This window comes from Bidens hawaiensis, unplaced genomic scaffold (assembly GCF_021521415.1).
Source record: "Bidens hawaiensis isolate Kalapana, Puna unplaced genomic scaffold, B.hawaiensis_p1.1 tig00001382_1, whole genome shotgun sequence".
In the NCBI taxonomy this organism is placed as follows: domain Eukaryota; kingdom Viridiplantae; phylum Streptophyta; class Magnoliopsida; order Asterales; family Asteraceae; genus Bidens; species Bidens hawaiensis.
The window spans coordinates 1628842-1700717 of NW_027491078.1; the positions used below are offsets into that span (position 1 = coordinate 1628842).

At 36.0% G+C, this 71876-nt stretch overlaps 5 protein-coding genes across 5 annotated transcripts; 4 read left to right on the forward strand and 1 right to left on the reverse strand.

Moving 5' to 3' along the window:
* The first annotated feature begins 1602 nt into the window (after positions 1–1602).
* On the forward strand, positions 1603–3313 carry LOC143573320 (peroxidase 11-like). The gene is made up of 4 exons (XM_077058232.1): positions 1603–1821; positions 1905–2096; positions 2236–2401; positions 2889–3313. The coding sequence occupies exons 1-4, from the start codon at positions 1603–1605 to the stop codon at positions 3311–3313; spliced, it is 1002 nt and encodes a 333-aa protein (XP_076914347.1).
* A 20688-nt stretch (positions 3314–24001) lies between these two features.
* On the forward strand, positions 24002–27687 carry LOC143573331 (inorganic pyrophosphatase TTM2-like). The gene is made up of 11 exons (XM_077058240.1): positions 24002–24373; positions 24469–24583; positions 25089–25284; positions 25379–25492; positions 26004–26177; positions 26267–26461; positions 26524–26646; positions 26716–26822; positions 26937–27036; positions 27106–27321; positions 27430–27687. The coding sequence occupies exons 1-11, from the start codon at positions 24037–24039 to the stop codon at positions 27646–27648; spliced, it is 1896 nt and encodes a 631-aa protein (XP_076914355.1). The 5' UTR covers positions 24002–24036; the 3' UTR covers positions 27649–27687.
* Positions 27688–30011: 2324 nt separating this feature from the next.
* LOC143573926 (uncharacterized) lies at positions 30012–34174 on the forward strand. The gene is made up of 10 exons (XM_077058690.1): positions 30012–30380; positions 30762–30839; positions 30969–31438; positions 32030–32647; positions 32755–32909; positions 32985–33145; positions 33220–33344; positions 33424–33683; positions 33793–33896; positions 33986–34174. Exons 1-10 carry the CDS (start codon positions 30062–30064, stop codon positions 34054–34056), a joined length of 2361 nt encoding a protein of 786 aa, XP_076914805.1. The 5' UTR covers positions 30012–30061; the 3' UTR covers positions 34057–34174.
* A 135-nt stretch (positions 34175–34309) lies between these two features.
* LOC143574168 (gamma aminobutyrate transaminase 3, chloroplastic-like) lies at positions 34310–39501 on the forward strand. Its single transcript, XM_077058857.1, has 19 exons — positions 34310–34336; positions 35873–35955; positions 36033–36117; positions 36204–36276; positions 36351–36448; positions 36530–36622; positions 36707–36780; positions 36863–36901; positions 37024–37112; positions 37183–37259; positions 37363–37437; positions 37529–37576; positions 37646–37729; positions 37818–37905; positions 37988–38066; positions 38157–38247; positions 38525–38603; positions 39152–39267; positions 39341–39501. Exons 1-19 carry the CDS (start codon positions 34310–34312, stop codon positions 39413–39415), a joined length of 1473 nt encoding a protein of 490 aa, XP_076914972.1. The 3' UTR covers positions 39416–39501.
* A 470-nt stretch (positions 39502–39971) lies between these two features.
* On the reverse strand, positions 39972–47697 carry LOC143573934 (protein NSP-INTERACTING KINASE 2-like). The gene is made up of 10 exons (XM_077058699.1): positions 47583–47697; positions 47379–47508; positions 47140–47211; positions 46918–47061; positions 46726–46797; positions 46572–46631; positions 45851–45948; positions 45604–45753; positions 43341–43682; positions 39972–40785 (listed from the first exon to the last, which is right to left on the reverse strand). The coding sequence occupies exons 1-10, from the start codon at positions 47671–47673 to the stop codon at positions 40085–40087; spliced, it is 1860 nt and encodes a 619-aa protein (XP_076914814.1). The 5' UTR covers positions 47674–47697; the 3' UTR covers positions 39972–40084.
* Positions 47698–71876: the final 24179 nt, after the last annotated feature.

Below are 71876 nucleotides of genomic sequence, written 5' to 3' on the forward strand. Positions count from 1 at the left end.
AACAACTTTGCTCCACCCGCACCACCATTACCATCACCCTTCATATCACTCTCAACTCCAAATTCCAAAACCACAATCCGACCCACTCTTTTAATAATCGCTATCTCCGCCCCATCGTTAAACTTACTCCACCACTTATCCCCTAAAACCCTTATCGGAACCCTAATTCTACCCGAAATACCAACCTCAGGGAACTCTGTTAACCCTTCGTTAAAAGACAAATTCTGCAACCTGTATGCAATCAACCATACTGATAAATCCATTGTTATTGCCAACTTTCAATACTCAGTTTCTTCAGAACGAACCCACTCGATTGCCAAAACACTCATTGGCCAACAAATTATCCCCAAGCGGGTTCTGATCTTTGACTCTGTTCAAAGCCGAAACTTTCGTGGACGAATCTCAACCGATGATACATTTGCATTGAAGTTGGAAACCTCGAGGGAAAGAAAAGAGGGCCCGCTTTTGAAACGTTTAAGCTATTTTCCTTCGGGAAGTGTTTTGGAAGGGCTGGGTGCTGCTCTGTTGAGTCGGTGCCAGATGATGAATATGAAGGCGACTTTGTGTGTCACGTGGCCTGAGTCGGGTGGTTCAGTGGTGCAGATGATCAAAGATTTGTTGCTTAAAGATGTGTTGGTGGATATGGCTGTTAGTATTGAGGCTGCTGATGAAAATGAAGGGTTAATCTTTGGCTATAAAAATCATTATCTTGATTCTGAGTTGTATACCTGATTTTGAGTTAAAAGTTTTCATACTTATTTCATGTTGTAGAAACTGAGCAGACTGTGTGTTATCTCTTTCTTGTAATACATGTACCTTTCTAAGGATCTGTCACTTTTATGAGTTTTTAGTGTTCAGTATTTGGTTTGGAGTTGAAAAATCGATTCTCAACCCGAATAGAATGCAATTTTGAATTTGGTCTGCGGTTAAAAGTCGCTTTGGGTTGTAAGTTGAAATCGAGTTAGTTTGTTTGAGAAAAGGTATGTTTTTTATTGTTTACTATGGTGGAAGTTGAAGATGGGTTTGAGCTACAGGCTGTGTAAACAAACCGAGTTTGAGACTGACTCACCAAATGATCGAATCGTGATGTGCTCAAACGAGCTGGAAACGAGCCTGAGCTTTTTATACCGAGCTTCAACTGGCTCGAGCCCCATGAGCATAAATGAGCATATTATTTGCATAAATATAATTAATTTAATTTAATACTTTATATATTACTCGAGCTCGAGCTGGCTTGTTGAAACTTGAAATCACTAGTTTGGATTTGTGTTGTCTATTGACTATTGTAAAGGTTGGTTATCAATTCTTATACGAAGTAAACAATTATTTAGTAAATATTCATTTTTTAATTACATAATCATAAGTTTATTAATTAAAGACTATAATTTGGTAGCTTCCCTTGCCCAATTCTCCTTTCATGACACACAACTTTATTAAAGTCTTAGTAAAAGAAGGCCCACCAACTAACCAAGAGTGGTTCCATCTTCTCTTGACTAAAAACTCACATTTTTCACTCACAAAAGCAACATATTATACACACACAAACACATATATATGCATGCAAGTTTCTCTACTTAAGTATACCATCCAAGAAACATCACAATGCATATCAACTCAACCATCTTCATTCTTTCATTTTTCACCATCTTTTGCTTCAAATCATTGCATGCAGCGAATCCACCGTTATCTTTGGATTACTACAAATCTACTTGCCCGAATGCAGAAGCCATTGTTAGGAAAGAAATGGAGTGTGTTGTGCAATCCAATCTTAGAAACGCGGCTTTGGTCCTACGGTTACACTTCCATGACTGCTTCGTACAAGTGCGGTCAAACAAAAAGATTATTTTTTGAGTCTTGTTTCTTGTTTTTCATTTTTGATATATAGTTTGTTATTTTCGATATAGGGTTGTGATGGATCGGTGTTGCTAGACGATACGGTCACGTTACAAGGAGAAAAGAAAGCTCCCACTAATTTGAATACTTTGAAGGGTTTCGAAATCATTGATAGGATAAAGGAAAAGCTTGAATCCGAGTGTCCTGGTATAGTTTCGTGTGCTGATCTTCTTACGTATGCTGCAAGAGATGCAACTGTGTTGGTAAGTTGAATGTTGAAACATACCGTGTTCACCTGATACCATCGGTTAACAGGGTATTGGTGGGGTCAAGTAGCCGGTCTGGCAATAAAGATTGTTTCTAAATGATTATTAATGTTAATGACAAAAGTTATGGGTGTAGGTTGGTGGACCTTATTGGGATGTCCCGGCTGGGAGAAAAGACTCGAAAACGGCTAGTTTTTCACTTGTGGAATCAAATATTCCCCGTCCAAACGACGGCCTTCTCTCCATCATTGCCAAGTTTATGTATCAAAGCCTCTCCGTCACCGACATGGTTGCACTCTCTGGTAAAAAAAATGTATTTTATAAATTTATAAAAGGTTCATATCATAAAAAGCCAACATATCTTTTTATTTTAAAAAAATGCATTTTCAATTTAATTTTGATATATTAAAGTCCTTGTAAAATATAAACAAAAGTCATTAAACTAACTTTGTAATATTGAAATTTGTTAATATTCACTCTTAAATTGGTCAAAATAAGATAGTATAATTTCTTTTGCAAAGCTTGTCAATATTTGACCTCTTTTAATAATTAACAAATAATTATTTAAAAATAATTCACAAGCATGTGTGTTTTAGACAAGTTTAAGAACATTAATATAAAAAAAGGTATTTTAGTGATTTTTTACAATGTGAGAGACTATATAAAAAAGTTAAGTAGTTTTCGTAAAAAATAAGAAAGTATAGTGGTTTTTTATGATATTAACCAATTTAAAAAGTGTAAACGAGTGATTGTGCGTTTTGAAAGTGATTACTTGATTATTATTATTAGGTGCTCACACAATCGGGATGGCTCGTTGTACAAACTATCGAGCAAGAATCTATGGAGACTACCAAACAACTGCAACAATGCCTAGTATCGCTGAGTCAAACCTCAAAACATTAAAGTCAACGTGCCCGGCTGCAAGTGGCGGAGATAACAACGAAGCGGCAATGGACTACATTTCACCTAGTCTTTTTGATAACGCGTATTACCACTTACTTCTTAGAGGCGAAGGCCTTCTTAACTCGGATCAAGAGCTCTATTCCAGTGTTCTTGGAGTCCAAACAAATAAGCTTGTGAAGAAATATGCCGAAAATCAAATCGCGTTTTTTGAACAGTTTTCTGAGTCTATGGTGAAAATGGGAAATATTACTAATCCTGAGACTTATGTTAATGGTGAAGTGAGGCAGAATTGTAGGTTTATCAACACATAATTAAGAGTTAAAGATGATGATTGGATATTTGGATTTAAAGTGTTTAAATTTTATTGTATTCTTGATCAAGATGTGATATGAGCAGATTTTATATATGTTGTTTTAATGAAATTATTATGATATATTGTTTTAAAGTTAGTGTAAAAAAATGCAAATGTGGTGTTTATAGGTGTTAAGTCTTGGGGAGTAGGAAGGCCACTTTGGTGCAGGACAAAGTCAATTGAAAGAAAATTAATTGGGAAAATTCCGAAAATAAGCGTTTAAAAAAACAAATTTCAAGTTTTAGGTGTCATTTGCAAGAAATTTTCAGAAATAGGTATCATAAACTAGTCATGACGAGTAGTTTGTAGAACTAATTAAAACTTGTCAATGTCCTTAAACTAACCATAACGAGCACGATCACTAATCATTTACTCGTCACGACTAAATAAGTCATATGCCTCGTAATCAACGCCCATGAGTAATTCATAAGTCATTTAGTCGCGACACGTTAACTACTAATAAACTACTTGTGTAGGGAATGTAAACCCGGTACAATAACCCACCCTATATATATATATTTATATATATGTGTTTGATTTCTTTTGAGAACCACTTTGAGTTTTAAGAACTCTAAAGAACTCAGCGTAACAATTTTTTTTTTGAATTCTTTTTACATATATGTAATATACGTAAGTTACATATACATAGAAAAATTACAATGTTTTTTACGCACCAAATCAACTTTTTACATAGGTGTAACGTACGTTTAAATTAGTGTAATTACTGTACATATTTATTCTCTCTGCTACTTAATTTTTTTAATCAGATTTAATCTCAACCACATAATTTAATATATTTGATTAAATGTGTGGTTAAGAATGAGATTCTTAAAGTTCTTAAAACTCAACAAGGTTCTCAAATTATCCCTCTTATATATATATTTCAAGTATTTTCAGACACCTGTCGGTAGAGTCTGAAAGGATAAGACGAGGCTAAACGCTACATTTGTTTCAAAAGATGAGCCAGTGGCTTAGCAAACCTTTTTCTATTTAATATTTAAGATAATTATATAGGACACATAAACCTTAATGAACCATGGCTAAAGATCATAGGATATAGTGATCAAGAACAATAATGTAGTAACTAGGATAGTGGTTCGTGTTACATACGAATGGAAAAAATTTCAAACGTTATATATATATATGTATATGTATGTGTGTGTGTGCGCGCGTATGTGTGTGGCTATCATAAGAATTCTTTACATTGTTTTTTGCAAAACCACACGATATAGGAAAAATATGTATAAATGGTGTAAATGAGAAACTGTATAAACATACAAATCATTGAATTGCTAAAGTAATAGTCATACTAAAAAAGGTAGCAAAAATTAGTTATAAATAATTTATTGTAATCAAAATCGGTTTTTAAATCATTTGAAAGGAAATAGTTGGTTATGATTCTAGAAAACATTAATTAGTGAGGTTATTATTCTAGAAAATATTAATTAGTGAATTATGTGGCAATTCTAGAGATGGAAACCTTGTAAGCTTATGTGGACATCCTATTTGTAGGTCATGTGGATATGTGGATATCTTGTTTTGCTTTAATAGTATAGTAAGAAGATTAGCATTAAGATTAAAATTAATTGATTAATTATGTGAAAATTATTGTGACAGTCGTCAATTTCAGGTTAACCCCGTTAACTCAACTCCGTCAATTCAAACTTTAAGATCGTTGAATCTATAACGCATACTTCATTACATTTAAACTAGGGTTTAAATGACGCTTAACATTTACTACATGTGTAGTCTTTCGGGATTTGCACCGAAACGCAAACGAGTTGACGCGAGCGATTGATAAATAAACGACAAACGTCAAAACACTAATTATGTGATTATTATGTGTTAGGTATATGTGTGTTACTTGATTGTTATGTGGAATGTTAAACAAGAAACAAGAACCAACTAGTTTAGGCTAGAGATGTAGCACTTGAAAGTTTAGGGACTAGAATGTAACTTGGTTATCTATAAATATAACCTAAACACTAAACCCTAATCTATTTTATAAACTCAAGACCGATCGGCCCTCCCCTCCTTGGTTCTCCACGGCTGCCGTCCACCAACTCACACATATACACATCAAATCAAGAGATTAATCCAAGAACTAGGTGCTAGGAAGGTATACTTGATCACCTCTTACCTCTTTGTTGTTTAATTTTGATGTTTAATGGGTTGTGTATAAACCCTAATCGGCCGATCATGTGCATGTATGTGATTAATATGATTGTTGTTAGTTGGATAATGGATTGATAACTAGATTGATGTTGTTGCATGATTCATTGTTGTCTTTGATTTGAGTTAAAACACAAACCCTAATCTTGTATGTATGGTGTAATTGATATGCATGGATAGTAGTTATAGTGTCTAGAGGGTTATATGGATGCATGATAGTTCATAGATTGTTATTATGTTGAGTTTTGATGTGAACAGATTCTGGACAGAATGTATATACGATGTTTAAGTGACTGTAACGAAGTGTAAACGTGAAAATTGATTGAGATTTTGGGTACTGCAGTAAACTAGGTTGAGTCTAGTTTCTATAAAGTATAAATTCGTAATTTTTGGATAAGTGGAAGTATACTTTTATGATTTTACAAAAACGTGATGCAAAGCTGAGCTGTTAGACCTGCTGTTAGGTTATGTTGTAAATGTTATATCTCATGAACTACGAGACCAATTGGGTTGGTTCCACTTCTGGAAGTTGACTCATTGAGTTAGGAACCAAACCCAAGTGGTCTTGCATTTATTGGATTTTTCGTTTAATGGGAATTGCAAATAACATTCTGTTGCACATGAATCTGACTGATATGAGTTTGCTGTAATGTTTTGGTCATTATAAGAAAAATATGTGGAATAAAAATAAGATAAAATATGTTCTGGAAACCTAAGATATGTATGCTTCTGTGGTGATTTTTGGTGAATTAATTGAGACGTTATGATAGGTGAACTAGTGCAATCTTTCAAGTAGAAATTCTGTCATAACGAAACTAGCTGCTGAGTTGTGTAGGAATGCATGAAATATGATAGTTTTTGTATAATTGTTGTATTTTGACCAAAATACCCTTGCGGGGAATAGTTATTAGTTGATTTCCATGAATTGACCAAATTGCCCTTATGGGGAATAATGGTTAGTTAATCTTTGTTTGTTGACCAAAATGCTCTTACGGGAATAATTGCTAGTAAAGTATGTTATTAGTACGTGACACGAAAGTAATTGCTCACTCATGTATCGTATCACAATTGTACTTGTTTAAGTCACACACAATTCACAAACGAAACACGAAATCTGTTACGTGCATAGGTATTATGTGCCGAGTCTAGAGACTCGTTAAACGTACCGATACTTAGAAAATCTCTTTGTTATTTAGAACGCTAGAGAGTTTCTACGACGCACATCACTTGGTGATCTAGATCGGGATATTCTTCGCAAACAGTGAGTTTCACTTACCCCGCTCTTTGAACTGTTTTCAAACGTTTTTCACTTGGGGGAGATAACATACTCCGATAAACATATTTTCTGAGATAAACGCATATTTAAAATTTTGTTATAAATTATATATCACTTGTAAAGGCTAAGCGGCAAACGTAACATTTGAAGTCCCACACATCGGACCGGTTAATATTTGGAATAGCGAGTCACTGTTGAGTAGTACTACTGGGTTTGACAAACCCCACCCGACGTTAAGCTCAACTGGAGGTTGAGTGGGTGTAATTTTGGCTAACACTTACCATGGTCTGGATTGACCTGGTGACGGGCACTTGATAAACAGTCAGCTTCGGTCGCGAACCACTTAGCGATACTTGTTGTATAGATTAGCTACCTATCGATATATAATTTGACATAACACTATCTGGTAATGCAAAACACTTAAACGTTGTAACGTGGTTACACAACACTTAAACGTCGTAACGGGGTTACGCAACACTTAAACGTCGTAACGTGGTTACGCAACACTTAAACGTCGTAACGTGGTTACGCAACACTTAAACGTCGTAACGTGGTTACGCAACACTTAAACGTCGTAACGTGGTTACGCAAAACACAGAATCGTCGTAACGAGGTTACGCAAAACGCTAAACGATTTATCTTATTTAACTTGTGAACTCACCAACCTTGTGTTGACACTTTTAGTATGTTATTCTCAGGTAGCCGAGGCGGGCGCGCGGTTTAGGAGCATGCATTAATTGAAACCATCTTTATTCTGCAAACTTAATTTTTAACAGTTACATTTGGTTTTAAGTCGTCCTGCGTGACGCAACTTTTGAATTAAGGTTTTACGCTTCCGCACTTATTTACTTTTAAACGTTTTTCTTTGGTTTGATTATAACTAATGATTCCGATCCTGCCAGTTCACACCCTCTGACGGTAAAACTCCGTTAGTGGATTTTGAGGGTGTGACAATTATAAGCATGAAAAGTGGATGACATGGAACATTAGGTGGACACCCTAGGAGAAGGATAAGTGGACAAATTGGTTTTCCTTTAATATATTAGTTAGATTAGATTAGGGCATAGCTTTTTTTAACATGCTTATAGCTTTGTTAGTTTTTTTTTTTTTTTACAAAATAAGCTTAGTTTGGTGTTTGTTTTAGCTTTTTAAGCTTATGCTTATAAGCTTATATAAGCTAATTTATAGAAGCTAGTTGGAAGATGGTTTTTAAGCTTATTTAAGGAAGCTTATTTGTGTAAGGGTGTTAAGTTACCCATTTGCCCTTAAAGAATATGGTTTAATCCATTTAACTCCATTTCACTCATATTAATTTTTAAGAAATCAATTAATAATTAATACATAATTAATGCATATTGTTCATTTTAACCCGTGAAAACACATTTAAAGTGTCATTTCATCATAACCTATGTTAGACGTTAAAGTATACCCCATGGCCTAAGAAGCAAATGGTGGATAATTAATAAGAGACAACTTATTACTGTAACAATTTAACAACTTATTGACGCATAATTAATAAGAGGTAAATGGTGGATTTTTGGAGAAGAGGCAATTAGTTGATCGAATGGTTTCATCCGCCGTGAAGCGCGGGGTCGAAATACTACTTATAAATTATATATTGAAAGTTACCCAGAGTGTATTTTAAACCATAAAATCTTATTTCAAGAGGTTTAATATTAACTCTTAGATACAAACAGTTTTCGGGTCACGCCCATTATTTACATTTCTGCTGTTTTATTAACTAACAGTTTATAAGATTTAAACACTTCAGGCTTCAGAGCCTGGTCCTTTAATTTATTTGCATGAAAAAAATATATCGAAAGAATAATGATATTGATAATCGAGAGTCTAGTGACATTAATGAAATAGATGAAGACATGAGTACACAACGTATAATAGATTATTTATACATGAGTGCAGTTAGAGATATGATTGTAGGAGATCTAGCCAACAAAGATGAATGCTTATTGACTATTAATGTATTTTTGTAGAAATTTTGCGTCATTCTCGATATAAATTTATCCAAAAATGATGGTATAACTCATAAAAATAAAGTAGATACATATAAAATATAAGTTATGTGATAATATGTAACAATGCCCCTTTTAGTCATTTTTCTAATATAAGCTAAATAAAAAAAGCTAACACAAACACTTGAAAAGAGCTTATCAACTTATAAAATATAAGCTCATCCAAACACATAAAAGAAGCTTATCAAATGGTCGAAAAAAAGTTATAAGCTTCTATCCAATAAAAGCATAAGCTAAAAAATAAACGCTAGGCCAAACACCCCCTAGATGTAATAAAGTCAAAATAAATGTTAAGGAGTATCTTGACAACCAACATGCATTTATTCCTTTTTGCTTTTAACACTTTTGGTTTTCTCGCGCATGAAGCTTTGGAGTTACTTACTCGTGTTCAACGAGTAATACATAGCAATGTTATGACTTGAAGATCAGCAAATGCAGTTTTTAAAAGATTGAGTTTTGCAATTCAAAAGGGGGTAGCGGCGCAACTTGTTGCCCGCTTGCCTTCTGTATCGATGTAATCTAAACATTGAAATTTTTTATATTTAGGTTGGTTAAAAAAATGTTAAGTTATAAATTCAAAACTTTAAATGTTAAGTTTGACCAATGCTTGTGCTATATATTGGTTTAAATGTTAATTAGCATTAGGATTAAAAGTAATTGATTAATTATGTGGAAATTATAAGCATAAAAAGTGGATGACATAGAATATTAGGTGAATATTCTAGGAAAAGGACATGTGGACAAATTGGTTTTGCTTTAATATATTATATATAGTTAGATACAAGATGTTGCAAGTTTCGTATGAGTCAAGTTTCATAGCTGGTGACACCTTTAAGAGCTTTATTTGCAAAAGTCCAATCTGACTTACATATATTATCTGCAAACTTTTTATTTCTTAGTAAATTGTTTCCGTTTTACACTTTTACCTGACGAAATTCTTGAATTCGCAATCACAAGCCTGTCTACTTTTAGCATGTGGTCCCTCAGTTAATGCGCTATTACGCGCTCATGTGTACTATATTGGGTGGTCATTATCATAGTTGATGACGAATATGTACTATGAAAATGATTTGAGACAACAAGAATGATGCTGGTTCATTGTACATGACATAAATTAACAATTTCTTCATATACATAATTTGAAAGACACGTTATCAACATGTGGAGAACCAGTTTTACTTCACTAAGTGAAGAAACACTAATCGACCCCGGGCAGATTACGGATAATCTGGGGGTTAAATAGATGTTTCCCACGAGGATGAGGTCCAGCAAAGAAAGTTGTTCTTCAGGTGACCTGCAAAACAGACACCGTAAGCTCGTCACTGAGAAGGGGGGGTTCCTCCTTGTGACCACCCTCCGGCGTGAGAATCAGACTAGATTGCTCTGAATATAAGTGTATATTAAGAGATTGCTAGAGAAGATAAGATAATGAGATATCAGATGATGTCCTTACCATTCCAAGGTGTTGGAGTATTTATAGCCGAAGGTAGGTTTCCAAGAAGGTACAGCCGGCTGAATAGTATTCCTGTTCTACCAACAGTGGGCTACGCACAAGCCATGCTGGTTGGTGGATAGGCTGCGGCCGATAGTGACAAGGCCGGCCGTATACTGTTCCTTTACTGCCGGCTATGCACTGTTCCACCAACTGTAGGCTACGCACGTCCCATAGTAAGGGTTGGTGAGTAGGCAGCGGCTAATAGTGACAAACAGTACTAGAGGGTGCTCCTCCTCGTACTGTTGTCGGTGAGCTGTCACCCTGTGATTGGTTCATGGGCTGTTTTGGTCAGATCGTCTGTTTTGCCCATACCTTGGCAGGTATAGTACAAAAGATCTTCCAGAAGCATACGGACTGGCTCATTTGGGCGGGAGTATTCCCGCCTTGCTCATTCCTTCAGGTGACATTACTGAAGTATCAAGAGTTAGTGCCTTGTGCGTGTAGCCTTGCTATCAGTGCGGGTAGCCTTCCCTGATGGCTTGTATCCGCAACTGCGGGAACAAGCGGGGTACACCATTGGGAGGCTTTCCCTGTGGGAACAGCTGGCGTACTGCGCGTAAGGTCTTCATCTCTGAGCATGGTGGGTCCTGCGGAAGCAGTTGGTCGTTGCGCAGACGTCCCTCTTCAAGGTGAGTCTTGCGGGTCCAACTGGGCTCTGCTGGGACCTACCTCTTCAAGTCCCCCTAGTCCAATGTTCTTCTCATGAATTATTAATAAGTGAGGTGAACTTTTGGACTTTAGCAAGGGGTTTTGAAAAGGGTTTTTAGTTTTAAGGTTTTCCGTGGGGATTCTTCCCGCGGTTTTCCTAATGTCACGCAGAAATTCCCGACTTTTCTGCTTGATCTTTGGGTATGAAGCGGGTATGTCTGTAACCTCCTCGCAAGTCAGGAGCGTTGAGTCCCACTTGTGTGGATTCTCCATGGGGTTTTGGTAGTTTTGAACATAGTGATCAATTATGTTAAAACCACCAATTCCATCTTGGAGTTTCAAACAATATAGTTCTCGACGTTCCCGCTATGCGGGGATGTTATTCCCGTTTCCGCAAGCATGGCCCAGAAGATCCTTCTTGGTTTGAATTCCCTGCGGAGCGCTAAGTATGTGAAGGGTTTTGCCTTGACACTGTACCCGCACTCGTCTTACGGTTACTTTACTTCCAAGGTATTCCTGGCGTCAATTCCCTGCGGGTGCTAAGTATGTGAAGGGTTTTGCCTTAACACTGTACCCGCACCTGTCTTATAGTTACTTGGTTGCCAAAGTAAGGGGTATTTTCCCGCTTTTGAATCTTTTTGAAATTTTGAAATTCGAAGAGTTGGTGAAAGGATAAGAACAGTCCAAACTATTGAAACGTCGTCCGACGGTTTCTTCTGACAGTGTCAGGACGTGCAGGAAGTTATGGCGACGTGACAGTATATGGTCATTCCAGGCGCTTTTTCAGGCGCGTGGGCGCGAATTTTCGGGCGCGTGGCCGCGAAATTAATGGCACGCGTCCTTTCAACAGCTGTTGCCAGCTTGCTTATTGCCACGTGTCATAGTTTCATTGCACCTGCGATTTCTCTCTCTTCCGCATTAAATTCATCGCATTGATTGCGATTAGTATATAAAGGGGGAGAGGGTCCTTTGTAATCCACACTTTCACTTTTCTCTTCATCTTCAAAACGATTTCCGGCGAATACTCACCTTTTCAGTCGAGCATTCTCTTGAAATCGTTCTCTTCTTTCATACCTGCAAGATGTCTTCTGCTCACGATCTTGAGGCTACAGCCCATGAGGCTGGGGTGTACGCCGAGAACCCGTCATCCACGTCCGACAAGGATGACAAGAGTACTGCTGGCGAGTGCCAGTGTGCTCAGCCTGTCGATCTATATCAGTACATCGTCAGGAAGTTCATGCTCGAGTCTTTCGAGCCTGAGTTTCCTGAACCTCATCAGACGGTGTATGATGCCCCAGAGGCAAGATCGGGGTATATGCCGCATTCTTTGTCCATGGGAATCTTAGGTTCCCCTTGACGAAGTTTGTGTACCGTGTTCTGGAGAGGCACGGTGTACACCTGACCGAGGTACACCCGATGGCGATCGCAAAGATTCGCCACTTCGAGTGGGTGTGCCGGATTCTGGGCGTTGAGCCCTTCGTCGACCGCCTGATGACCTTCTACTCTTGGAGGTGCATCCAGGGGTGGTATACTCTGATAACCCGGATCAAGGGTTTGAAGATTTGCGCAACCGAGCGCAGTCTTCGTTCATGGAAGCGGTAGTTCTTTTATATCTCCGCTCGTGCCATCCCCCTTGCCATGAAGTTTAAGAATGGGCAAGCACTCCCCAGCCTTCACGCCTCCAACTACCAGGAGGCGGAATGGTTCTCAAAGATTTCCCGAGTCCAATCTCCGGTTTACCGCTTTGCGGAGTCCGGGATGGTGATGCTCGGGATGAGCCGGGTGTGGAAGGATGCGGAGGCGCAAAAGATCCCGATCGTTCTTGAATACGGTTTGAACTCTGTCCCTTACGGTATGCTCTGTCTTCTTTGTTTATATAGGTTTGTCTTCTAACTGTTTTTCTTTTATTTCAGAGGGGAACGACTTGCAGTCGCTCCTGCATCCGCGGGAGGCTGATAGTCCCGCTCGGATGGGTACTCGTGCTCTAGATGAGAACGAGTTGCCCATCCTTGAACAGACGGCGGATCGGTTCGTGGAGGTCTACCCGGCTGGCCACGAGATCCTGAGCGCCAGGCGGCCAGGTAAGGCGTTATTCAACCCTCGACCCCTCAATGTTGAAACCTCTGCTGGAATTCCTCTAATCTTGTGTTCTGATGAGGAATCCGCAGATGGTCCTCCGTTGGTGCGGAAGAAGAAGGCTGCCGGCGGGAAGGGGAAGGCGAAGGTGGCCTCCACTGCCGATCCGGTGCCTCGGTCTGATTCAGAGACCGAGAGCGAGGAGGTGGCGGGGAACCCTGGTGGTGATAAGACCACTGCTCAGGAGGTTGCGACGACTGTCACCTCCGGAGAGCCCAGGATGACGACGGTGAGCGGCGTAAAGAGGCCGGCTCCATCGGGTTCGTCCCCGCCTGTTCGCACTTTTAGGCTCAAGAAAACCCGTAAGTACAAACTTCCTTTATTTTTAACTTCATAGCTTTCCATCATTAATACTTATATTCTTTGTGCATGCGTGGATGCTACCGCATTCCAGGGTGGAGCGGGGAGGAATACCTCTAGACCCATGACGGTAGGCTTGGTCAGCCTACCTGAGGCGACGACCCAGGCGGCTGCGCCTGCTTCAGTTGGTTCAGTTGCTCACCCAGTTGAGCCAACTGTTCCAACTGTGATGACATCACCGCCGGCTGTCAGTGCCATATTTACTGAATCTTTCACTGAGCCGGTGGTGACTTTTTCTGCGGACTCCTCCGCAGAGCCGACCACGGTTGTGAGTTCACCTACGGTGAGTTCACCTCCGTTGGTTTCTACTACCGCGGCGGCCTTCACCATGCCTCCTCCGTCATCGGCAACGACGGCCGATCCTTCAGGTATGCTTGGGGCTTCTCGCCAACCTCTGCCTCCTTCCCATCTGCCTGACCTCTTGGACGGATTTCCCTTGGGTTCAGGTGATGGGTTTGGCGGCTATCGGCCTGTTGTCGACCCTACAGGTGCGTAGGGTTCTTTTGGCCTTTTTTTTTTTTTTTTGTATTATCTTTTCCTAACTGCTTTTTGTTTTTTGCAGTGTCGGATTCCAATGAAGTGTATGTTCCACGATGGAACATCAGCCGAGGAACAACCCTTCGCACGCCTGTGGAGTGCGTGGAGTGGGCTCGTCACGCAGCTCCCAGTGGTGCGTTGGGGGAAGCCATGGCTAGCTACCAGGAGGGTAGGCTAACCAATGAGCTTCGGGTTCTCCTGGCCCGGATGCAGCCGCGCGTCGAGCTGCTTTGTCGTGAAAACGACAAGTTAAAAGCAGCTCGTATCCAAGAAGTAGCTCAGGCGCGGGCTGTCCGGGAGGAGAATAGGAGGCTCTCCGCCGTTGCTGCGGAGAAGGAGAAGGCCTTCAAGGCCCTTGAAGTTGAAGTTCAGGCCCGTCTCGAGGCCCGTTCCAAGGCTGCCAAAGCTGTTAACGAACAGCTTCGGCTGGCTAAGGAAACTGCTCGGAACGCAACTGAAAAGGCCACCAAGGCTGAAGCTGTTGCTGAGCCTCTACGCCTCGAGAATGAGGAACTTAAAGCCAAACTAGAGGCGCTCCAACAGGCTCATGATGCCTTGGCGATGGAAGACGCGAAGAAGCTCCAAGAGATCCTGGACCAGAGGGGGGTGCTTGACCACACTGAGCGGAAGCTAAAGGGCGTTGAAGAGGCTGCGGCTAAAGAAGTGTTGCTTGCCAACCTCAACAAAAGTGAAGCCGAACGCGCCCGTAACCAAGCTCAAGCTGCCCTCTAGGAAGCTCTGGTTACCAAGGAATGGCTTCTTCGAGAAGCGTTGTTTCAGGTATGCGTAATTTCATATCTTTACACTTTTCTTTGCACATAGAAGAGATTTTGACACTTGTATTTTTTCTTGTAGGTTGTGCATCGAGTTTTCACGGACACATCATACGACGATGCCATGAGCGCAGCCCTCAACGCTTTTCATGAGGATGGGGAAAAGGCCGGCTTCCTGCTTGGTCTAGGGTTCGTTGAGAAAGGCATCCCGCCTTCCAACTTCCCTTTGTACGATGTGGATACTGAAGCTGTTTATGACCAAGCAGTGAACCAGTATGCCGCCTTCCCGCATCCGGTGGTGGAGAAGGTGAACGAAGTTGCTGCTGCTGATGATGGGCTAGCTATCCTTAAAGCTTTCCTTGAACCGCCACGCTCTACTGATGGTGCGGGTCCAAGTGGAAGTGGTCCTGAAGCTTGATCCTGAAGATCCCTTTCCACCATTAGCGTAGATTTTTGTTTTTGTATAGCTTCTTTTGTATGCGGGTATGCACCCAGCAATCTTTGTAATATTTGAATTTTGATGGAATAAAGATTGTGTTAATTCCTTGCCTTGTTTTTTTTACGCATGTTTTGATTTAACTTAGCAATTTCTTTAGTACTTAGATAAGTTAACTTTTTAACGTGGCAAATTATAAGTTTATGTTTCGCTTCCTCTTTCATGATTGTGCGGGTATGACCGTCACTTACACTTAGTAAGATGGCTTAACTTTACTTATATCTGACCTGCGTGGAAGTTTTCCTCATCTTTTCCTTTGAAATTTTCTAAGTGTTTAGAATAAGTTAACCTTTGAACGTGGTAGATAATAGGTTGAAGTTTTGCCTCCTCGTTCGTGATTGTGCGGGTAAGACCGTCACTTGCACTTAGTAGGATGGCTAAACTTTGCCTACATCTGACCTGCGTGGAGGTTTTCCTTAAACTTTTGAAATTTTTACCGTTTTGTGTTTATGCGGGTTTTGCCGCCTTCCACACGTAACGACTTCTTCCCATATTTATGTGGTGAATACCGGCACATCAGTGTGGGAAGTTCATAAGTATAAAGGTAAAGCTATCAACACATTGTGAAAGGAGAATCATTTCCATTAGAAGTGGCTCTAGGCCTTTTCTTTACAAGTTTGGAATTGATCTACATGTAACATTTGCGTAATTGAGCTCCATTCTATGTTCTTGGGATGGGAGTGCCATCGAGCCTTTCGAGCCGGTATGCGCCCTTTCCTAGAACTTTTTTGATAATGTATGGCCCTTCCCAGACCGGGGCCAGTTTTCCTGGGCGTTGTTGGTTCGAAGCCTCGTTGTTACGCAGTATGTAGTCTCCTACATTGAAGTTGCAGAGTTTTACCCGCGTGTTGTAGTACTTTTGCATTTGTCGCTTGTAGTTCTCTTCACGTACTGCGGCTAAGTCTCTGCGTTCCTCGGTTAGCATAAGGTCTAACCGTCTTTCCGCATCATTGTCTTCTGGCTGAATCAAGACCCTTGGTGAGGGTAAACCAATTTCGACCGGGACCATGGCTTCAGTGCCATAAGTGAGACTTGTACGGGGTTTCTCCCGTACTGGCCTTTTTCAGCGTTCTGTTTGCCCAAAGGACGTGCGGAAGCTCGTCCACCCAGCCGGATCTGTGTTCCAAGAGTCTTTTCTTTATGCCTTCGACGATGCTCTTATTTGCTCTTTCTACCTCACCATTACCCTGCGGGTGCGCCACTGAGGTAAAAGTGTGGGTGATTTGAAGTTCTTCCAGCCACTTTTGTAGCTTCTTGTCAGCAAAGTTGGTGCCGTTATCGCTCACCAAATTCTGTGGAAGTCCAAAACGACAAATAATAAATTCCCAAATAAATTTTTTGATATGTTTCGCGGTTGTTTGGGCTAAGGGTTTTGCTTCTATCCACTTGGTGAAGTAGTCGATGGCTACCACTAGGAACTGAACATTTCCTGCTGCTGTAGGAAATGGGCCTGTCACATCGATGGCCCACTTCTGAAATGGCCATGAAGAGGTGACTGGAACAAGTTCATTCTTCCGGCGATGCGTGTTGGGTGCGTAGAGCTGACAAGACCTGCATTTTCTGATGTATGCCATCGCATCCGTATGCATCCCCGGCCAAAAGTATCCCGCGTTGTTTAGCTTAGCTACAACAGCGCGTGGACCTGCGTGTACTCCACAGATGCCTTCGTGTACTTCCCTTAGGAGGTAGTCAGCATCTTGGTTGTCCACACATCTTAAGAGTGGGCCAAGAAAGTTACGTCTGTAAAGGATGTCATCGATGAGTTGATAATTCAGTGCTTTACAGCGTAGTTTTCTTGCCTGTGTTTTTGACTCTGGTAGTGTACCTGCCGCAAGGTATTTTATTATTGGTGTCATCCACGTTTCTGTGCCGGTTTGGATGACACAAATTTCCTTGTGCGGGACCGAAGGTGCCTCGAGGAGTTCAATGCGGATGTCCTTTCCCAAGTGGGTGAAGGCTAATTATGCAAGCTTGCTTAACGCATCCGCAGATTTGTTTTCACTACGCTTGACGTGTATGACTTTGCAATCGTTAAAATCGCGCATAAGGGTTTTTGCTTGTGCGAGGTACAGGGCCATTGTGTCGTTCACGGCCGTGTACGTCCCGTTGATTTGATTGGCTACTAACATGGAATCAACGTGGGCTTCCAAGTGTTTCACTCCCATCTCACGCGCAATTCTCAGCCCGGCCAAGAATGCTTCATACTCGGCTTCGTTATTCGTACTTGGAAATCCAGTCGAATAGCGTAAGTGTATTCTTGGCCTGCTGGGTTGGTTAGTTTCAGCCCTGCGCCTGAACCCTCGTTACTGGCTGCTCCATCAGTGTAGAGTCGCCAGACATCATTGATGTCCTGTGCTGGAGAGGGTTGAGCCTCTTCCTGGCACTCTTTTTCCCGCGATGCAGGCACTTCCGCAATAAAGTCGGCCAAAACCTGGCCTTTTATGGCTGGTCTTGGCTTATACTTTATCGTGTATTCCCCCAACTCAATTGCCCATTTGGCTAGGCGTCCCGATAACTCGGGTTTGCGTAGAACGTTTGCAAGTTTTAAGTTGGAGAGAATGGTGATTGGGTGACCCTGGAAATATCGTCTTAACCTGCGTGAAGCGTGTATAAGTGCTAAGACTAATTTTTCGAGGGTAGAGTACCGGGTTTCTACGTCTGTTAGGATACGGCTGACATAATAGATTGGCATCTGGATGCCTTTCCGTTCAACTAGCAGGACCGCCCCGGTTGCTCTATCTGTTGCGGAAAGGTATAGGATTAACCCCTCCCCCGCTTCTGGTGCTGTGAGCGTTGGGATTCGATCAAGCGTGACTGAATCTCCTGAAAAGCTGCTTCCGCTTCTGGTGTCCAGCGGAAGTGCGTTTTCTTTAAACAGTTTCTCAACGTTGACACGAAAGGAAACGACTTATCCGCGTGGTTTGCCAAAAAGCGATTAAGTGCGACTAGTCGTCCATTCAGTGTCTGAGCCTGTTTGATGGTAGTAGGTGATTCCATTTTGATAATGGCTTTGACCTTTTCAGGGTTCGCTCTGAAGCCATCTTTAGTGACGATGACCCCCAAGAACTTCCCTTCTTCCATTCCAAAGGCACACTTGCTCGGGTTGAGCTTCATGTTTATCTTCCTGAGCGTGTTGAAAGTTTCTTCAATGTCTTTCAACATCGCTTCTGCGTCAGGGCTTTTGATGACCAAGTCATCCATGTAGACTTCCAAGTTCCTCCCAATTTGGGCATGAAACTGGTTGTCCATCAGGCGTTGGTATGTGGACCCGGCATTCTTAAGTCCAAATGGCATCATTTGATAACAAAATGTACCATCGGGCGTCCGAAAAGCGGTTTTGTCCTGATCATCAACGGCCATGTGGATTTGATGGTACCCCTTATACGCATCCAGGAAGCATTTAAGGCGAAACGGTGCTAACGAATCCACCTTAAGATCAATTTCGGGTAACGGATAACAATCTTTGGGGCATGCTTTGTTTAAGTCCTTGAAATCTATGCACATGCGCCATTGTTTGTTATTCTTCGGTACCATAACGGGATTTGCAACCCATGTTTGATATCTGCTAACGCGTACGATGCCTGCGTCAAGGAGTTCCTTGACTTGGGTTCTACACGCGTTAGTTTGTTCTGGCCCCATTACTCTGCGCTTTTGTACGACTGGCGTAACAGCCGGATCGCACTTGAGCTTATGCTCTGCCTTACTTCGGGGTACACCAGTCATGTCAGCTGGTGTCCATGCGAAGATGTCAGCGTTTTTCTGTAGTAAGCGTTTGAGTAAGGTGCGTGTGGGATCAACAACTGTTGGGCCAATGGTAACGGCCTGGTCAGGGTATTTGCCGTTGAAGGCCCATCTTTCCGGTTCGGTGATGGTTGGTTTAGCCATTTTGGTTTGGGTTTAGATGAGACAGATGCGATGCATACCTGGGGAATGCCGGTGATCATCGCTACACCCTCAGCTGTTGGCCATCCCATCATGCCGTGGACTGAAGATACCACGGCGTTGAATCTTACCATCCCGTCTCTTCCGAAGAGAATGTCGTATGTGTGGTGTGGCTTCCTCATCACGACAAAATCCACGTCTTCTGTGCGTGAGTGATTCCCGTCCGTAAGAGTGACGGGGAAAGATAGGATACCCAGGGGGGTGTTTGTGCTGCCGTCGAACCCTTCCATCGAGGCGTAGACCGTTTCCAGGCGTTCCTTGTCTTCGTCATCTAGCTTGTCGAAGAACTGCCTGTACATCACCGTTGACGAGGCGCCGTTGTCAGCAAGAGTGCGAGAAGTGATGTAGTGCCCCAGCTGGCTTTTGATGACGATAGGGCCTTCTTTGCTGGGTCCTCCTGGCACTCGCGGGAAGCGTACCTCAGCTTCCTTCCACGCGCATGGTTCTGTCGCTCGCCTTTTTCTTCCTCTGATGTTGCCATGAACCATGTTGATGCTGATGTCTACGGGCTTTCGTCCGTTGCCTCTGTACCGGTTATCATTCCTTCCTCCCTTCTTGATTGATGCCACAAGGTGTGCAAGTCTTCCATCCTTGATGAATGTTTCAACAATATCCTTCAAGGATGTACACTCCTCCGTACTATGACCTTTTGTCCCGTGGAAGTCACAGGATTTGCTTTAATCCGCATTAGGTCGCTGCCGGATCATTGGAGCTTTTGGCCATGGTAGTTTTTCGGTGGCAAATATCTCCGTGACGCTTTTGGTGAGTGGCGTCCACCGGTGTTTTCGGCTTGAAGGGTGTGTGTTATCCCTTCCGCCAACAAGAGGGCGAGAGCTGGATGAGGTGTCAAAGTTTACCCTTGACTGCCAAATACCTAGCTTCCTCTTTTTGTTCTGCCGGGCGATCCGAACATTGTTTTCTCTAGTCCTTTGCGTGTAGAGGTGTGTACTCTGGGGAAGATCCCTTCCCAGTTGCTTCTCCGTCTCGGCAAAGCGCTTGGCCGCCGTCATGATGGCATCCCATGTGGATGGCATGCCGTCTTTACCCGTCAATGTGCGGATAAGCTCTGGGTATTCGGCGCCCTGGATGAAAGCGGCGCGAACAAGATCTTCACTTATGTTGCCCAGACTCAGCTTTTTGGAGTTGAAGCGAGTGATGAAGTCTAGTAAAGATTCATCCTCCTCTCTAACGCAGTTGAGGATCGTCCACTGTTCTTCAGTATATTTCCTCTGTTGGCTGAAGTGTTGGCTGAACTTGTTCTGAAAGTCCGCCCAATCATAGATGTGGTGGACCGGTAAACGATCGAACCATGCCCTGGCCGCTCCAACCAGAGTCATCTGGAACATATAACACCACGTGGGTTCCGTCCAGTTACTGACGGTTGCCCCCGCAATGAATCTGTTCAAGTGGTCGTCTGGGTCGCATAGACCATCATAAGTGCCGATGTTGGACATTTGTTTGGCACTTCTCGGGGCGATTGCTTCCGTAATGTCCCTTGCAAACTTGGACTTTCCTGCATTTGCAGCAGTTGGTCTAAAGGTTTTGGAGAAGTCACGTGGGTTTCTCCCCGCGTTCTTTGGTTTAAAGGTTTCTCCAAAATTCCTTGTCGGTTGGAAGTCCGTTTCCTTACGCTTCCCTTTTGCCTTATGGCGAGGGTTTGCGTCGGTATCGGATTCTTCCCGCTCATCGTCCGAGTACTCGCACTCACTGTTCATGTTGAGATGTTGGCGAGTACTGCCGAATTCGTCAGCCTGTTGAAGTGAACGCAAGCGTTCATCCAACTCAGCTTGGAACTCTTTCTGACGTGCTTCGGCCCACGCCTTAACTTGATCGAGTGTTTGGCGAGGGACCCTCGTCCGTTTCTCCAACTTGGCATCAGTGACCTCCAGTGAAATATTGTTTACTGCACTTGTCCCGGCTTGGGTAACCGGGGTAGTGTTCGTAAAATTTGTATAACCGCCGGTGTTCCCCCCAGTTGCTGGGGTTGTGGTTACCGGGGTTTCTTGGTCACTTACTGGATTTGGGACCGGAGTAACGTTAACCATTTCTTCAGAAACTTTGAAAAAACTTAGAATTAGTTCTAGCTTTTATGCACGGATGGCGCCAATGAAGAAACACTAATCGACCCCTGGCAGATTACGGATAATCTGGGGGTTAAATAGATGTTTCCCACGAGGATGAGGTCCAGCAAAGAAAGTTGTTCTTCAGGTGACCTGCAAAACAGACACCGTAAGCTCGTCACTGAGAAGGGGGCGGGTTCCTCCTTGTGACCACCCTCCGGCGTGAGAATCAGACTAGATTGCTCTGAATATAAGTGTATATTAAGAGATTGCTAGAGAAGATAAGATAATGAGATATCAGATTATGTCCTTACCATTCCAAGGTGTTGGAGTATTTATAGCCGAAGGTAGGTTTCCAAGAAGGTACAGCCGGCTGAATAGTATTCCTGTTCTACCAACAGTGGGCTACACATAAGCCATGCTGGTTGGTGGATAGGCTGCGGCCGATAGTGACAAGGCCGGCCGTAACTGTTCCTTTACTGCCGGCTATGCACTGTTCCACCAACTGTAGGCTACGCACGTCCCATAGTAAGGGTTGGTGAGTAGGCAGCGGCTAATAGTGACAAACAGTACTAGAGGGTGCTCCTCCTCGTACTGTTGTCGGTGAGCTGTCACCCTGTGATTGGTTCATGGGCTGTTTTGGTCAGATAGTCTGTTTTGCCCATACCTTGGCAGGTATAGTACAAAAGATCTTCCAGAAGCATACGGACTGGCTCATTTGGGCGGGAGTATTCCCACCTTACTCATTCCTTCAGGTGACATTACTAAAGTATCAAGAGTTAGTGCCTTGTGCGTGTAGCCTTGCTATCAGTGCGGGTAGCCTTCCCTGATGGCTTGTATCCGCAACTGCGGGAACAAGCGGGGTACACCATTGGGAGGCTTTCCCTGCGGGAACAGCTGGCGTACTGCGCGTAAGGTCTTCATCTCTGAGCATGGTGGGTCCTGCGGAAGCAGTTGGTCGTTGCGCAGACGTCCCTCTTCAAGGTGAGTCTTGCGGGTCCAACTGGGCTCTGCTGGGACCTACCTCTTCACTAAGGTTGTTGACATTTTATATAGTATGTGTTCAAACAAACTATGTAATCGTTTTAAACATGAACACAACTATAAAACGTCAAAACATGTCACCTATCAATAAATATAGTATGGATCGTATAAGTATAAGACTGAGATTATCAATACACGTCTCGTTGTCATCTCTTAACCATAGTTTAACGACTTCTTATGTTAAAATGTCACATAACTTTAATTATATAGAACCATAGAATATTATTTGTGTAAGAAATTAGACTTGAGCATAAAACCATGTTTCGGACATGACCCAGATACGAACCTGGTGTACCTGACCTGCAGGTATAAACCAAGTTTCAGTTCCTCAGAGAAATCGTACCTAGACCCGGAACCACCAAAATTGGTTCCACCTCTACCCGATCAAAACCCGGGTACGACCCAACCACAAACTTATAAAAACCAAGCAAAACCAGATAAAAAAACTAGACCATATCCAGAACCAGTTCTTACCTGACCCGGTTTTTGACTTTATTGTAAGGGTGTGCAAGAAAATGAAAAAACCGATCCGAGACAAAAAAAAAATGAAAAATCCAAACCCCAAAACAAAAACCGTCGGATTGGTTCTATGTTTTTGTAAAAACCGAACTAATGGATCGGTTTTGGTTTTGCATGCAATAAAAACCGGAAAAACCGAACCAAATTCTCAAATTTTTATTTTTATTTTAAATAATTTATAAGAATTTAATAAATATATAACTCAAATATTTTTGATCAAATGTATAAATAGTATATTAGTTACCACTTAAAAAAATTATTTATACCTAAATTTATTATCTTCGACCAACTTTTTTTTTTGCCTAAAATTTTCAAGCTCAAATGAGAAAAACTGAAATCGAACTGAAACTACATTGAAAACTGAAAAAACGAAACCGAACGATTTCAAAAAAATACAAAAACCGAAGTTTTGATTTTCGATTTGGTTTTAGCCCAAAATCATACCAAACCGCAGCACACACCCTTACTTTATTGACCGAGAACCAGTTCCAAACCAACTAAACCCTAAGTCCTTTTCTAACTTTTAAAAATCTAAACGGTCCAAACCCATAACATGGGGCCCAACAAAAATCTACCATAATAATAATAATATTAATCATGCTGATATTTTCTACATCCAAAGGGTTTATATAATCAATCAAAATCAATCTCCTCTGCTAACTACAGAAAATCCTGCAAATAAATTCCCAATTCCCTATAAATGTCACATTACATCATCACACCTCATTCTTCCACATGAAACAACCTCAATACACACAAAAATAATAACCATTGGTACACAATCTTGTTACTCCTCTGTTCTGTAACACCTCTTGTTATGATAAAGATTGTTGCTTTCATTGATTTAGATCCGATTTTTTTACAAACCCACTTTTGTTTTTGTATAATATGATCTGGGTATTGATTTGTTTCAGTTATTGTTCATTTTTGGTTGGTTAATTTTGAATTATATGCGTTTATTTTGGGTTTTTTTTTATGAATCTTGATTTGGGTTTTTGTAAAGATTGGATTTTTATTGATTTATAGGGTGTGTATCATTTGTGGGTGGGCTGGCATTCAATCTTTTTAGAAGATTTGTATTGAATTCAAGAATCTTGATTATTTCTTTATTAGGGTTTATGTTTTAGTCACTTGTTATGATTATAATTTATAAATGATAATTTGTTTTTGGTTAAATGTACAGAATTGAACATAATGGATCAAGATAACTCGAATGCCGAATCGAATTCAAGAAAACAAAGACTCTTGAAAGATCAAGTTCGTTTAGTTAAGCGAAAAGATAATGCTCAGTTTGAAATTGTTCCGATTAAAGATTCTTTGTCGTTTGAGAAGGGGTTCTTTGTTGTAATTCGGGCTTGCCAAATGCTAGCCCAGAAAAACGATGGGATCATTTTGATTGGGTTAGCGGGTCCCTCGGGTGCTGGGAAATCTGCATTTACTGATAAAATAGTTAGCTTTATGCCGAGTGTTGCGGTTATATCGATGGATAATTACAACGATGCAACTAGAGTGATTGATGGGAACTTTGATGGTAAGATTGTCACTTCATTGCTAAAGTTTAATTTTTTCGTGTCAAATGTATTTAGGAAACCAAATGTGTAATGTTTTATTTTTGTTTTTGAGTAGATCCTCGCTTGACAGATTATGATACTTTGTTACAAAATATTCTTGATTTGAAAGTAGGGAAGACGATTGAAGTCCCAATATATGATTTCAAGTCTAGCTGTCGCACAGGCTATAGGTGCGCGCATCCTTTTTTACGTAGGATTACTTACACGTGTTTGGATGTGTGTTTTGTAAGTGATTATGTCAGAACCATACAATTAGTTGTAATAAAACAGGATATAGAAAATAGTATTCTACATAATCAAAAGTAATAGTTTTTTTTTATAAAATTTAAGAAAAATCATTATTGACCAATGTGTTTGACAAAATAGTCTTTTGGCTTTTAAAATTTTCACAAAAGATTTCAATGTTGGTGTAACAAATTTCCATTTGGCGCAACAAATCTATTCTCCTGCACCAAATGGAAATCTGTTGCACTGACACAACAGAGTGTGACATGTGGAAGCTTCTGGTTGGCTGAAACAATTTCTTAACTTAAAAACAAGAAAAGCCAAAAGATACTTTTTTAAAAGGAAAAAAAACCTAGGCTATTTTGTCAAACTTATTGGTCAAAGTGGCCATTCTGTTTAACACACGCAGTTACGTGATATTAAGTGATACTGATTATACAATGGTTTCAGGACACTTGAAGTCCCGAGCTCCCGAATTGTGATAATCGAGGGGATCTATGCATTGAGTGAAAAACTGAGGCCCTTATTGGATCTTAGGGTATCTGTGACAGGTGGCGTTCATTTTGATCTTGTTAAACGGGTTTTAAGGGACATACAACGGGCTGGACAGGAACCTGAAGAAATCATATACCAGATTTCTGAAACGGTTTAATCTAAATTTCTAATTCATTTCTAGGTAGAAAAAATGTTTAATTCACAAGCTTTTTATAAATATATTTATAATCACTTTATATGTACAGGTTTATCCAATGTACAAGGCATTCATAGAACCCGACCTCCAAACCGCTCATATAAAGATCGTTAACAAGTTTAATCCTTTCACAGGATTTCAAAATCCCACTTATATCCTAAAGGTTCGTACTTTCTTTGTTAAAATCTTACATATTATGTCAGACATACGAACTTGAACGTGACTTGAACCCAAAAATCATGTTAGACTTAAAAACCCGAACACGTCTTGAACCCGAAGATCGTGTCAGACATAGAACCCGAACACTATATGAATATTCATAGGTTGGCACGAACATGATCTGTTTAACCCGATTTTTTTAGTTTCTATTTTTTTATCGCAAATTAATACTTTAATATTATAACTTTACAACAAAAATATACAAATGTATATAAAAGAGTTACATTTTCATTATATAATCTTACGTCGATTTGCATTTTAAGTTCTAAATACTGGCATAAAATATTACTTTATGGCATAAAGCCATTTAAAAAAAATCATAAATAAAAAATGAAAGGGCTAAACGGGTCAACCCGCGAACCCACCAGGTTGAAACGAACACGACCTGTTTAGCTAAACGCGTTCGTTGGTTTAACCCAAACCTGACCTGCTAACCAAGATTCTAAACATTTTAGTCATCAAGAAACGTGAGTGAGGAACAAGTCAAATCCGCCATGTCAGAAGAATGCACCGAATCATTGGAACAGATTTATGATATATTTTTGTTGCCACCTGGGGAAGACCCCGAAACGTGTCAATCTTATTTGAGGATGCGGAACCGAGAAGGAAAATACAATCTTATGTTTGAGGTTTGATGATAATCTATGGTTTCTTAAAAAATGGTTATTTTTTCAAGATTATTATTTTCGGTGATACAGATTTGATTTTTTTTATTTAGGAATGGGTTACGGACCCTCCATTTATAATATCTCCAAGAATCAGTTTTGAAGTTAGTGTTCGGCTTCTTGGCGGTTTAATGGCGTTAGGGTACACGATAGCATCCATTTTAAAAAGAAGCAGCCATGTGTTCAAATATGAGAGCCTGTGCGTGAAAATCGACTGGTTGGAACAAGTTAACCGACGTTATGTTCAGGTATAACTCACCTTTGACTTTGACTTTAACTTTATAAGACTTGACTTTGACTTTATGTTCAGGTGCTAGGAAGAGACCGGTTAAGTGTTAGATGTGTTGCTGAGCGCTTGGGATTAGAAGGGTCGTATATTCCGCGAACGTATCTTGAACAAATGAAGCTCGAAAAGCTCTTGAATGAAGTCTTGGTATAAAAACTATAATATATATTTTTTTTCTTCTTAATTTATATAATTTCTAAATGTTAATTGCTTTAGGTGTTACCTGATGATTTGAAAACGAAACTAAGTATAGATGAGGAAATGTTTTCGAGTCCCAAAGGTTCTGTTACTCTACCTACAAGGGGAAACAAGTTTCTTAAAAGGTACATTTGTTAACAATTTAACACTCATTATTTAAAAAAATAATAATAATATTAATATTAATAATAATAATATTTGTTGGCATTGTACATAGTTACATATTTTTATATGTGCAGTGGGTTGTCACATTCATATTCAACCGCGAGTAAAAACTTGACTTCCATTAAAAGATTTGAGGGCGCAAGTCACGAGCCGACACACGCATTGGCAAGCCAAGTAAGGATATTAGTGTGCTTAACGTTCTAGAAGGTCAATATCTTGACTTTTTTTCCTTGTTTTGTCAAGGGAACAATTAGTCAACTTTCGGAACAGATTTCGACTTTGAACGATCGCATGGATGAGTTTACATCTCGGATTGATGAACTGAATTCACAGTTGACTAGAGGGGTCAGTTATGGCAGTCAAAGTCAACAGAAAATCGACTCGTGTTTCACCGGCTCCCCAGTGCACCATTCATCGTCTTCAACTCAGTTAGTCAAAGATGTTAATTTGGTAGAAGAGGTAATAATAATAACAATAATAATGTGTTTTTAAAATGTTTGATTTTTTTGTTAGAATTTAGAAATGAAAGTTTGTTATTTCGTTTAATTTTTTGAACATACGAAACAGATATCAGGAATTGCAAGAAATCAACTGAAAATTATGCATCAACTTGACATTCTGAATAATACTCTTCGCGGTAAAATGGGTGAAAGATCTCGTCACGAAAGAGAAGTCAAGAAAAGTCAAAGGTCTAATCTTGATGGAGTTATGGTTTCTTTACTGTTGGCATTTGCATGCGGTGGTGTTGGGGTCTTCTTGTTTAAGGCTGTTTCACCAAGAAATTGATTCTTTTTTTTAAGCTCTGATTTCGTTTGCATTTCATTTTTTTTTCTGAGAAATCCGTGATTGTTTGACTTTGGATGTGAGTCAACGCGCTTATTTCTTTTTGAGCTTTGACGAAAGAAAGATACCGATTTTAGCTTTGATATGGTTTTGTGGTTAAGTTTTATTTAAGGGTTAATCCATCGATTCGATTCTTTATGAATACAATTTTATCAAGTAGGGGATGTTAAATCTATACAACTGTTTGATGTCAGATCAAGTATGTATTCAATAACCTATCATATCATACGGGTCACAAAAAATTATCACATATAGGAGAAAATGCTCATGTAGGCCATACGACTTTGTCAGTTGTCACATCAGTCATTTTTGTTAGTCAAGCATATTATATGATCCATGTGGGTATTTTCCACTTTTCATACAACCAATATATGGGCGTTATTTGGTAAGCCATTAAGTGGTCCTTTTAGTTGAGGTCAATTTGTCAGAGGTAGAATAGTGGGTTAGTTTTTGTAGATAGTAAGCGTAGAGTATTAGTATTAATAGTTTCACTTTTCTTTGTAGTTGGGGCCAATGCTTTATGCTAATTAAAGTTGTGGTTTCTTAACCTTGTATTTGGAGAATATGTAATCTTGAATCGGCTAACCTTTGTTCTTCTACTTTTTATTTATTTATTTATTTTATTTTTTCATATGTTAAAAATGCAAAATGCAAACTTTAGAAAAAAGGTTTAGTGGTTTTTATTAATGACAACTATTATCTTTTTGTCGCTGTCAGTCTCAACTAACGAATTGGCCTATAACGATCCCACCTCCTATCATATTTGTCCAGATACTCCCCCGTGACTAACAGAATGCTAACGCAGATAGTTGCAAGTCGCTGGAAAAAAGCTTTTGGCCAGAAAAGTCACATTTTTTGCCGAGAAATTCAACCTGAACACCACTACCACCACTTGATCACCGCCAACCGATTCCGACGATGGTTCTAGGGTTCCAGTGACCTCAATAGCTGACATTTTTTTTTATTACAAAAAAGTTCCTAAAGATCCGATCTAAGGTTAAAAAGATGTTTGAGACGAAAATGTTGAGTTTTCCGGATAAAATCCGAGTTTTCAGGCAAAAACGTTTTTCCGACAACCTACAACTAACAGCGTTAAATAACTATTAGTCACGGAACATTAGGAACAAAACAAATATGATAAAGGATAGAATCTTATCGGCCAACTCGTTAGCTCGGACTAACAACTAAAAAAATGATAGCCAAGAATAATAAAAACAGGAATAAATAACAGTAACAAATACAATGAACAAAAAAAAATAACAAATTAGGTTGCAGAATTTCATCATTTTAACATACATATTATCGAGTGAACCTGCAACCACTACACTCTCAATCTACCAGATCCGATCCGATCTGATCACGTCTTCTCCGGCCAAGCCAACCACCGCGCCGCCGCCGCGTCCACCTCTGTCGATTCGTTTTAGTATCCGCCAAATCCAATTTCTTATTTTGAGAGGTAAATTGCTAAATCTTAGATAATTACTTTGATTCATTTTTCATTGTTTATGAATATGTTATATATATTTTACCCCAATTTCATGTATATATATGTCTCAATTACAGAATTAGGTTAACAATTAGTATTAGTCATTTTAATTTGTTGAAACCCTAATTAGTTGTTTCAATAGGATAGCTATTGCCAATAAGCTAATAGATCTGTGAAATTTGAAAATCTAAAAACATTGAAAAAATATCATGGATCCGCCACTGCGGGCCAGTACAATAAAGAAATAATAGGAATGGTGCAAGTGTTTGAGTTTTGGTTTAGTATGCTAACTATGGTGCAAGTATGGATCAGCCTCTGCGTGCCAGTACGCTTAGATAAAATTATGTTTATGAAAAAAAATAATACTATTTTTTTTAAATAAAATTAACAAAATTACTATCAAAAGTTATAAATAGTCAAGATTCAAATGTAATTTTAAAACTTGAATAACAAAATGTTCAATTAAATTCCTTTGATCTCTCCTATCTAAGTTTCAATACTCAATAGTACTCCTTGTGTTTCTTTTGCTCGGATTTTATCTTCTCATGTTCATGTCATAGACGATGCCGAAGCGCATGCCTAGAGCCTCGTCTGAAAAACGAGCCTAGGCGCAAGAAGTGAGGGCTTTTAATAATTTTGGATATGCTATTTGTAAGCTATGCTAAACGGTTAAGGTTACTTTTTTTTATTAGGCTTGGTGAAGTGTGAGTTGGGTAGACAAGAAAGTACCTGCATCAAAGCTAGAATACGAACTTGTTACTTTGCTTTACTAGCGTATTTATAAATTTTATATAGATTAATAGTTTATTGAGTTTACAGTACTACATACAGCTTAAATATACATATTTCAGATAAACTCTTGGTGAGGCGATGCATTTTCTAGGACTGCGGTCCCAGTCAACTGCAGCTCACGTGCCACATGCTCCATCTCCTCAAGCTCCATCTCCACAAGCTCTACCGCCACACGTTCAAGCTTCTCCAAATAGGAAGCCAAGTGCAACGCTAGAGGATCTTGTAACCGAAGATCCGTTTCCGTTAGCGTCTCTAGTTGAAACTTTTGACGGAAGAAGTGAAGGAATAGTGAGTGAAAATGGTGCATTTGGGGGCTTAAGTACAAAGAATGGAGCACATGCTGTGGATAAACACATAGACGTTTGTGAAGAAGAAGGGTGGATTACCATTCCATGCAGTATGCACTCTCCATTTCTCTTATTAGCATATTTTTTACATGCATGAATTTACTTGTGTTCATCTTTTATATATTCTGTTTAGATGTATTTGCTGGTTGTGTCTCTTTAGATGTATATATTCTGTTTAGATGTATCTTCTGTAGACTGATACATGGTTTCTGAGATCAAGAAAAACTGAAAAAAGGAGCCAGAACGTTTTAAGTTACAGCATATAACCCTGATGTACTTGAATGTTCAAATACTCCTGATGAATAACTGTAAACATAAGTGATAGATACACTAATACTCAAAAAGGCACTTTTGATGGTTGTAATGACTTTTATTGTCGTTTCTAGATGCACCATATATTGAACTAAAATTGGTGGTCATCACTTTTGTAGAGGAACTTCCTGATCATTGGAATGAAGAGCCGGATATGCTATCTTTTAAATCGTTTGACCGCCCATTTGTCTTCCCAGGTGACTCTTCTTGCTCAATTCTTTTCGTTGAATCAATTTCTGACATGAAGTTCTGGCGTTCTTCCTGTCAGTAAGGGAGGTTTTCTTATCCTTTTATTTTATTACATCTATTTTATTTTTTGTTTCCAGGAGAACAAGTTCATATACTAGCATGCTTGTCTGCATGTAAGCATGAAGCAGAAGTTATAACGCCATTCAAGGTTGCTGAACTGATGAGTAAAAATGGCAAAAAGCAAAATGGTGAAGTATCTCCATCTGTTTCTGGGAGTCCTGTTACTCAGGACAAGACTGGCCCGAAGAAGGATATGTCCACTGGCGAGTCACTTCTCAGAATGGAAGATCACAGAAGGCAAACCGAAATGTTGTTGCAACGATTTAGGAATTCCCATTTTTTTGCCCGGGTTGCTGAGGCAGATGAACCACTTTGGTCAAAAAGAAAAACCCAGGAAACGTTTCGAGAATCAACAGAAATGGTTGGAGGGAAGCTGAGTGATAAGAAGATCCTTCCAGTTGATGGAGAAAATCCGGATGCTAGTACCTCAGGTGGAGTGGCAAGAAACGGGTTTAAGTGTTGCTCGCTTGTTAATGGAGATATAGTGGTATGTTTCTGAAATGGCGTGTTATCATTCCTTGGGTGGTTCAACGATTCGCATATTCGAATTTCAGAAATTTTAAGCTGGATTAGAATTCGAAATAGAGTTGACAAATTCGATTCAAATTCAAAATAGTCGATTCGAAATCAAAATTTTAATTCCAATTTCAAAAACACTACAAACTTAAGTTAAATCATTCAAATTTACAACATCCTAAATGTTCAAAGTGGTGACATATTGACATCCAATCACATGAACTAATGACCAAAATGATGAACTTCGAATTTTTAGTCTTTAGATTTTAGAACTTCAAAGACCTCTTTAATATATCATTTTATTAATATGAATATTTATTAATTTAAAATCATAAAATCGTATTCGATTACTAAAGCGAATTAAAATGATTGAAAACTGAATTCGAACCTTCAAATTCGAATGTGAGTCGAATTGAATTACCAGTTCCTCGACTCTGATTCGAATACTGAACACCCCTAATCATTCATATCCTATTTTTCTTTACCAATCCCCAACACGATCATACTTTGTTGAAAGGATATTACTGATTTGCATTCTATTTTGTTGTTTGGAAGGATGCAGGTGCTTTTACAGGTGAACATTGGTGTGGACTGTTTGAAAGATCCCGTGCTAGAACTCATTCAGTTTGAAAAATACGAGGAGAGAAGTTTGAGTGCTGAACCTGAAGGCAGCAGCAGCTTAAGTTACTCAAATCAGCAAGGGGACCCATGTGGAGATCTGTTGAAGTGGTTGCTTCCTTTGGATAATTCTTCGGCTTCTCCTTCCCGTTCTTTATCTCCTACTCAGTTGGGTCCCGGTTCTTCAAGTATTCGTAGCACGTCAACAAAGATGAATTCCTCTTCTCCTATCTTCTCATTCGGTGGTCACTTTAGAAGTCACTCCATGTCTTCGGTTCCTCCAACCACCGTACCAACGCATGTATCACCCTCTACTGATTCTATACCAAGCCTTCTAGAAGAGCAGGATAACAAGTTGGGAAAGGATGAAAAAGGCGAAGGACTTATGTCTTTCCGAGGCGTGCCATTGGAGCCTGAAAGGTTTTCTGTTTGTTGCGGACTACAAGGCATTTACATTCCAGTTAGACGATGGAGAAGGAAAGTTGAAATCATACAGCCTGTCGAGATCACTTCTTTTACTGCTGATTGTAATACAGAAGACCTTCTTTGCGTTCAGATAAAGGTCCAAACTTATTTTTTCTTTTTAGTTTTAGGCTTAGGAACCAGATGTAATATCTAAGCATAGTAGCTAGCCATTAACTATTTTTTGATTTTATGTATTGTGCGCAGAATGTTTCGGCTGCACACATGCCGGATATTGTGATATATTTGGACACAATTACAATTATACATGAGGAGGCTTCCAAGAGTGGGCCCCCTTTGTCTTTACCAATTGCTTGTATTGAAGCTGGCGATGGCCACAGCTTGCCAGACTTAGCCCTCAGGTTAGCTATTGTTCTCTCAATCGTCATTTGTATGTGTCGTATGATTTTAATGGCAAATAAACTGTTTATTGACAGGAGAGGAGAAGAACACTCGTTTATTCTGAAACCAGCAACGTCACTGTGGAGGAACACCAGTAAGGGTTCAAGTTCTCAATTGTCACTGAGTCCGCCTTCTGATGGTGTGATGCCTGGTGATAAGTATGCAGTTCTAGTATCATGTCGATGCAACTATACCGGTAATTAAGTTTTGTACTTCCTCAAATAAAAAAAAAAGACACCGCTTTGTGATGATGGTATATTTTGGATGCAGAATCTAGGTTGTTCTTCAAACAGCCAACAAGTTGGCGACCTCGCATGCCAAGGGATCTTTTGATCTCTGTTGCTTCTCAAATGTCAAGACCGATAGATGATAGAATTCCTCAATTACCTGTTCAGGTTTCAAAAGTTTCAACCAAGTTATAATTAATATTAACGATTAAGTTGAATGGAAATTAAAATTCATTGTTGTAGTCAGGTTTTAACACTCGAGGCTTCAAATCTGGCATCTGAAGATCTAACACTGACGGTTCTTGCTCCGGCCTCGTTTTCTTGTCTGCCTTCAGTGGTATCTATAAACTCTACACCTGCATCACCTACTGACGGTGATAGTAGACAGGGACAGGGACCGCTTAGTGATGACAGCTTTAACGAGTACACAATTTCCCTCAGCGATGTACTTCCGACAAGTGACCTGGGATGCACACACTTGTGGCTGCAGAGTAGAGTTCCTCTAGGGTAATAATAATAATAATAGTAATAATAAATAATACTCATCTTTTGTTCCTTGTTATTTTTGTCTACGATTTACGTTACATTACTGGATGATTCTTTCTTTGTCTTTCAGGTGTGTTCCATCTCGATCTACAGCTACCATCAAGCTCGAGCTACTTCCACTTACCGATGGCATTATTACTCTAGATTCGTTACAGATCAGCGTTAAGGAGAAAGGTATGCTTCTACGACTTTATTTAGAATATGAAATCAATGCGATTGAGATTGTTAGAAACAGACAAATGATAAGATGGCGGTTGATACAGGTCTAACCTATGTCCCGGAGAAGTCCCTGAAGATAAATGCAACTTCCAGCATAAGTAGCGGAATCATATGATATGATAGAGATGGTTGTTGATATAGAATTGTAGTGGTTTTTGTATGATTGAGTTTGATATGTATACCATACTTGCATTACATTGGTGTGTGGAATCTAAACAGCGATACTTGTACATTGACTTTGAATTTCAGTCAACCATCTGTTTGGACATTGAGTTCAATCTTCTTGCTCTATAAACAAAAGGTTAATCATAATCTTTAGTGTGAATCACTTATTGTTACCTGGCTACAGTTGACTTGAGGAGTCAACTATGGTGGTCAAAGTCATCTTCTACTCAGTTAGTCAAAGATTCTAACTTGATAGAAGAGCTAATAATAATAATAATAATAATAATAATAATAATGTGTTTTTAAAATGTTTGATTTTTTGTTAGAAATGAAAATTTGTTACTATGTTTAGTTTTTTGAATATATGAAACAGATGTCAGGAATGGCAAGAAATCAAACGAAAATTATGCATTAACTTGACATTCTGAATAATTGTCTACGCGGTAAAATGCGGTCTTCTTTTTAAGGGTGTTTAACAAAAATACGTTGTCACGTGCTCTATATATGTTTCGATATAAATAGTTTAATATATTTTATAAATTTATAAACTCGTTTTTTTTAAAAGAAAAAGAGAGTTGTTACCAAGGACACTGAAGAATGCCAAATTTTGATTAAAAAATATATTATTATTATTATTATTATTATTATTATTATTATTATTATTATTATTATTATTAAAACCAAGGAACCCTTAGAAATATAAAGCCAAACGGATGAAGCTATTTTTGTTATTATTGTTTTCCGTGTTGGAATCTTACATCACAAATACCTTGTACTTATTTGTAGGCCCTTAATAATTTATACTTATTATTATTATTATTATTATTATTATTATTATTCTCTCTCATTCACTCACTCTCAGTCTCCTCAAGAAACAAGAAAAGAAAGATATGAAGAATCATCATCATCATTTTCATTTCATCCGATCACTGATATCTACTGCTACCTCCTCCAAGGTTAATAATATATTTTTCTATACCTATATTTATGTTTATCTGTTTATTAGTTAAGTGTTTTTTATTTTAAAGCTATGCTGATTGTTGAATGCACCTAGACATGTTTTTGGCTTAAGTTCTCTTTTCATGACTAATAAAATGAACTTATTTTTTAAATCATACATGACAATTTTTTATATATTTATAACCAAACTTTTGTTATGCATTAGTTGGTATACAGTTTGATTTATAGTTTTTTTTTTCCCAAAATTCTGAGAATTTATGTCAATTTTGTGTTTGAATTATGGTGTTTGAAGTCAAAGTTAAAAGGTCTTCATGATTTTCACAAAATGGATGATTAAAATTGAAGAAAATAAACATATATCTAAAGTTTTATTTAATGATCATTTCTTATCTTAGATCAGATAACTGTTAGATGAAACTCATAAATTCACTTTCAACAAGTGATAATAAACAAACCTGCACACCGTAATCTTGCATATCATTCGGGCCATATGATAGGCAAAAACTGGTCACATCATACTGGTCATATGACTTTGTCCGTTGTTATATCAGTCATTTTTGCTAGTAAAACACATCATACGAGCCGTGTGATTCGGCCAACACCACCTCATACGACCCATATGGTCAGTTTTCGCTTTTCATACAACCAATATGACCATTTTTTGGTATGTCATATGGCCCGTATGAACCTACGTGGTGTCTGAATAGTGTGTCAGTGGTGTTTCTTTAGCAAACTCCAACAAGTATTAATGAATTTGTATAAACTCGTTCTTTTATTAAATATCGGTGTGGTTTACTTGCATAAAGATACATTCATGCACAAGAAGCGCGCGCACTCTTTCCGCTGTAAGATGGTACAGTACCAACGTCGCCAAGGTTGATGATGACGGGTATGTCACATTACACGCATAACTAATTTTCCGCTCTCCATTTGCATAAATTAGTAAACTTTAATATGGTTTCACAGATATAAGGGACATGGCATGTTGGCACCTTTCACAGCTGGATGGCAAACTACTGATTCGAACCCATTGGTTATCGAGAAATCTGAGGTATTCGTTAATACAATAACCCGTTAACTTACAAGTTATAAAAAAAAAGTTACATTTTTTTTAAATATTGTTCTTTTGATTTATAGGGATCATATGTATATGATGTAAATGGGAAGAAGTATCTTGATGCTCTTGCAGGCTTGTGGTGCAATCCTTTAGGTCAATCTCATTTTCCCATTTTTTTCATCTTTAATTAGTTTTTTTTTTTTTAAATTATTTTGAATTATTTTTAGGTGGGAACGAGCCTCGACTCGTTGATGCTGCAATGAAGCAACTAAATACTTTACCTTTCTACCATTCGTTCTGGAACCGTACTACAAAACCTTCTTTGGTACAATAAAATCGTTTAACATAAATGTTAAATTTATATGTTATATATGATATTTTATCATTTTTTTACTTTTGGTTACAGGATCTTGCAAGTGAACTTTTGGGCATGTTCACATCAAATGAAATGACTAAAGTACATTTCACAAACGGTGGGTCGGATGCAAATGATACTCAGGTTCGGTTATAAGCTTATAATATAGATTAGTGATTTTATTGTTTGTAATGAACATTCATTTTCATTTCTATATCTATTTTATAGGTGAAGCTGGTTTGGTACTATAACAACGCACTTGGAAGGCCAAATAAGAAGAAAATCATCGCAAGGACAAGATCGTAATTTCACGTCCTTACAACTAATTTTGCATATTTATTGCATACTTAGCATTGTTATAATATGTACTCTATATTGCCACAGATACCATGGATCCACTCTCATATCAGCTAGTCTTTCAGGGTAAGATCAAGATGTGTATACAAATTATAAAAATTTAAAGATTTTATATAAGCAGTTAACAAAAAAAAAAGATATTATTTTCTGCTATCCATAATTTTTTATTTATTTTTGTTTTCTCTCAGACTTCCTGCATTACATCAACATTTTGATCTACCGGCTCCATTTGTATTGCACACAGATTGTCCACATTATTGGCGATTTCATCTTCCCGGTTTGATTTCTTTTTCTTGTTTCAAGACATTATTTTCTATTATTTTAATTTTTTTAAAATACTATGTTAGGTGAAACCGAAGAGGAGTTTTCGACTAGATTGGCCACCAATTTGGAGAATCTTATTCTCAAAGAAGGACCCGAGACGGTAAACTCACTTAACATATCATTTTAACAAAAGATTAATAACTGGGTTGACTAAATTTTAATTTTTAAGTATATCTTATGTTTTTTTTTATGTTTTTTTAAAGATTGGTGCTTTTATTGCCGAACCGGTTATGGGAGCAGGAGGTGTGATACTTCCTCCTAAAACATACTTTGAGAAGGTCAAGTTGACTTTTAAGTTGACCAACATTTTGACCCTAGGGCTCAATCGATCGCTCGTTTTCATATTTTTTATGTCTTTTGTTTGTGCAGATTCAAGCTGTTGTAAAAAAATATGACATTTTATTCATTGCTGATGAGGTACTTTTTATGTTATTAATTTCCCGCCTACATGTCACGCTTTCGACTCACTTTGCATATTATTTTCAGGTAATTTGTGGATTTGGAAGACTTGGAACCATGTTTGGTTGTGACAAATATGACATTAAGCCTGATCTTGTCACCATTGCTAAGGTATATTATATATAAGGATTAAAATATTTTATATTTAGAATTTTCATTTTTGGTCAATCAAAAGGTTAATATTAGTTAATATTTTCAGGCACTTTCGTCAGCGTATATGCCGATTGGTGCGGTTCTTGTGAGCCCTAAGGTTGCAGATGTTATATATTCTCAAAGCAATAAGCTTGGTACTGTCTTTAAACTTATAAAACCATATGTTTTTAGTTACAACATAATCTTGTATTTAATTTATTTATATTATAATATTAGGTACATTTTCTCATGGATTCACATATTCTGGACACCCTGTAGCTTGTGCTGTTGCACTAGAAACACTCAAGATTTACAAGTATGTCATTATTTGCTCCAATTTTAAATGAAATAAAAGCTAAAGTCATGCAATTTACTATTTTAAAATTAATATATTAAATTTGTCCAGAGAAAGGAATATTCTTGACCAAGTAAACCGTATCTCGCCAATGTTTCAAGACAGTATAAAAGCCTTTTCGTCAAGTCCCGTTATTGGAGAGGTATTTTCTAGCATTTTTATGTTATTTTCGTTTCCTTAATGCATTTTGACTTTGGAGTTCAATAATATGCTTTTTGACATATAAATTTTAAATAGATTTCTTAGATTTTTAAAGCCGAAATATACCAGTATGTTAAGCTTTATATCCAGCTTCACAAAAATATAGTTTTTGGTGTTGTATTTGTAACAACAATGTGTTTATTTTTCAATTTAGAAGTTTCATGTTTGACCTCAAAAAGTCAAACATACCAACTTTTAACATGCTCAAACGTTTATAGATTCGTGGAACCGGATTGATTTTCGGAACAGAATTTACAGATAACAAGTCACCACACGAGTTGTTCCCACCCGAATGGAGTAAGACTGATTTTCACTTAAGAATCACAAGCTTTCGACTATATATATATATATATAGGGTGAGGGTCCTAAGAGAACTTTGAGAACCATTTTGGGCTACAAAAAAACCAAAAATTTTTATTTTCATCCCGGATTCATTAAAAAAATAACTAATTATACACATACGTATATTTTTATTTAATCTCGATTTACTTAATGTACACATATGTACATTATCATTTATCTTAATTGTACATATGTTTATAAAGAATAACATGTATAAAATAAAAAATAGTATTATACATATATGCATAGTTTTGCTAAATAGATATTTTTTTTATGAAACTGGGATGAAAGATAAAACTTTTTGGTTTTTTTACTTTTTTTATTTTCGCGTTTTTTTTTGTTTTACAATTTTTTTTATTTTTCTTAAAATGAGTTCTTTTTGGTCCAAAATAGTTCTCAATTTCAAAATGGTTCTCATATGATCCCCTATATATATATCCCTATGATAATTAGTCATCAAAGGTCAAACCTTAAAGAAAGTTTATAATGATGTTTGAACACAGAAATAGGCGCATACTTTGGAGCACAATGTGAGAAACACGGGATGTTGGTTCGTGTTGCCGGTGACAGCATAATGATGTCTCCGCCTTTCATTATGACATCAAACGAAGTCGACGAGGTGGATTTTTGGTAAATATTGTTAGAAGGCTGATTAATGGTTAATAATTATTTATTTTTTTATTTTGTTTCAGTTGATAAGTAAATATGGGAAGGCACTAAAGGACACTGAAAGAAAGGTGGAAGAACTCAAATATCAGTTGAAGTAGCCTTTTGCAGTGTTTTGAGTTCAAAATGTGTCAAGAAATATGTTAACCTTCAAACTATTAAATAAATAATGTTTTTATGTACAAAGTTAATAGCCTGACAGTTGGCCCATAACTCCAGTCGTAGCTCAAGTCATATAAAAATTTAATAAACGTAAATAATTACAACGAAAAAATTGCCATGATCAGGCCCGGCCGCACCTTCAGCCGGGGCACTTTTTTTTCGGGGGCCAAAATTTTTTTATATATTTTTTGTATTTAAAAAAATAATTCTTATGTATTATAATTGAATTTTGATCCTTCTTAAACTATCGGGCCTAAACAAAATTTTATTCTAAATCCACTGGTTAAAATTTAGGTTATTGGGCCCAAACCAAAATGACAAAATCAATAAAAAAAATTAATAATCATTTAAAAACACTAAAAGAAAACGTCTATCAAATAAGGCCTCTGGCAACGCTTCATCGCCCTCGTTCCCCCTTCCAAGATCCAACCCTATGTAGTAAATGGTCGATTTGGTCCTCATTTTATTAAATAAAAACCAAAAGTTTATACAAAATTAACACTCTTAACAAACCCAAAACCATATAAAAGAAACATACACATAAACTTTAATTCGGTTTCTGTACAACCCGATCATCATAACCCGATTTATTAACCTCTTTAGACGCATCATCGCGGTCCTGAAAGCTCCATCGCTTGTGCAAGCAATGAAGAGTCATCGGTAAGATCAGAATATCGTTCAGAGTGCGAGAACTCATTAGCCCGGCCCCCATTAGCCTCGGCCCGTTGAGATGCTTCCCATTTTTCAGCCAGCCCATCCCCTTCCAACATCCGGGCCACTTCAGACATCTTCGGCCTTTGGCCCGGCTGATATTGCGTGCACAACAACGCCACTTGAACCATCTCCTCGAGCTCGATTCGGTCATAGTTTGTTTTCAAGTCCTTGTCTACCAACATATTAAGTTTATTCTCATGATGTATTTTTTTAACCCAATCAAGCATAGCCCCCTTTTGGTTTGCGGATTTGCCGAACTCTAAGGCCCGTTGGCCTGTGATGAGTTCGAGGAGTAAAATCCCGAACCCAAACACGTCTGTTTTTTCTGACGATTGGCCCGTTGAGAGGTACTCCGGGGCTATGTGGCCCACGGTTCCTCTAACCGCGGTTGTAACGTGTGAGTCATGGTGGTCTAGAAGCTTAGCCAGCCCGAAATCACCTACTACGGCTTCACAGTAGTCGTCTAGCAATATGTTTGCGGCCTTCACGTCTCTATGGATTATTTTTGGGTCGCATTGCTCGTGTAGATATAGTAAACCACGGGCCGCTCCCAAGGCAATTCGCTTCCTTGTACCCCAGTTGAGAGCCGGTTTGGCTGCCATAAACACAATCATGGTTATTTGTTCGTTTGTTTAACTTTAACGGAACAAATGAACGAACAAGAATAGTTAACAAATGAATTATCTAATTTGTGTTCATTCGTTAAGAAACTGAACGTTTTCGTTTATGTTTGTTTGTTAATATTCTAATACTAAAATCACAAACACAAATGAATATAAATGAACACAAATGAATGAACATAAATAGCATAAGTTATAAATGAACTTGAATATGTCTGGCAATATCATTACAACATTTTAAAAGTAAAAAAAAAGAAGATTTAAACAAATGGTTTCAAAATATGAGCATCATTGATTTTAACTCAGGTATCAGTGAACCAGTTTGGTTTTATGCCTGGAAGGTCAACTACAGAGGCGATACACATCCAAAGAAGATTAATGGAAAAGTATAGACAGTGGCGGATTCAGGAATTTTTTTTAGGTGGTTCCCTCTTAATTTATAAGGTGGTTCCTACGCGTCTTCTATATATCCGTACACTATTATTTCGAAACTCGGGTGGTTCCGGGGAACCACCCGTTTGTATGCTGGATCTGCCCCTGAGTATAGAGAGAGAAAGCGTAACCTACTTTGGTGTTCACTGACCTAGAAAAGGCGCACGACAGTATTCCACGCCGACTTCTCTGGGATAGCCTTGAGGGTAGAGGGGTTCCTGGGAAATACATAGAGATAATTAAGGATATGTATTCCAAGTCTGAAACAAGCGTTTGTGCGCCTGTGGGGGATACTGACTTTTTCCCCGTGGAGGTAGGCCTTCATCAGGGATCAGCGTTGAGCCCGTTTCTTTTTGCAGTAGTCCTAGACGAATTGTCAAAGTCAATCCAGGAGCCTGTTCCATGGTGCATGCTCTTCGCAGACGATATTGTGTTGATCGACGAGAGTAAACAACATCTCAACATGAGACTAGAGGAGTGGCGAGCTGCTTTAGAGAGTAAAGGTTTAAAGATTAGTCGATCAAAGACGGAGTATCTTTACTGTGACTTTGGTGGAGTAAACGATGATGAGGACGTTCAAATCACCATTGAAGGTCAAGAGGTTTCGCAGTCAACCAAGTTCAAATACTTAGGATTGTTTGTACAAAGTGATGGGGGTATAGAGAGTAACGTAGTTCATCATGTCCAGGCAGGATGGTGTAAGTGGAGAGCTGACACAGGGGTATTGTGTGACAGGAGGTTCCCAACTAAATTAAAAGGAAAGTTTTATAGGGTTGCGGTTAGACCGGCGATGCTATACGGAACAGATTGTTGGGCCATCAAAAAGACACCTGCGCGTAAGTTTGAGGTAGCAGAGATGAGGATGCTAAGGTGGATGTGTGGGCACACAAGGTTAGACCGAATAAGAAACGAGGCGTTTCGGGAAAGACTAGGGGTAGCTAGTATATCAGATAAAATAAGAGAGGGCAGATTGAGATGGTTTGGACATGTAAAAAGAAGACAACAAATGGCTCCCGTTAGATCAGTGGAAACTATATTTGTAAAGGGTAGAAGGGGTAGAGGTAGACCCAAATTGACCTGGGACAAGAGGATTAGATATGATTTGTTAGATTTGCACCTCTCTGAGGACATGGTTCAAGACAAGACTTCCTGGAGACGTAGAATTAAGGTTAAGGACCCGTAGGAGGAGGATTATCTCTTGTGATAACTTTTATTATATTATTTTCATTATTAGTATTTTCATTTTCTATTTATGGTTATTATCTTTATCATAATAGTTGTTGTTGTTGTTATTATTATTATTATTATTATTATTATTATTAATTTAGTCTATCTATTATAAATGTTGCTTAAATGCTACCACTAGTATATTGTTTCTAGTATGGCATTAATATACTACTATTTTCTTTTCTTATATATATATATATATATATATATATATATTATCTACTTATTTTTTGAGCCGGGGGTCTCACTGGAAGCAACCTCTCTATATTTAGGGATAGAGGTAAGGTTATCTACATCTCACCCTCCCCAGACCCTACAGATAACTGTAGTTATTTGTGAGATATGCTGGGTATGATTGTTGTTGTTGATTTTAAGTTAATATTAATAGGGGAAAGTTAACGTACAAATTAAATTAGCGCGCTAACTGTGTGAATCAAGTAATGCAATTATATATACAAGTTGTGTAATTATGTAATTACATCGTAGTGTAATTATGTAATAATTACACTATGTTGTAATTACACTGCGTTGTATATATAATTACACTGCTTGATTCACACAGTTAGCACGTTAATTTAATTTATATTTGATCCAAACCCATATTAATAATAGATAAACTTGAATGAGCACTCAAACGAACAAACATAATGAACGTAAATGAACAATAGTAGACGTATGTAAATGGACGATTTTAGATGAATGCAAATGAACGAATGGGAAATGTGTTCATGTCCGTTCGCTTCATTAAATGAAAAAAAAATGTGTGTTCATAAATAAGCTTTCCGTTGAACAGTTCACTGAGCGTTTAATTCATTTATTATATAATAAACCCTAACTAATATATTCTAACAGCTCGTGTATAAAAGCGCACCTTTAAGGCGAGAAGCAACGCTCCCATTTGACATGTAAGGGTAGACCAGGAGTCGTTCTGACGACGTCATGCAAAAACCATACAATCTAAGCAAGTTTCGATGAACCGCTAGGCTTATCATTTCAACTTCGGTCTGGAACTGGATCTCACCACCAACCGCATTACCATCTTTGAGCCGCTTAACGGCTACAACAGTGCCATCTGAGAGAACCCCTTTGTACACGATCCCGAACCCGCCCTTGCCAAGTATGTTTTTACTTGTAAAGTTGCCTGTAGCAACTTGAAGTTCTCTAAATTGGAATCTCCTTAAGTTCCCCATGCACACTTCCTCCCTATATTGCTCTAAATGCATAAAAATATAAGGTAACCACATGTGACATATATTAATCTTTTTTTTTAATTAAAAGTGGTTTAGTGCATGTATGAGTAAGTGTATGTCTAGTGGGCGGCATGTTGGGTGCCAAATGGGCGATTTTGGCGATGAACAACCCCCCCCCTCCCGGGCGACAAGAGAGCGATCACGCGGGGGGGGGGGAATTTGTCGCCGTATTTGTTTTTTGATCAAATATTATTATATTAAGTATGTGTGTGTAATACATATACATATATATATATGATGTGATGGAGCTACAACACCATTACACCTCTAAAATGAAATCGCCATCTGCTGACGTGGCGCCACGTGTCGAACATCGCCTCCATTATGTAGCCCTCCACCACACTTAGCTTAAGTTTTTATTGGAGTGTATTTAAATATGTTTTGGTTTCTAGGGCCGATTTACTTTTTTTTTTGGTCTAAATAAATGTTCTTTTATTTTTTTTTCAGTATTTCGATATAAATTTTATTAAAAACCGTGTTACTTCGTAATAAAGGATTTTTTGGCTCTTAAATATAAAAAATATTGTGTTTTCATATAAATTAGTTTTAAATAAACTTTATATTAGAATGTTTGCCCAAAAAAAAAAGGAAACAAAAGGAAAAAGCTGTGTATTTTGATTTTAAAAACGGTTAAATGGTAATTTTTTTTAGAAAAAATCAAATTAATTAAAGTGGTTTAGAGCATGTATAAGTGTTTCTTGGAGAGTATTTAAATATGTGTTGGTTTCTAGTGTTGATTTACTTTTTTTTTTTGGTTTAAATAAATGTTCTTTCAATTTTCTTTTCAGTATTGCGATATAAATTTTATTAAAAACCGAGTTACTTCGTAATAAAGGGTTTTTTTGTCTCTTAAATATAAAAAATACTTTATTTTGATATAACTTGGTTTTAAATAAAATTTATATCAGAATGTTTGAGAATAAAAGGAAAAAGCTGTGTATTTTGATTTTAAAAAAGGTTAAATGGTAAAATTTATTAGAAAAAATCAAATTAAATGTTAAATAAATTATTGGAAAATACTAGGAAAAAAATAATTCAAAATTCAAAAACTAGTTTGTAGAGTCCTCTACCAACACAAGTAGGGCTGTAAACGAACCGAACGAACACGAATAAGGCCTTGTTCGTTCGTTAAGCAAAGAATGTGTTCACGAACGGTTCACAAACACTTACCGAACGAGATTTTATGTTCGTGTTCGTTCAGTAAGGAAATTAATGTGTTCACGAACACAAACGAACACAAATAAAATCGGCAGAGCCTAGAGATTGAGATCGATGCATTCATCAATGTGAATAATGAAAACCGGTAAACAAATCGAATGAACACAAACAAGAGCGTGTTCGTGTTCTTTAATTTAACTTTAAAAGAACACGGACACTTAATCGAACAAATATTTATGTTCGTGCTCGTTTATTTAAAAATGGACATTTGCATTTGTTTGTTTAAAATCTAAACGAACATAACTGAACAAAGATAAACTAACATGCATGAACAAATGTAAATGAACAAAAATATAAACGAACTTATACGAAAACACTTAAATGAACACAAATTAGCAAATACAGATAGCCTATCCAGATAATATTTAATTATGTTCTATTAACACATAAACAAACATAAATAAACAGACATAAACGATCGTTCATGAACATAAATGAACGAACGGAACATGTGTTCATGTTCGTTCGTTTAATTAAACGAACACAGATTTTTTGTTCATGTTCGTTCTTTTATTAAATAAACGAACTTTCCGCCGAACGGTTCACGATAGTTCACCGAACGTTCGGTTCGTTTACAGGCCTAAACACAAGAAATATAATTTTCCTAAACAACTTAAAAATAAATTTAATGCAAGTTTAATCAAACATTAAAAATTCTAAACTCACCATTAATATCAAAGAAAACTTGTTGGTTAATCCGTCTCCGCCACCAAAACGCGAACCCAAACCCGAAAAACAGCAAGCAGAAGCATCCGAGGCTGGTCCCGAAGGCTAGAGCCATCTTGCTAGTTTTTGGTGTGGCAGATGGTTGTGACTCTGAGTGTCACAGAAAGTGTTAGTCACAAAATGGTTACTTTTTGTAACATGCAAAATAATAATTGAATTGTACGAACATGTGGTCATATAGGCTTACTTTGTTGACCACCAATGGCGAGCGACATTGGTGTTGGCGTTGTTCCGTTGCAGTCTTGCTCGGTCCCAGTCGCACATATTATTGGATTTCCCATGACACTGTTCACATGGTTGCAGTAAGTTATTTAGTTACAATGGTGATAGTTTTTGTTTTGACTTTTGTGGTCAAACGGATATGAGTTCGTAGCTTCATATTTGAGTCGTTTCTTCAGGTAATTTTATAAAAACTTGTTAAGATTGTTAACAGTATAAAAAATATTGTAAATAAAATTTTTTAAGGTACTGGTTGAGATCATATATTTCTTCAAATTTGCAATACAAATGTTGAATGTTTGACCAAGTCAAAGTTAGTCAAAAAGAGATTTTACGGTTATAAAATTAAAAGGACATGGTGGCACATATTATTGGATTTCCTATAAATATAAATACTGTCCATATGGTTACAGTGAGTTATAACTTATAGTAAATACTGAATACAGAAGTTTTTTTGACTTTTGAGGTCAAAATGTCAAATGGATATAACTTGGAAGCTTCATATTTGATTCATTTCTTCGTGTATTTTTATAAAATTTGTTAAGATAATTAAGAATGTAATAAATATTACAAATACAAGTTATATGGTACTTATTGAGATCTTACATCTCTTCAATTTTACAATTTAAGTATAAAATGTTTGACCATAAAATGTAGTTAAAAAAGGAGATGGATGAGAGGTAACTCACTTGAATGTTTTAGCTTGAAACTTTGGAACAGGACCACTTAAATTATTGTATGACAAGTCCCTGCAAAAGGGTATTTCAGTCATTTCCTCCCAAAAGACAAGGGTATTTTTGGAAATAAAAATTCTTTTACAAAAGATATCAAAAGCCAACTTACAGAAATGTGAGTTGGGTCATGTTAGCCAAAGGCTGAGGAATTGGACCAGTAAGACTGTTATTATTTAACCGCCTGTGACAATTCAAAATAAAAAACTTTAACATAATAAAAAGTAAAACCAAATCATTACTCTTTGAATATAATAGTTTGCTCCCGAAAACCAAGGGTAAAACGGTCATTTCGCACGCTTACAAGTAATGCAAGGTCTTGATCTTGGCTAAAGAAGGCGGGATTGCACCGTTTAACATATTGTTAGAAAGATCAAGTGTTTGAAGCTTAGGTAACTTCCCAAGCTCAACTGGAAGTGGCCCTAAGATTCGGTTATTCTGTAGCAGCCTGCATTAAACACTTGTAACATTAGCATCACAACTTGCACATCCAAACATTATTAAATTTTGGTACTTTACTACTTACACTGTCTGCAAATTCGTTAAGTTACCGATGCTCGGCGAAAGTGAGCCTGAAAGATTCTGGCTTGGACTCCCCCTGCAATTCAAGAAAATATCAAGTTAAAAATATGATCTTTTTTTTTCAAGAAAAAAAAAATTTTCCAAGAAAAATTTTTTTTTTTTTCAAATAAAAAAAATATTGTAATTGGATCCTTTTATCTTAACTAAATTATCCAAAAAAAATAATAAAAATATGATTTTTACAAGCCAATGACAAGTTTATCTGCAGAACAAGTGATCATAGTCCAGCTGCATGGATCAACAGCATCAGCATCCCAGTTCAACACACCATGTGGATCATCTAAACCATTCTTTATATTCATCAAAGCTTGAACTGCAAAAAAAAAAAAAAAAAGTTTACAAACTTTGTATTGAATATATAAACTATGAAGAAACAAAAGTGAGTACCTTCAAAGTTGACACCAGCAGGAGAAAGCAAAGCAGATGCATATGTGAATAACAAAGCTAAACAGCTGATAATAAGAACTTGAAGCTTCATTGGATTGAATCAAAGTGAAGAGTTGGTGAATATGTTGTATTGGTTGATGGGAAGTGAGTGAGAAGTTGGTTAAACTTGTAGTTATAGAGCATACATCACATGGTGTACTTGGAGTTAATGGAAGTGAGATCAAAGATTTGTGTCAGAAGGCAAAGGAAAAGAAAGACACAGTGGTATGGGATTGGTGTTGATATTGGGACTAATGGTGTTAAAGTGAAAGTGACTCAGAATGGGAGGGAAACAACATGCTTCCCACTTGTTTTAGCAAAGAATATATATGTGTGTAATTGATACACTGTTTGCATTTTGATTTATAATTAGGGTGCAAACAAGCCGAGCCCGAGCTCGACTAGGCTCAAGCTCGGCTCGTTTCAAGCTCTATTTTCAAAGCTCGAGCTCGGCTCGTTTACTATTTATTAATTAATTATTTTATATTTATAACTATATATATATATATGAGTATCATTACAGAACTCTTACATTATTTAAGAACTTGAAGGAACTCTTAATAATTAACATTTATTATAAAAAATTTTGTATGTTAATGTTATTTGAGCGCATATAAAATAATATATATATAATTTAGTTATTTTTTCATAACATTATATATATTAATTAATATTATTAAATATATATTAAAAAATTATATAAATGGTAGGCTCGTGAGCCGGCTTAAGCTCGAGCTCGGGCTCGTTTATTAAACGAGCTTACTTTTAGGCTTGAGCTCGGGCTCAGGCTCAATTAAGCTCGGCTCGATCAAGTTTTTTCACGAGCCGATCTCGAGTAGCTCGCAGTAGCTCGGCTCATTTGCACCCCTATTTATAATGTATTATATGTATAGTACATATATGAATATACAAAAATATATATAGATGGGCTATTTATCGAGTAGTTTAACTTACACTAGTTAAATTTGTTCTCAGCATTGTTTTTTTTATTTATTTTTAAACGTTCGTTATACATATTTAATAGTCGACAACCTATGTGTGTTTCTATTTTGATATATGTAATTTACATATAATGCATATGGAAAAATAAAAAATAATTTTTTATTATGTGATAGGAGTGTTCTTACAACTAGTGAGTTCTCAAAGTTTTCGTATATATACACACACGTGTGTGTCGGTTATGTCAACGGCCAAACCGTGTATATATTATAAATTCAAATACAGAGTTTAATTTTTTTAGAATCTTTCAATAGTCAAAGCTTTTAGGTTTTTAAAAAAATAATAGTAAGTATTTGTGAGTATGAGATAGATAGATATAGAGAATGAGATGTGTATTGTTTTTAAAATATAAATAAAATTTACAAAAAATTATATATTTGGGTTAACATATATGAATAGAGATGAAGAATCGGGTGTAAGTTCTCTTACGACTGATTTTATCACACATAATATATATGTAGCAATTTATAAGTTTCCATCTCTTATGTTTAAAAATTAGTAAATCAAGTTTGTACCTTTCTAAATTCGTTTCAAATGGGGGTATAAAAATTGGCTAAAGATGAAATACTAACAAACCTCATTATTTTAATTTTTAAAAAGTTTTTAATATTACTATTTTCATTAAGTTTTTATTCATCTATACTATATTAATTATTAATAAAAATAAATTGTAAGACAGAAAAAAGGTTAAAATGTTATTGAGACATGCTTTTAGAAAAAGAAAAGTTAGTGCATGAATATATTTACACAAATCTAATTTTAGCGTTTCTTTTGAGAAATAGTTGTTTTTACATTTTTCAATAATATATAAGTAGCATAAAAACTTGTAAGACCATGTCTTATGTTGCGTGACCGTGGAAGGAGGCATCACTACCATGGCACACCACGTCGAGTCGTCATGAGCGGGTGGTGGATTGGGTTTTCGTGTTTGTTCTCACGGCGTAAAAGTGACGTGGAATTTGGTTGATTGCATTTTTATTTTTGGATTGAGTTGAGACCAATCAAATGCTTCCACGTGCTTTTTTTATTTTTATTATTGTGTTATGCTATTTAATTAAGACTTAATTTGACTTTTCTTAAATAACTTGTATTCGTTAGTTTTTTCTAATGCATAGTCCTGTTTATTTTTTTTTTCCTTATCATGTCGATAGAAATTTCAAATAAATGGTGTTGTTTTTCATAAGATAAAGTATTTTGGATGATAAGTAATTGTTTAGAAATAATTAATATTAACTTTAAAAATAATTAATAAATTCCATGAAAAAAATAGAAAAATGTCACTCGCTGTTTTCTGTCAAGTTAGCGTATACTTGGCTATATTTTCACCATCACTATCATTTACCGTAACACATAATTTAATATGCGAAACGTGGCCAATGATATAAACTTCGTGACATTCTAAATCAATGCCAAACACCTCAATGAGTTTATGAGCAAGAATTTCTAAAGCAACTCGAAATTATTGAAATTTCTGAGCTTATGATAAATTAAAAGAGTTTGGGTCAGACCTGCGATCTTGTTTAGATAATATGCCAGTGTAATCCTTGAGCACGACACTTTTAACACCCTAAGTCCATAATCATCTTAACTAAATAAAAAGTTAAAATTCACGAGCATGTTGTCATGTTGCATGTAAGTTATTTGTTATAATAATCATAATAATAATAATAATAATAATCCAAATATGGTAAATTCAAATTGCGAATCATGTAGTGGGTCTAATTTATACGCAATTACGGGTTCATATCATTTGATACATCTGTCTGTATGCTATATGTATTCAATAGATAATAATATATTATTTGAAAGAGAAGAATATATTTATATTTATATTTAATATTTAAATTTAGGAAAGCGAAAGCAGAATAAAACAAATAGTTGTTTATTCTTATGCCTAATTGCCTATGCATGCAATATATTAGGAATGGCATTATTTTGGATTATTTATTGACTAGGGTTACGGTGGAAATTGATTTATTTATAGAATATTATAGTGGGCTGTCTGTCTTCCACCCAAAATTATGATTTTAACTTTTTATTTATGTTGTATTTACTATTATTGTTTGTAAATAAGTATAAATAATCTATGAGTATGATATAATCCGTTGTAAATGCATCCTTCATGCCGGGGAATGGATAACATGGTTAATAATTTTCGATGTTTGCAAATATTGCTTTCCCTTGAATGGCCCCACATGTGCTTTTGTTACTAGCATATAGTTGCAGCAGCTTCCTTGTTTTTATTTAAGTAGTGATTGAAGGTTGAACCCCGTCGAAGATACAAGCAAGTTTCTAAATTTTCGTGGCACTAAGATCTACGGATGAGTTTGGCATCGTACCGGTACCGAAAATCCCGATCCCGAAAATCGCAAATTTTTTGTACCGGTACCAGTACCGAAATGTTCGGTTCGGTACCGGTACGGTACTGGTATTTAAGGAAAATTCGGGAAATACCGGTGCCGTACCAGTCCCAAAAACTCAAAACCTTGGTACCGATTCAATACTAACAGTACCAAATCGGTATTGATTTCGGTACCGACACCAAGCGGTACCATACCTATTTTTGCTCATCCCTACTAAGATCTTAGAGATGGCTTGCTCAATTCAAATCACTTTCCAATTGCAAACAAAATTTTTTTCCCAAAATTGTGTAATGTGCATCATTTCAAACAGGCCCCAAATATATTAAATTTGGAATGAAGGGTTCTTTAAATAAAAAAGTATGTTATTTAAAAAAAAAAACCTTCGATATATAAAGAAAAACAAGCAATTTAAGAAGAAGCACGCGCCAATAAGCTAGTGGTTCAATTTCTACCCTCAGCATTTAGTTAAAGCGACACTATGGTGATGATAAGAGACTATGCGAGTATGTGGCATTCACTAGTTTTATCTCACCGCATTGTCGTGCCTTCGGGCAAGTGTTCACGTGCATTGGCCTTAGGTGAAAGTTTACCTCAGATTAAAAGACCAGTGTATCTCGATGTGATTAATTTAACTAGTAACTTATTTGAGAGAGAGAAAGAGGGAATGGACAAAGGTTAAGTCTAGATGTCAAGTCTAAACAACACTTAAATGCATATACTAATTTGATAAATTTAAATAAATATATTTAACATTGAAATAATTTGCCATTTATGCATAATTTAAAAATACATAAAACTATATGAGCTAATAAAAAAATAATTCTTTGATGGTTAAATTAGAACGGCTGTCAATCCTAATCTACTGCTATTAACCACATATGCTCGCACCTTGTAGGATTCAAATCATACCGCTCTTGTATAGATTGGATAGATACACTGTACCACCAAAATGTTCATTATGGGCATTTGATATGATAAGTAACGTTTAGTGTGAAGTATTATATCTCCATTAATGAGAAGCCCAATGCAGAGTGATCTTTATCTAGGTAAAACCGAGTGCACGTTAGATAACATTTTTTTTTTGTTTGTAAATTTTATTTAACCTTTTCTTCTATAGTAAGAAAGTAACCTTTTTTTCCTTATTTATTTTAGTGTTTCTTTATTTATATCTTATTTAAACTTTTTTTTTCTTATTTCACTTTTTATAATAGTTTTTCCCTTATCGTTATTTTTACACGTGTTTTTTACTTGGAGTTGTTGGTCTATAATAGATTAAATAGTAGTTCTCATAATATAACACGACAATATTATTGAAAAAAAAAAGCAGAAGCTCAACTATGCTATCCACTATAAAGCACAAGTTAAGCGTATCCGGTATCCCTAGTTATATCAATTATCAAATTTGATATCTTAGATAACTTTTTTTTATTATTAAATTTAATGTTGAGAAAATTACTGCTTTCATTCGTGTGGTTGTAGAGCGGAGTCACATTGAGTCCCTAACAAAAATTGAACTAGTTGAATCCTTATGGTATTAAAAGTGACCCAAACGAGTCCTTTCGTTATCTTTCTACTAACAACACTGTTAAAATAAGGGGTAATGTAGTCCTTTCAACATATAACACAATAATAATATATATTTAAATTACAAAAATAATTAAAATAATAAATTTGGGTCCCACACTGCCAACCCTTCCTCCATCTCCACCAAATTAACCATAGCTCATGTTACCATTACCACCACCACCCACAATGCATTAATAACTCATATTCCATCTCCATCAATTAAAGCTAAGATAGAAAAATTAATAAACGCAAAGAAATTAAGGTTCCATCACCTCCTCCCCCGTCATCTGAGCATGGAGCCTCACCATAGCCACCTGAGAATCGAGGTTACTCGCCGGAACCTGGTTATGGCCGGAACCCTCGTTCAGTCATGGTCGTTGCTACTTCTTTCTCTGAAAACCGTCTTCTGAACCAGCGAGCAAGGCGAAACCCTAGCCGCCCTCGTTACTTATGTTGCCACCATACTCCGTTCGTTGTCGTCACCATACGGCGGTTGGATTTCCGGTCCAGATATGGAACCGACAACCACCACCAAGGCCGGTTTTGTTCTAGTTTGAAAGTGAGCACCGGCTGAAGGAGCGAGGATTACCGGTTCTAAACTTTCATGACCATTTATGTCTTTGCTAGATGTGTTTGGAAGGCGCATGTCATCTTCCTCTGATAGATGTAAATACAGATCTATTTTTGCATTTTAAATATGTATTATTTTTGTGTTATAGGTTGGAAAGACTACATTAGCCCTCATTTTAATAATGTTGTTAACAGAAAGATAACGAATAACTAGTTAGGGTCACTTTTGGTATCACAGGGATTCAACCAGTTTAAAATTTTTTCGGAGACTCAATGTGACTCCACCCTGCAACTATAGGGACGAAAACAGTAATTTTTTCTTTAATGTTTTAGTAATTTAAGTAACATGTTTTTATCTTGTTGGGATTTTATAATATAAAAAGAGCTTTTATTGAGTTAGATTCTGATTTGATCGTACTCTCTGTTAGGGATTAGATTTTTTTTTCCTGAATACCTGTACCCATTTAGTAACCGTACCGGTACACGTACAGTGTCTATTGGGTATGAGTATGGGTATGGGTATTCAAATTTCCTGATTTTAGATACGAGTACTTTCGGGTACAAGTACGGGTATTACAGGTACTTGTGCTCATTTAAAATGTGTAGGGGCTTTCATTAGGTTTCTAACACTCATGACTTAACTTTCAAGTGTGATTTTCAAAACCTAATATATATCAATTGAATCAGTTCCTTCTCGATCTATATGTGTATTCATATATTTTTATTTCATGTATGTGTAATTGTACATATCATTAAATAACATGTATTAACTTTCTCTCTTGTTTTATAGAAATTGAGGACGCAATAAACAAAGAAAAAGAAAAAGGGGAAATGGAAGGATGACTAGTAAAGATTAAACGAATGTTAACTTTCTTTGCATAAGTTAATTTTGTATTTTTAGTTTTAGTATTATGTTTTGGTTGTGTTATTACGGTTTTGGTTGTGGAATTATAAATAATTGCTTGTTGTTACTGTGCGGCACAGATACCAAGTTTAGTGGAGATTTTTTTAAAAAAAGAATAAGGTGGTACCAAAGCGAGTACCGTACCCGAAAGTACCTATACCTGTACCCGTACCCGTACCCCACCATAAAATTGGATACGGGTATCCAGATAACTGGTTTTTAGATATAGATACTTTTGGGTGCATGTACGGTTACGGTACCGTTTTCATCTTTACTCTCTGCCCTTTAAAATAAAAGAGAAAAAAATTGTAATCGCCGTTAAAAAAAAATAAAATATCAAAAACAAAGTGACCGAAAGGGGTCAGAATCTCGAGGTAGGCATGCTCAGGATTTTTTGTGATCCAAAAACATTCTTGCTCTTTCTCTTTTTAACTTTGCAAATTTAATACTCGTTTTCCTTCTATAATATAACAAAACTTTATTTTGATTAAATATTTAAATTTTGGAAGTTCAACACTTAAATCTACATATTGTCCGTCAAATGTCAATAATACATGTTGTAAAGGAATTGTAACAAAGTTCTAATTAGGTTAAACCACTTAATGTGTTGAAATTAGCATTTTAAAATTTGTTGTTAATATGTTATGTAGTGCCATTTTAAAGACCTTTTTATTTACAGCCCAATTGAAAGAGTAATGTGTGTTAATCATCTCAACCAAACTTAAAATCTAATTAGTTTTGTATATGTTTTTGTGTTTTGGATGATAGAAACTCGGGGCTTCCATTGATGACTTGGAATATCTAATTGATGAGCTCCTATAGCCAGTTATCGAAAGTTTAAAATATATTCTCGACTAACAAAAAGGTAATGAATGTTCATTTGATTTTGATACTTGTTGATCAAACATGCAATGGACGTAGACTTGATTCTCGGCTTAAAAATATTTATAAACGACTTGTTTTGGTAAGACATGAATATATCATTTCTAGTTCATGTTACATGTTGAAAATTTAGTGCGTTTCACCCTCTTAGTCAGAATAAAACCTATACGAATTTTCTCTTTCAAATTCAAAGTGAATACTCTCGTTGTATACAAACATCGCCATAACCAGTTCTGAATGAAAAGGTTATAACCCTGACGACTATGACTTTAGTTAGGTTTTATGTAATATATACCATACATATGCACCACTTTGCTATTCACAAAAGTACACGATGCTAATGATCAAAGTGATCTACTATACTCAAGTGTTACACGTTATAGAAAATAAGTATAACTTTAAAAGGGGTTAGTAATTGGGTCAAGAGTCAAGACATAAAACTTAAAGGCGACCCCAAACCCACAACTTTAATCATTATTATCTTAAACCCTCTTTCCAACTTTTTATATCATTTAAACAATATATGTATCAAAGATTTCTGTATTATTAATTTAATCAAGCCAGTATTAATTTAATCAAGCCAGTGTATAACTGAAGTGAAGTGTATGCTTATAAGTGGGATGGGAACTTGTTACATGAAAATGCTTGAATTTCAAGAGGAAACTATTTTTAGCTAGGGGCTCACGTTGGACCAACGTTCTGTTTTTTTTTAAGTTCGTCGAAGTTTTAAATGTTCGTAGAGAATTTTTCGATCTATATTTTGTTATAAATTATAAACCTACATAACTATGTAGTTTCGGTCTTACATTTTTTTTTCTTTTCTGAATGGAGTTTTGGTGCCACTTAATTTGTAACTTTGATACGAGAGTTGTGACGATATAATTGTTCTCTTTTTTGTAAAAGCAACGTGTGAATATTGAATTGTAGTTTAACAGCTTTAACAAAAACTTAACATCTTATCTCTATCTATAATCTATATCTATAATACCTTATTAAGGAACTCTTTGGGGTGGATTTGGAGTTTTATATACAGTTTAAGACGACGTCATATTTGGGTAAGCAATATTCTCACAGTAGTTATCATCGAGCTTTATTAAAAATTTATATAAGACATTTTTTAATATTCGTCTGGGGCACTTGTAATCTCAAAGATGGTCCTGGACTTGTGTACAACTCGTCACAAAAACTAAATATGTTACTCAAAAGACATTACATAAAATTTATACGAGCCCGCTTGATTGAAAAGGGATACCAGCATGCTATAAAAAGTTAAAAACCGCTCTATATAAAATCAATAATGTAAGGTAAGCTAAGAACTCCCTGTTTATATTTTTGGAATTTTAGGTAACTTGTGAACTTAGTTTATCTAACTGGTAAATTTGCGGTAGACGTACAACAAAACTTGTTAGCAACCTCAAAACTGATGCATATAAAAAAAGGAATTCAAATTTAGTTTCCTTAAATAAATTATTAAATTAGCTTTTTTACTTGCCCTAACAGTATTTTATACTCGAATTGAAACTCTACAAACTACAACTTAGATAGTGTTTGATATATAGAAATAACAGTGTTAGACGGAACTGAATGGATCATTAAGAGGGAATAAATGTGTTGCCGTATGGGTAATATTGTGGGAAAATTACCAAAACGAACATGCTTGACCCTTTTCAAAAATAAACATGTATATTATCCAATAAATAAGTGACACGTCATGTAGCCAGCTAAAGTGGCTAAGCCTTAGCCACCACTTTATAGGCACTGAATTTTGTGAAAAATAAACGGGACTCGCATTCAACCAATTCAAATTCAACGTGTGTCATTAGGCTAACTTAGCCTACATTTTAGTTTTTTAATCTGCATACTTGACTGTTAATGTGTCTATTCACTTAGCCGGCTCCATATATCTCTTCTTAGTCGGCTCCAACTCGGCTCGTAAGCTAAAGCTTCACTTAGCCGTCTTCTTTTCTTTCTCTTAGCCGCCTAATTTTAGCCATCAAAGTTAAATTTACCTAATTAAATACTTAGCCGGCTTTCATGTTTTTCTCTCTTAGCCGTCTTCTTTTTTCTACCTTTTAGCCGTCATATTAAATTCTTTTACCTACCCAATTAAGGAGATAATCCTCAAATATGCTATAAAAATTCAGAGGTATTTACTTATATGTTAATGGAATATTTATGCTTTGAAAACCAGCTAAATTTTGAAGGAGATATTAAGGAGATGATCCTTAAATGTCGAATTTTGTATGTTTTGTTATTATTATGTTTCTTAGTTTCCAGTGATAATGAACATTTCCATTTATTATTCGTTTTTGTTAGTGTCTTATATATAACATTTTTAACAAAAAAACTGAATTCATTCATAAAAAACAACTTTAGATAAAATAACACATACTAAATTAAGGGCGGCATTAACAAACATTTAAAAAAATTAAAAATGAAGAAAAATGAATATGATAAACACTTTGTAATTATAAGAATGTTATGTAAAAATTAAACTTGGTAAGTAAACACATTTAATATCGTGGCTAAACATGCCGGCTAAGATAAAAAAAGTTACAAAAGAAAGGCTAAGAGCATTCTTAACCGATCCCCCATCCACATCTCTATAATTACACTAAAAAATATTACATTTCTTTTTTTTGTTTAATTAAATAATATTTTTTATACTTTAATCATTACAGTTTTCTCTATACCTTATGATTTACAAAAAATCACTATATTTTCTCTAAATTTACAAAAAAAATCACTACTTTTTCTCTCTCCACCTTATAATTTATACTTACAACTACTCAAAATCTCACCCTATAATTTACAAACTCCACTCACAAAATTTTAGGAAACCGGATGAGAATGCTCTAAGAAGAAAAAAAAAACATGCAAGCCGGCTAAGTCTTTTTTATTGGGTAGGTACAAGAATTTTAATATGACGGCTAAATTTAGGCAGCTAAAATGAACAAAAAAAGAAGACGACCGAGAGAGAAAAACATGAAAGCCGCCTATGTATTTAATTAGGTAGGTTAATATGTTTAACTTTGACGGCTAAAATTAGGCTGCTAAAAGAAATAAAAGAAGATGGCTAAGTGAAGCTTTAGCCTACGAGCCGAGTTGGAACCGGCTAAGAAGGAATATAAGGAGACGGCTCCGTAAATAGACACATATCTCGAAGCCGGCTAAGAGTCAATGATATTCGGCAAAAAAATTAGAGATGTAGGCTAAGTTTAGCTGTGTTTGACATATATCAAATTTGTATTGGTTGAAAGTGAGTCTCGTTTACTTTTAACAAAATTCAGTGTCCATAAAATGATGGCTACGGATAAGCTATCTTAGACTCTGACATATCACTTGTTTATTAGATAAAAACTAAATGACTAAATTAATATGGATTATAAATGTACATATTTATTTTTGATAATTTTTAGTTAGACATGGAATCACACATTACATACATGCATTGTATGAAAACATCATCATGACATTGACCAAAAAGTATATACCAATATATTTGTAGGTAAACACATGTTAGCTCATTGTGCAATTACAACGATACACGAATAGAATAATGCAAATTTGTGGGGTTTAGTTAATTATAGTTAAAATTTTCTTTTTGGGTACCAAAAGCTTAAAATAATAATTTGTAATTGGTCTTGAATTGTATGCGACGGTTAAAGCTTGAGATTATTAATGTCTCAGGTTCAAACCTGACTTAGGGAGAGTTTCTCTGTAATGGTGGGTTTTCTCTATTATAGTTTTTCTGTGTGAGCTAAGTCTGGAGCGTCAAAATCAGTATGCACGGTTGATATCTCGTTGCAAAAAAGCTTACTCGGCTATTGATGTGTTCTTGATGAATACCGATTTCTGGTTTGTGATTCTAATTGATGTATATGTGTCTTGTTTCTGTATTCTCCAACTTTTTTATATATAAATGTCACAATTTCAAAGTTTGCAAGTTCGAAAAGGATCGAATCACTTCCGCTTCTGATGTATGCAAATTACAACGCTTCAAACTTTTTTTTTAAACAATTTAAAGATTCAACTTTATCTGACCCGAATAATCGAATTTGCGTTACATCCCAGCTAAATAAATCAATTATTTCATTGTCATTGGGGTACCACCCACCTAAGTGCATATCTTCTTCAAGCTTAAAGAACAAACTTTTTAATCCCACTTGCCTTTTGACTCAATTTTGGATCCAATACCTTCGATTAGAGAGAATGTATATTTGATATATATTAAAAGGTTACATGCATGATGGAAAATGGAGATAAAGCTAGAAGTAGATTTTAAAAAATAAATAAAAAGAAAGTAGGCCAATATCTTTGCCAATGGCCATAAGTTATAAGAATCCAAGCTAGTGAAATAACCCCTAGTGCTTTGTTATTAGCCTTCATTAATGTGTACATTTACATATCTCCAAAATAGTTTGTCGTGATGAAGGCCAATAGGGGGACATGTTTCAATCATTTTGATATGTCCCTGTAGATAATTAGGGTTTCTTTTTACAAAGAATCTTGGACCAAATAAACTGTACTTGTGATCCTTTAAACATAATTAGAGAAAACGGTAATTTATCAAGAACGTTTTTTTTTCCGAGTTTTGTTTAGTCATAAATCCATTGTGATTGCCTTGATGACAAATCGGAGTCATGCATCGTCATCCTGGGCTTACCGGCCAAGTTCATAGAATTTAAAACAGATGGATATTGATATTAATCAGCGATACACAAGTGGGTTGGATCTTTCGTCTTAACGAATGCGACAACTAACAATCAACATGATATTTACCTTTTGTTGTTGTCCATTAGAACATTGTACACATGATATGCATCAATTATTGTTGGGGGCACTATGAAACCTTTCAATCACACCTTTTCCCCATCCTTGTCTTATAATCACATCACTTTCTTGTAACTCATTGTACTTGGTACATGACTATTACCATGTGATCATCCTTTGATAGCTTCTTACAACTACTAGTTCATGCACTTCACTTAGCTACTTATATGATCATATAAAGAAGCTGGGCACACATGAAGTAATGAATAAAAATTTACATGGTTTTTTCTTCATAGATAAGTCCTCAAATATCTTCATCCCTTCATTCCATGTGAGATGTTTGCTAGGATTTTTAGTTTGAACACCACCATCAATAATCGAGTGAGTTTCATAGAACCCGGAACAACTTCTTTTGAGTGTTTTGTTACGTACTACCTTTGTTAACGAATAACGGCGAACAAGAAAAGACGACGAATCACCAAATTATCCAATTTGCTTGAGAACGTCCCCTAATATACCCACTATTTCTTATGGTGATACAATTTATATTTGGCTATTTTTCCCCATGTATCTTTTACCTCTATCGTTAGAGCTTTTTTGTTTCGCTCTTAACCGGTTATACAACAGCAAAGTGATGTAATGGGAGAGAGACCATTTTGGCATTTAATACAAATGCTGCGTAGAGAAATCTAAGAATTACATAATACACTTGTGTGTGTTCTGCAGATATAATGAGAAAGAGAAAGATAATGGATAAACGATTATATAACTGCATTACATGTTACAGTCAAAGCCAAAGATACATGAATCTATGTATTTTCTAGCAGTTCTCTTTTGATCATATAAATGATAGAATTTTTTTCTCACCAAAATAGAAACCCTAGAAAAGGAATAGCACTAAGAAGAAAGTGGTGATGAATCGAATAATTAACTTTTGATAAAGGAAAAGAAAAGAAAAGAAAAGAAAATAAGTGGCTTGTTATGTTTCTTTTGGGTTCTTTAAGCAAAGAAAGAATATGTTCTTATTGTAGTGACTTCCCATTATTAACTTTGGATGCCTTAATCTCTACCTATGCTTTTTAAGTTTTATCCTTTTTCCTTTTTGTTATGGTGGGGGGTTAAATTGCTATATGAATACAATAATCATGGTTTAAATTATTAAGTTACTAGGTTAGAACCCGTGTGACACATGGGTTGATCAAAAGTATAATAAAACAAAATAAAAAAAACATATATATACATAATGATATAGGTAATGGGTTCATATTATAGAAACAATTATACTACTTTAAGTAAAAATATAAATTACAATTCTCTAAATGTTTCCTTGAATTTGGTTTACAGTCATTGCAACATATGTATCGGAAAATTTTAATGTATATCAATTAAATTTCAATAAAACTACTTACAATTATTTTGAACTAAACATGAACCCAAGCCGATCATTTAAAATTACTTACAATTAACTGTATGATAAGGGTGATATAAAGTTGCATTATGATGTACAGACTGGTAAGATATTTGGGATGCGTTCTTCTTTTTGTTATCACAAACCATTTTTCTTATCCTACGGTTTTCCTTTAATAAAGCTAAACTTTAATATATATATAATAGTGATAGTAATATGGCCACTTAAAGAAACTTACAATTTGTGGTCAATCTTTATTGTGTTATTTGTTGTGTAAAGACTAAATTCTCATTGGTGATACCTATATAAAAAATTAAAGACGTACTAAATAAATAAATAACTATTATGTAATCAGTAACAAAATAGAGTTTAAAGAAATATACCATCATTAATATTAAATAGAGATATTCGCAAGGTAGTATTGCTAAATGTAGAACACACAATCTCCTTAAAAACAATAAAAAGTCTGTAGTTCTTCAAAAACAATCAACTAAGAATAAAAGTAATTCAAACATTGCATATTCGAAGACACTTACTCGTTAATCTATTAAATATTGAATCTTGTACTATATCAACTTGCTTTTTGGATATTTTATTGTGTGTTTTTAAATATTTAAAAACAATAAAAAGTTCATTGTTCTTCAAAAACAATCAACTAAGAATAAAAGTAATTCAAACATTGCATATTCGAAGATATTTACTCTTTAATCTATTAAACATTGAATCTTGTACTATATCAACTTGCTTTTTGGATATTTTAATGTGTGTTTTTAAATATAATATGTATTTATTTAAATAATACTTATCGATAACTGATGACATACTTTATTTTGTTTGTAATATATCTCTAAGTAAAAAAGTGGTGTTATATAATGATCATAGAATTAGGGTTTCAATTGAAAGACAACGGATTATATATAAACCAACTAAGTGAATCACATTACATGATTTGGATTAAATGAATCGCATTAAGAAGATTGATCGATTGAACCTATGAATTGATTGAACTCGATTGAATATATATAGGTGAATCGATTGACTCCGACTGAGGATGTTAACCCGATTGAATATGTGAAGGTGAAACAATTGAATATGTGAATCAGATTAAAAGTGTTTGATAGTTACCTTGAATACTGATGAATTTTAGTGTAATAGGTAGATAGTGGTTGCTAGGGTTAACATGTGAATTGGGATGAAAAAAATTTTGAATTTGATAGGCATATCAAGTTTGATTTTGAAATTGAATTAAAGTAATTAAAAATAATTAAGAAATGTCATGTGGTACTTTGAAAAAATTTGATGAAAAATAAAAGGAGAATTAGGTGGAAAAAAACCCATTTGTTATGTGGCACTTTGAAAACTCCTTGTTAATTTAACATAAAAGGAAAGATATTGAGTTTTGAATTTAAAATAATTAAAATATAAAAAGAATTATTATGTGGCACTTTGAGGCCTCCTTATTAATTATAAAAAAAGAAAGGTTTTTTAAAAACCCACTCTTTTATTATATAGATGGATAATAGATAAAATCTAAATAAATAAAGTAAATTTGACTTTCTACAAACTACTGAATACTTTATTATTGAACAATCTATTATTCAAAAGTATAGTTTATGTAATTATATTCAAGACATCTGAACCTAATTTGATGCCCACTTCAAATATTCGAATTATTATTTATCGTATAGTGGTCTAACGGTAAGGTGTTTACCGCCGAATCGCATGACGTAGATAAAGTATAGTATCTTATTGCGTTTGATTACAAAAAAATGTTTCCTCATTTAGTGTGCCTCGAATAAACATACTTTAGTGTAGACCGCGAATCATACTTTTTAGTGATGACAATGTGTCGGGTTTAGGTATTCCCGAACTCATACCCGGTTATAAAAGTCCATCCCAAGCCCGTCTCAAACCCGTCGGGTTTTAATCGGGTAATTACCCGTCGGGTTTCGGGTCTTCTCATCGGGTTTCGGGTTCATATCGGGTTTTGACTACATACCCGTCGGGTATACCCGGCTAAAAACCCGTCGGGTTTCTTACATGGTTTTGATAAAATATAACTAATTGATTACAAAGATGGTTACCATAAATGTAAAATATCTCAAATAAATGACATAAACAAGTTTCGATAAATAATATATTTGGAATATTAGTATATATAGTATAATAAGCTACATCAGGTACATCGGGTATATAATCGGGTAAATGGGTCTATGTTATCGGGTAATCGGGTATATTAGAAACCCCAAACCCGTCCCAAACCCGCGAAAAATTTCAAAACTAATCCAAACCCTAACGGGTCGGTATTACCCGTCCCATTTATGTTAGGTTTCGGGTTTTCCCATTGGGTTCAGGTTTCATTGTCATCCCTATGCCTCTTAGGCCTCTTGTTCTTCTAGCCGTAAACCTTGAATGAACTAATATCACTCCTAATGTTGCACGAACTCACGAATGGATCTCCAAGTGTGGGGATGGATCAACACCTCACCTAGTCGACGGTCAGGGGATGGACGAACGACGCCGGTAGTCTGATATGGAAAATGATCCTAAATTGGATGATATTATCGTATCTGCACAAAATAAATAAATCATTATAACAATATTAGTTGTCATTACTTGCCGTCATTATGAATCAAAATAAATAGTATGTCACATTATTGGGGAAAAAATGGGTTGTTTTGTTTCACTCGTACAAAATTCAAACCTTTAACATGGGACACACATTTTCAGGAAGGAATTTTGGTATGATTAATCCGCATTTATGGATATAAAAACACATGTTTAAGGTCTCACGTATTATTATTATTATTATTATTATTATTATTATTATTATTATCATACTTTTGTTTCTTTATAATACAATAATAATATATAATAAAATAAAGTAATAATAGTAATAAAACACTAAATACAAAGTTAAAATTCCAAACCAAGCATGTGCAATGATTGAATCGTTTAATTACAACAATGCGTTTGAATCTGGTATATATAACGTAAAACGACGTGTATAAGTTATTTAGGTCTAAAGTATGAATGAACTAGTCAATTAAAACAGTGTGTCTAGACCACTATAACAGCGTGTCTAAAATTACATATAATTTTTGCTGGCGCGTACACCTTAAGTTTAAGTACATGTGTTGCATACTGATCTTTTATATACGTTGTGTGTATTTTTCCGCTGTTTATAGGAACTAACATCTATATACACATAGTGTCATTTGATATGTGAATAACCAGATGGGGTGAATAGATTTTCTTAAAAATGACTTGGTTTAAACTTTAAAAACTAATCTTGTATGGATTAACACTTGTTAGAACTATAGAAAGAAGATGTGCAATGAAAGTAAATAGCTTTGAGGTATAGAAAGACAAAACCAAATTTATAGAATGTTAACTAATCCACTTTACATCATCTTTTCAATTCTCCCCCGTTATCGTTGACGTGTTTCTCATTATTAGATACTTAAAATTTGTTTATTGATAAACAAAAAAGGTTATATGATCACAAATAATTGTTAATACAAGAAAACTTATTAGAGGGTGAATAGTAAATGTACAAATAAATATTTGTTAAGTTTTAAGGGTATTTAATATGAATAGCTAGGTGCGTAGAGGTGCATAAACCGGATTTTTTTTTTCTTAAATTCAAACCGGTCTATGTTCATGTTGTTCAATGGCGGTTGAGACGGTTGAAGATGTGTTTGGGGATTGTATAATTGTTTGAGAGGTCTTGGTAAATGATCATAAGATGGATGGATTTGGCAATTTGCCAATTTTAACAACTCCGGTTGATATGATATCTTAGCTTGATGTGGCTTCGCTAACAAAGAAGAAGGAAGCTTTTGATGATACTGTTATGATGGCAACTTGATGGGTGCTTTAGCACTATCGGAATGCTACGGTCTTCGATTGTAACAACACAATGAGAGAATCCGCTTTTAATATTGCTAATTATTCGTGTTTGTGGTTTGTTAAAGGGAATTGTAAAATTAAGCTTAGCCGGATAGCTTGGCATTCAAACTCGCTTTCGGCTTTGTAATTGTTTTGTTTCCTTTTTGTCTAATTTCTTGCTAGTCAATTAACCGTGTTAAAAAAATCTAGACTTGTCGATTAGTTATGTTTAAAAAAAAAAATCTAAACTCGCTTAGCCGTGTCATACCAGATTTCCCCGCTTAATTTGCAACATAATTGTATGGTTTTACACAGTTGAATTTTCATCATACCTAAAAATAACCACATTTTTTTGCATCGAACGTCTTTCTTTTCTGTTCTTTTCTTTTCTTTTTGAACCGCTCAGCATTTCACACAAATCAAAATGTTGCGTAACAAATCAAACAGAATCAAGTGAATCCGGTTTCACTATCGAATCATATTCGCATATAAAACAGACTACGGATCTTGAACCGGGTGTCTTTTCCAACCTCTCATTCTCTCAATGTGTGACATATTATTAAGGACATATAATAAGTTTAAATTCTTAGTTGGGTCAATTCATATTTATCCAGCCCAAACCCTTATAGAAAGCATTATCTTTATAACAATCAAGGCCCTTACCAGCTATAAGTTATGGGCCCATAAGACAAGCCCATCACTCTGATAGCATATATCGCCAATAAAAAGCACACATTTTCTTTGTAAGATTCGTTCTTCTCTTTTTTATTTCAAATGACAACTTTTATTAGAAGACAACTAGCAATAAGCAAGAAGTCGCAATAAAACAACAAATGAATTAAAAAGAAAAAATTACACCACTCCCTACAAGGTAAAGACTTAATAGTAGACCTATTTTTTATCCATAGAAAACCCTAAGGACTTGACGTCTACTGCCACCTTAAAGACCCTGATTTCTTTGTTGGAGAATAATGAATATAACCTTATTTTTCGTCTTCCAAATAGACTAACAAGCGATGATAATTATACCCTGAAAAACGTTCTTTTTTTACATTGAGGGGTTGTTTTATGAAGCGGGAGCAAGTTCCTAACCGAGAGCGCGTAAATAGGTGGAACATGACACCAACCACTAATTGCTTGCCATACACCATCAGCAACTTGCCAAGAGATTAGAAGGTGTTGTTGCGTTTTCTGAGTTGATACCGCAAATTCTACACATATTATTATCAACCTCCATCTTCCGGTCGACAATCTCTCCATCTCCGCTTTCCAAACAAAAATATTCACTTTTTTAGGCATCCAGTTGTTCCAGTAACCATAAGCATTAGACAATGCTTGTTTCATTGATCAGCGACTGTAAATTTACCGAGTGTGTCATTTAACCAAGCCCATTCATCTTTGTTATTCGAAAGTGCTACCAGTCGTAGTAGCCTGAGAAGCACACGTCTAACTCTGCCATCTCCAATTGATTCAAGATTCGTCTTTTCTAAATCCATACCCACAACTGGTTTTGAATATTAAACGTGTCCGCAACATTTTGCACTTGTATTTATCGTTTGCAAAAAGGTTGGGGAAAACATCCTTAAGGTGTTGCGTTTAAATCCACGTATTTATCCAGAATCTAATGTAACTCTGGCATTTTTGACTTTTGAGAGCATATACTAAACAATGTGTAAAATTAAATTCATACACATAGAAATATGACAACAAATTAAATCCAGGGCCAACATGCCAAGTCCGAGAATTATGATGCCGGGTTATTAGAAATCCAAGTATCATAAGATAGCAACCCCGTAGGAAAAAATTCCTGACTGAATCATGAAACTTATTCCGACCCGAAAGTTTTGTCGCTTGGTAGTTCCTTTGGCTATGTAAACAATATTGGTTCCTACATATTAAGGTATACATCTCTCACTCATCTAAACCAAATACAAGCTTCTAAACTATGCGAAATACAAAGTGTGTCATCAAAGAACCAAATTACGTCTATCGTCCACACCACGAGCGGGTGTGCGAGTCATGGTGCAAGACCCCCACTAGTTTCTTCAGCTACAAAAACAAATTAAAGGATGGGTTCCCTCGAACTCTTTCCCTCCTTTTTAAGACAAATTCACACTCGTTCCACTCTTTTTTCGTCCAATCTTCATACTTCAAACACAGTACTTCAAGTAATGATATTTCATTCATCTCAACTCTGTTTTGTACACAGTTTAATTCTTTACGAAGCTCTCTCACATATCATAACGCAAACTCAATAAATATGATTTATGATTATAATACTCACAATTACGTATATTTATGTGTCTAAACTAGTGTGAAAAAACACATTTCCGGTTGATGAAAAATCTATATAATGCCACATATCAAAGATATAGAAAAATAAAACTTAACATATAATTTATATAAAAGTGACAAAAATATGTCATTTAGAGCCGATTGTCGTCTACTGACAAACGACGTGAAACCAGCCCAGCGTCCACTTATATTTTACTTTCAAATAATTTTTTATTGTGTTATGTTTATTATTGTAATAACTAGAATACTCTCTTCTATTTACATAATTTTTCATTTATCTATTAATGTAGTTTAATCTAAACTAGTTGAATTGTCACTAGCGGAGCATTAGGAATTCGGTTTCAGTCAGTATTGGTTTGGTTTGTTTTGAAAATATGAATTCATGTTTTAGCCAACGACGCCTCTTGATCGTTTGTTTATAATACACTCGATATCTGGCCTTTGAATTTTCTTTTGTTTGCTTGGTTGGGTTGTTCATATTGCGTCTCTTGAACTCCCATTTCACCATCGTCATCATCATCACCTAAATTAAATGTTTCAAATGTGTTTCCAGCAAATCTTCTGCATTCTTCTTGTCGTCATACAATGGGAGCGGTCGGTCTTCGACACTAAGCTGGGACTTATAAGTCGGGCTTCTCATTGCAAACGCATCTCGTAGTGGTATTGTCCGGGTGCAATTAGAGTATAAGATCTTGGAAACATTTGTGTTTTGTATTCAAACATAGATGACTGGAATTGGTAGTCTTGGGGTTGTTGACTAAACATTTGTTGCGGTGAGTCTTGGTTTTGACTTGGCCTTGAACCACCTCCTCTGCCGCCTCCTCTTGAGCTAGAATCACCTCCTCCACCGCGACCTCTACCTCTAGATTTCATGAAAGTTTAATGAACATTTCACGAATATTAAAAAAATTATAGAAAAACCCAAAAAAGTTGGCTTTAATTTTAAAGGGAATCAAACAAGAAAATCTTATACTAGACCAAAAACAACAAATACAACCCCACCACTTGATTCTTGTCTGTTAATGATGGGAAGAACAAAAGTAACGGTACACTATACTCACACGGACACCAAACTATTATTATTATTGGCTCCGGTTATCCAAATACCCTTTGATTTATCTACACATCCTTGGACTTCATACGATCGTATGGAACTAATACGATCGTATGACTGCAGAATTTTTCAGCTTTTCCCAGACCTTTGGTCGGCTGTTCAGGAACATTCCAATCGATAGTATTACTCTTATACGATCGTATGAGTTTTTTTTATTTATTTAACAACCGGCAACTTTGAAGAATGATTCAAAAAGGGGGTAGCGACGCAGCTTGTTGCCCGCTTGCCTTCTGTTTCGATGTAATCTAAACTTTTTTTTAACAAGATATTTGACCCATGAATAAGATTTTAAGATAAAAAAAAATTCAAATGTTCAACTTATGAACTTTGGGTACAACTTTTTTGAGAAATTATAACTTTGAAGATGTGTGTGTTAACTACCCATTTAATATTCAAAATTTGGGTATAACTTCTTTGATAAATTATAACTTTGAAAAAAGGCTTAAACTTTTATATATTAAAACCGGTAGAATATTATATCACGTCTGAAATATTGTGTCTAGTCAAATAATACACAGAATATTGTGTCAATACGTAAAACGAGGATAAGCATATACGGAATATTATATCATATTTCCTTTAGCAATCATATCCGTATAATATCACAACTCTAAACACATCCAGCTCGATCAATTCTTTTTTTTTTGTTTCCATACGATCGTATGGGAGTCATACTATCGTATGACTTCCAGTCAAACTCCGTACGTCAGTGTTACGTACTTGTGTGTACTTTTGTCACGTGGAATTCCATACGATCGTATAACTTTTATACGATCGTATGTAGGGTGTGTGAGTTTTAAGAGATGGTGTACGAATATAAAAGTACACAACATAAAGTAATAAAACCAATGCATTCATATCTTGATTTTAAAATATGTGACACACACTTAACGTTTCGAAAAATCGAGTCACAAGGCGATAACATTCGCATCACATACATAATCGTGCGATTTTCGTGGTTTAGAACCGAAAACAGAAAATTCTTTGTACTTGTAATCCAAAATTTGTACAATTATAAGGACACCAACATTTACCTACAAATGATTAAAAATCTGGTCCAATGTGGGATCCATTTCATTTACAAATAGAAATTTGGTTGTGTTTACCAAATTTGACTTGATTTGCTGTCCATTACACACTCATTCCAATTCTTATCGGAAGGATTCAATTATTTTATTCTCACAAGCACCACTTGCACCTATATTATTCTTTGCTTCAATAATGTATACTTTTATGTTTTGTATTTTTGGTACTAGTAATGATATAATATTGTTTTCTATAGATGATATTCTTGATGCATATATTCTATTTTATCTCATGACTTTTTTTTCCTTAATGGGTTGAGATATTAAACGAATCCAACGAATACAACTTCAACCGAATAAATTAGTCAGCACTAATATATTATGCTTACACGTTTTCTTGTTAGTGTCTGTTTGCATGTTGTAAAAGTAGGTTTATAATATCGATTACTCCCTGAGTACTCACTACAAGATATGTTGTCGAGACGAGTTTCTTTAACTCCGCCTAGCTACTAAGAATCGAACATAAATGGTCAACCTTAGCAAGAATCACATTTAGTCGGCGACCTTTTGCCGATTTTGACTTAAAGAAATAAAACGTAATTCGTACTTCTGTAATATTAAAAAGCACAAATATCATTTTTTTAATTAATGATTAGCAATTTTTATAATAATTTATTATTTAAAAATGTATTTCTCTTATTTACCATGTCCGAATATACACAACTCCCCAATCGGCCACAAATTACCGAAACTTAGGTCGCAAGTAAAAGTGTAGGATTATAAGAAGTTTATTAGTTATCCTATTAATTAGCAAATTACTTAGTTCACAAGTAAGGGACAATTACTTACGGTGCATTCTTGGGTTTAAAATATATGAAAAAGAAATGATAAAATTGGATATGGGCAGAAAGGAAAAGAAATTATATATTTAAAAGACATTCTCCAGTTAAAATAAAAGAATAAAAAAGAAAGTGTTAATTACATTCTTGAGTTAAATAGAAATGAAAAGATATGAAAAAAATTTGTAACTTTACAATCACGTCCTCATTATTGAGTTAAATAGTACGGAAAATATAGGGTAAATTAGTAATATTGTACATCACTATAAACTTTCCTTCAGAATCAGACCATATTTTGCTGGAAAGTTTTGAAGGAAAAAAACCATAAATTTTCTTTCCATTCTCTTTCTTTTCTTTTAATGAAAAAACTCAAGAATGAAAAAAGAAAACTTTCCTTATCTTTTCTTTTCCAAACCTTTAAATAAAAAACTCAAGAATACAGTGTTAGAATACAAGTCCTAGTTTCCCACAATCTGAGTCAGTCTAAGAAGTCTTGGTTACCCTATATAAACCGAGTCATAATCTTGGTTACCCTATGTAGACTGAGTCATCTTGAATAAGTTTTTCTTGATCAATCCATATTTTGGAGTTAGCCAAAAATCATTGTTTGTTAACTGTTGTTTTGTTATCAAATTCACCACTTGAATTTGTATGTATTTAAATAACTAGTTGTAAATAAAAAACTATGATAATCTCATAAACACTAGGGGGGGTGATTGGTATAGAGAATGGAATTATAGAGAAATGGAATTGCAGAGAAAGGGAATTGGTCTGGAGAATGAGAATTGACTGTTCTGTTTGGTAGTACAGAGATTTCAGTAGAGAAATATAGCTGAGAATCATTTCTCTTGTTTGGTACATAGAAAATAAACAGAGAATTATATCAACTTTATCATTAGCACAAGTATTTTTTTCATAACAAATATTTATTAAAAAATAAAAAACATATAAAAAGATGCATAAATTCCAACCAAAATATGCATTGATCAAACCAATTCACATACAAAACATAGTTTTTAAGCAAAAAACATCAACAATAGTTAAAACCAATTCAAATACAAAACATACTTCAACCATACACAACTATCCCATTGAACCATCGGTATACAACTCGACCATCTCAATTTTCTTTTCTATTGTCAACGCAAGAAAAGAACGTCCTAGATCCACATCTTTACCAATCAAATGAGCTGCTTTGAACCATTTTTTCGTAGTGATACCTGGTAAAGCTTTCAACTCATCACTAACCTTTTCATAGATTTCACGAGCCTCCATCCTTCTTTGCTAAGTTGTTCACCCACCATCTCCCCAAATCGAAGCAAAACTTCCTTGATATCTTTGCAAGACTCTCGATATATCTCATCTGCATCCGTGCTTCTACCTCTTTTGCGCTTGCTTGTTACACTTCCTGTTTGTCCTTCAGATCTATCAACATTTGGAACGGCTTCATCAACAAAATCAAAGTCTTCAATATCAACAGGTGAGCTTTTTTGCGTCTCTTGAACAACATCTTCTTCTCCAAGGTCAACTGCTTTACTACCAGTAGCTCTATCCTTACCGAATATGGTACACAATTTGTCATAGAAAGGAAATGACTTGTCACTAAAATTCATAGCACCTTTGTGA

Excerpts from the sequence above, each read along its gene's own strand:
- LOC143573331 (XM_077058240.1), top strand. The coding sequence starts at position 24,037 with ATGGATCAAGATAACTCGAATGCCGAATCGAATTCAAGAAAACAAAGA. Across the intron at positions 26,178-26,266 it reads AATACAATCTTATGTTTGAG|GAATGGGTTACGGACCCTCC; the intron begins GTTTGATGATAA and ends TTTTTTATTTAG. Across the intron at positions 26,823-26,936 it reads GGAAACAAGTTTCTTAAAAG|TGGGTTGTCACATTCATATT; the intron begins GTACATTTGTTA and ends TTATATGTGCAG.
- LOC143573926 (XM_077058690.1), top strand. The coding sequence starts at position 30,062 with ATGCATTTTCTAGGACTGCGGTCCCAGTCAACTGCAGCTCACGTGCCA. Across the intron at positions 32,910-32,984 it reads TTGCCAGACTTAGCCCTCAG|GAGAGGAGAAGAACACTCGT; the intron begins GTTAGCTATTGT and ends GTTTATTGACAG. Across the intron at positions 33,146-33,219 it reads ATGTCGATGCAACTATACCG|AATCTAGGTTGTTCTTCAAA; the intron begins GTAATTAAGTTT and ends TTTTGGATGCAG.
- LOC143574168 (XM_077058857.1), top strand. The coding sequence starts at position 34,310 with ATGGTGGTCAAAGTCATCTTCTACTCA. Across the intron at positions 35,956-36,032 it reads GCCAAGGTTGATGATGACGG|ATATAAGGGACATGGCATGT; the intron begins GTATGTCACATT and ends ATGGTTTCACAG. Across the intron at positions 37,113-37,182 it reads TTGGCGATTTCATCTTCCCG|GTGAAACCGAAGAGGAGTTT; the intron begins GTTTGATTTCTT and ends ATACTATGTTAG.
- LOC143573320 (XM_077058232.1), top strand. The coding sequence starts at position 1,603 with ATGCATATCAACTCAACCATCTTCATTCTTTCATTTTTCACCATCTTT. Across the intron at positions 1,822-1,904 it reads TCCATGACTGCTTCGTACAA|GGTTGTGATGGATCGGTGTT; the intron begins GTGCGGTCAAAC and ends TTTTCGATATAG. Across the intron at positions 2,402-2,888 it reads CGACATGGTTGCACTCTCTG|GTGCTCACACAATCGGGATG; the intron begins GTAAAAAAAATG and ends TATTATTATTAG.
- LOC143573934 (XM_077058699.1), bottom strand. The coding sequence starts at position 47,673 with ATGAAGCTTCAAGTTCTTATTATCAGCTGTTTAGCTTTGTTATTCACA. Across the intron at positions 47,212-47,378 it reads GATAAACTTGTCATTGGCTT|GGGGAGTCCAAGCCAGAATC; the intron begins GTAAAAATCATA and ends CTTGAATTGCAG. Across the intron at positions 45,754-45,850 it reads CGCCATTGGTGGTCAACAAA|AGTCACAACCATCTGCCACA; the intron begins GTAAGCCTATAT and ends TGTGACACTCAG.